Source organism: Hemicordylus capensis, chromosome 4, assembly GCF_027244095.1.
Source record: "Hemicordylus capensis ecotype Gifberg chromosome 4, rHemCap1.1.pri, whole genome shotgun sequence".
NCBI classification, from domain to species: domain Eukaryota; kingdom Metazoa; phylum Chordata; class Lepidosauria; order Squamata; family Cordylidae; genus Hemicordylus; species Hemicordylus capensis.
This window is the reverse complement of record NC_069660.1, coordinates 215,778,212-215,850,300: the sequence shown is the minus strand read 5'-3', so window position 1 is coordinate 215,850,300 and position 72,089 is coordinate 215,778,212. Positions and strand designations below refer to the sequence as shown.

Here is a 72,089-nt window from a genome sequence, read left to right as displayed (position 1 = left end):
TAAGTGCACTTAAGCCTATTTATTTTAAGGCGCTCAAGTGTACTGAAGCCTATGTTGGATTCTGACCTTAATCTTCTTGACAGTCAATGAAAGAGCATTACAATTTAGGGTTACCAGGTCACAGCCTGTAAATTATGGCTAACTAATAGCTCCACAGCAACAAAAGTGGATGCAGCTGCAGCTTCTCCCACTTGATTCTCCCTCCCCAATCCTTTCAACCATCTTCCCTCCCACCTGGAATAAACAAGATTGTTAGGGCCAACTACACATTACATACAGGTGTATGTGAAGCTTTGCCCTGAATTAAAAAAAAAAGTGGCCAATGCCATAGGAAACTGCATTCTGTTAGAAGACCAGGAGCGGTGGAGAAAGGCTGCTTAATCCTTTCCTCTCAGTTATACCACTAAAAATTGTCCTCCCAAAAGCTTCTTTTCTCTCTGTTGGGGGAAAGATGTGGGTCTTCAGTTCAAGGTTGTAGCTGCTTTTTGTTTTAAAAAGCATTCAAGGCAAAGTTACATACAATTGTCTGTCTCGCACATAGCTTAGCCCCTACTTTTCCCTCAAAACAGAAGTGAGGTAGTAAAATAAATCAGGGGAGGTGCAGAACCAGAAAGGTTCCTATTGCTGTCCAGAGTCTGCAAGTTTACGAGTCACTGAGAAGTCTTCAGCAATCAAAACAGAAAGATAACTATATCTCAAGTCCATGTAAACTGAAGATAGTGGTTATCTTCTGAAGATAGATCATATATGATTGACTGCTCAAATTCAGTTAGAAAATTCAAACCACCAAATGGTCACATAAAAATTGAAAGTACCACTGAAAAACATGGTTATATGTAAATCCATACTAATTAATGCAACTCATGACTGCCTGGTTTGATTTGTCAAATAGTGGAAAGCTCACTGTTATGCACTACTTTAGTAATCATACCTACTAAATCCTGCTCACACTCTAATATCTTGATCTTTACTTCAACACTAATTTAGATATCTTGTTTAAACAGAGCTTATTGAACTCTATTGATCTTAACTAGTACATTCAAACTTCTGCATTCATGTATAATAGTCTGGTGCCATGGTATGGCATGGAGAATCAATAAATTAATTCTCTTACTGATGTAAAAAGGGAGGATTAAATGTCTCCCTAAATCAATGGAATGACAGCCACTGAAGCCAAAACATACTTTGGACCAGTAGCTTGCAATTGTCTCTAAACATGTTCTTAAATGGGAATATATGATACTTTCCCCTTATAAAGTATTGCCACCTATAACAACTCCTTACCCTACCCAAGGCAAAATAGATGCCCACATTGCTGTGTAAAAGGGAGCTAGTGTGGTGTAGTGGTTAGAGTGCCGGACTAGGACCGAGGAGACCCGAGTTCAAATCCCCATTCAGCCATGAAACTTGCTAGGTGACTCTGGGCCAGTCACTTCTCTCTCAGCCTAACTTACTTCACTGGGTTGTTGTGAGGAGAAACATAAGTATGTAGTACACTGCTCTGGGCTCCTTGGAGGAAGAGCAGGATATAAAATGTGATGATGATGATGATGATGAAGGCTGTTCTGTTACTACTTACCATTGCACATTCATATGCTGAAACTTTGGGAATAATGCAAGTCACATTACAACATGCAACAATAAGTTATAGCGGAACAGCCCTTTTGCACAGAAGGACTGGTCACATTATGATGTAGGACATATCAGCCATTGCTTTGAAATTATCTGTTTAAGACCCTTATCCTATGTGAACCTACTTGAGAGTAAGTTATGGGTTTAGCATCTGTATATCTCTGGAATCACTTCTCTCAGCCGGTTGTATCCCGGCCTGTGAGGTGTTCTCAGCTGGCCCTCCTTGGTGCCCTGGGCCCTGGTGTGGTGCTTGGTGCCTGGGCCCGTAGGGGGGGCCTTCTCTGTGGCCACTCTTCTTCTTTGAAATACTCTCCCCCCTAGATTCATTCAGCCCCCTCCTTGGCTGCTTTTAAGGCCCTTCTTAAGACCCACCTGTTTCGCCAGGCCCTATTATTATTAAATTAATTGGTATTGGTATTGTTGTTGTTCGCTGCCTAGAATCTTTGGAGGAGGCGGTGTATAAGTAAATTCTAATAAATAATAAATAAATAAGTCCCATTGAGTTAACATGCACAGGACTGGGTTTCTCAAGGAACATTTAAAGCCTTTTACAAGTATCAGCTCATTTCATTACCTATTTTCTAAACTAAACCGGGGGGGGGGGGTTTACTTGCTAATAAAGAAGGCAGAACTTGCTAAAAAAAGACACAGGAACTGATTGGCTCCAAATGAACCAATTAATGGCTTCTTTGATCTTAAATTGCCAGCTCCTTCCCCCACACCTGTTGCAGAAAAGTAAAAAAAGACCTAAGGTGCTGCCACTTCTCACTGGTGGCCCAAGACCACAAAAAAAGAAACCAAGCACAGTGTGGGAGGCAGCACTGAGAGGAAATTATAGAGTCTAAAGAAAATGAATTCACCGTTGAGATCGCCAAACATGCTACCTTGAGGTGTTCACTTGCAAGTTTGTGCTTCAGGATGTGGAGAGAGGAAGGAGGCAGTCCACAGGAATCTGAGTAGTCACTACTGATCTCCAGCATGCCAAAGCATAACAGGCTATGAATCAGCAAGCAGAACAAAAAATTAAAGAATTGTAGAGATTAATTGCAGCTGTCAGAAATGAGTGGTTAACATGCAAATGGTCATTTGATTTAGCTAAACAGGGGACTACTTTATGTCTGTTCTAACAACTGGCTCAGGAAAGTAGGTTGAAGAAATGAATGCAGTGCCCAACTGCTTCTTGACACTACAAATGGCCATTGATTTTATAATCCAGTAACGAAACTGGTATATACTTAACTTCATTAATGGATGCATGAAGGAATAAGGACCTGGTTCACTCCACACAATCTGATTGTCTTTTGGTACAGGACTGCATGGAGACATGTCAGGCGTGAATCAGACTGTACACAGAAACAGCCAGGAGTAACCAGCGATCGCTTACATACTATACCAGGGATGGGGAACCTTGGCACTCCAGCTGTTTTTGGACTACAACTCCCATAATCCCCAGCCACAGAGGCCAATAGCTAGGGATTATGGGAATTGTAGGCCAACATCTGCAGGAGTGCCAAGGTTCCCCATCCCTGCACTATACAATGCAAGGTAAACGGTTGGAGCACTGCCCACATAGCTGTGTGCACATAAACCACCCCAGGCAGGTCCACACCAGCGTAAAGTTGTACAAACAGTTGCGCAACAGGATGCCAATTATTTCCAATGGGTGTCCTGTCACGCAACTGTGCTCAACTTCATGCCAGAGCGGAGCTGTCCTGAGGCACAACATCACTGATAATGTTTACATGCATGCAGCAGTACAGGCAGTGCTCCCACCATCCATGTTGCATTGTGCAATATGTCAGCCAGTGTTGTCTTCAACTGTAGCAAGTGTTAAAAGTACTCGCAATAGCTGTGTAAATCACTGCTGGCCATTGCTTACTGTGTTCTGTGTTCAGTCTGGTTCACACTGACATTTCTCCAAATGATCACAAAACCTAGGATAGTTGAGGAGAGGGGAACCAGAAGAAGAGATTGCATGTTTGGACTAACTCCAGACAAACAAGGATAGAGAGAAAATTCACAATGAGGTGCTAAGTGACTACACCATTTGACTTTTCTTTGAAATAGAAAAAGAATAAATATAAATAGAAGAAGAATATAGGGAATAGTGCTCTTCAAATCTCATGATATCACAAAACTGACAGGTGTCCTGTCTCTTGTCTCTAAGATAACATTTACATTAAGTGTACAGTATGTTAAAAATACATAATAAACCAAAAAAGTATCAGCCATTTTGTGTGGGGTCCTTGAAGGACATCCCTAATCTAAGAATTGATTGAGTGAGTGAGTGCTGTCAAGTCAGTGTCGACTCTTAGCGACCACATAGATAGATTCTCTCCAGGATGACCTGTCTTCAACTAGGCCTTTAAGGTCTCTCAGTGGTGCATTCATTGCTGTCATAATCGAGTCCATCCACCTTGCTGCTGGTCATCCTCTTCTTCTCTTTCCTTCAGCTTTCCCCAGCATTATAGACTTCTCAAGGGAGCTGGGTCTTCGCATAATGTGTCCAAAGTATGTTAGTTGCAGCCTGGTCATTTGTGCCTCGAGTGAAAATTCTGGATTGATTTGTTCTATGATCCATTTGTTTGTTTTCCTGGCTGTCCATGGTATCTTCAAAAGTCTTCTCCAACACCAAAGTTCAAAAGCGTCAATGTTTTTTCTATCTTGCTTCTTCAAAGTCCAGCTTTCTCATCCCTAGAGTGTCACAGGGAAAACCATTATCCGAACTATTCTAAATATAAGAATAGGGAGCTTCAAAGGTACATCCCAGGCACATTTAGATAAAATGCCAACCACTGTTAACATGTATTTAGAACCACTGTAATATTTAGATAAAATACTTTATATCCACTAAATCAGCCTACCATTGTACATTCACATCCAAGACAACTACTTTATCTCTTTTAAAATAGACCTTGCTGGCTTACACCCCTTACACTTTGTTTACCAATGTCCTGTTCTTCAAGAACCCCAAGCAAAATGGTTGATACTTAATTGGATTTTCATTTATATTTATATTATTTCATTCTAGTCTTAATGCGCATTTTATTTTTTTTTAAGTGGGAAAAAGCACAGGGCACCTGTCACTTCTGTGACATCATGAGATTTGGTGTGAGCCAGCCAGTGTTCCCTCTAACAGGGATTCCCAGATGTTGTTCACTACAACTCCCAACACCTCCAGCTGCAATGACCTTTTGCCAAGAATTATGGGAGTTGTAGTCAACAACATCTGGGAATCCCTGTTAGAGGTAACACTGGAGCTAGCTATCTCCCTCATTCTTCTCACACATTTATCTTGCTGGGATAAATCAGAATTGTTCCTGAACGATAAGCAGCAAAAAAAGGTAAATAGGAACACTCTGAAAATAAACTCTTCAAAATAATTTGAGGGCTCTCAACATAGTCTGTGCAAAACTAAAATGCTTACAATGCAGTGGCTGGAAATACCTGTCTCTGAGGCAAAGAATTTAAGACCATAGTGATGTCCATGATTAAACATGTTTTCTTTGAGTCGCAATCAGAGCTTGGCCAAATTTACCTCATGAGACTTCATGCCTTTTCAATGTCAGTTCACCTTTTCAATGTCAGTTTGTCTGTAGCTGAAACCCACTTGCCCAATTGTCCGTTTTCTCCATACAGCAGCAGCCTTGAGAGACTCCCTAGAGTGCCCTCATTTTATAATACTTTTGGGATTAAGAAATTCCAGACACATTTCCCCTCAGGCTGGGTCCCCTTTCAGTTTGGCACAGAGAGTGAGCAGCTGCAGTTTTTCTCTACTTTTAACCCTCTCCTGACCATGAATCACATTGTCACACAGTTGAATTTCCACACTCAAGAACACCCACTGGGTAAGTCAGTCATTAATTGGATTGGGTCAGACTGAATTCCATGGGACAGCCACTTGCTACACTGGATGACAAAGCTGAGAGAGCCACATCACACTTTACAACTTGTGGGGACAAGCAGATGTGCCAATGGACTCCACCATAAGTTAGAAAGGAAAAGAAAATCAAAAGAATCTAAGGTGTGGAGCACCTTCCCTATAATGTTTATAAAAGTTCATGGACATATACACCTGAGGAGATCCTCACCTAAAAAATCCTGGATTGATGTTACTTGGAAGATATACAAGAAAGAAGAAAAACAAAACACAATGAGCCAATACAGACAATACCGATGTCAATATGATTAGAAAGGGGCATGTGCCAAGAGTGCACCCATCATGATGTCTTTAGGTGATGCCTGAAAATCACCCTGGCATGTTGCTTTACTATGTGAAGTGGGGGCTGCTCATCTGAACAGCCACTCAGCTCACATTCCAAACAGCCCACTCCATGTAATAAAGGGGCATGATGGGAAGCCATATGCGGAAGATGTCATGATGGTGCATTCTTAGCATTCTAATTGCTTTCTAGTTTCTAAGTGCGTGGGCGGGGAATGTATCATCTATACTGCTACAATAACATCCATTTAGCAGTATGGTTGCAGGTGAATGGAATAGTGCATGGGGAAAGAAGGAGAAGAGCTTTCATTTTCTTCCTCCGGATTTGCAGGAGTCATCAGGTATAATTATGTGTATATTTCTGTGGACTTGGAAATGAGGTTATATTTTATTAGGTTATATAAATATATGCATAGTTATGTTTTTAAAAAGAAAATAACCTAGACATTTCAAGATGGTTTTATTTTGACCCTTCTGTGGTACAATTAATCTGGCACTGAAATACAGATTACCCTGACAACTAGACACCTACAGAACATGAACAAGAGACTGAAAAATTAGAAAATTGTTCCTTGTACACTCTGAACACAGTAGCAAAGTAGGGAGGTGAGTGAATAGTATTAATAGTTCACTCTCATTCGCTCGTGAGAGTTCTATTTGTACCATTCGTCTAATCTATTTTGGTATCGTTTTTGTCTGTGTATTGGTTTCACTTGAAAAAACACTATCTTCAGCAATCAGACCAAGGGGCTCATTGCTTTGTTCATGTCTGGAACAAGATAAATTTATCTTTTCTACTCCAAAGTTCTACTGTGGAAAAAGGAGAGCTTTAAAAGCTGATACTTATCTCTGTTAAAAATAACCAGGGTACTTTCTTTGGCTTTTCTATGATTTCAGGGACAAATTTCAGAAGGGTAGTCATGTTCGACTGTTGTAGCAAAAACACAAAAAAGAATCCTGTGGCACCATAAAAAAAACAAAAACCACACACATTTTTGGGTGGCATAAATGACTGTAAGGCCTTGTGTAAAGTCTTTACACAATAATAATTGCAGGCAGACACAGAACTCTTAACAAAGTATTTTCATTGAACAGCAAGCAAACACACTAAGTAAAACTAGCAGATACAACAGCTTGGCAGATTCAACATACCTCAGCAGAGAGTTAAACCTAGCTGCAGATTCACTAAACAATTCAACATATCTAACAATAAGTTTTGTAGTCCAAATAAGATTTTAGGACTTTCATTGGGTTATCAGTCATACAACACTCTAAATCTTCTAAGGTACTGAGCTCAACCCATTATTATTCTAATCTTTCTTTGTACTATTACTTTAGGCATGAGGTCTAAAAACAGAACAGTGTTGCTTTAATGCAGCACTGAGTTCAATATACAGCCAACTTGCTCTTCTCAACTTTCTAATAACTAGCTCAGTTAGATATCTGTCAGTCAGTTTGACCTACACATGTTTTCTGAGGAAATCCAGGAAGAAGCAGCAGATGCTGCATGAAAAGAAGGCCTCCACAAGCAAGCTCCCTTTGCCATAGCAGATGGTTGAAAACAGAAGTCTTGTGCTACTTCTAGTAATCTAATGTATTTTTTTCTACCCTGCTTTGGAGAGATACTTAAAAAATACTTTGCAATCAACTTAACACAAGAGATCAGCTCCAATCACTGTAAGCATCTGTAAGAAACCAGGGAAGGTGCGTGTCTCAAATCAGGGCTCCCAGGAGTCAGGTTCTGGTGCCTTACCTCCTGCACCACCAGTGCCCTGTTCCTACAACAAGCCTGGTAGTCTAAGCTTTGGGCTTCGAGGACTCCAGTACAGTATCAGGCTGCCTGAGCAATCAGTCAGCCAGTGTATCAGGCCCTAGAAAGCTCTGGCCTAGGGCCAGAAGAAGAGCTAGCTCCTCATCTGAGCAAATCATCTCTAGCATAGGGGCTCTCCCTAGTACCTGCTCCCTTTACCTGATTGCTGCTTTGGATCTTGGCCAGCTTGGCACCTCAGCATTCCTGATCAAGGGGAGAATCTCTCTCTGGGTGGGAGCAACATTTGTCTCTCTCTACTTGTAGTCGGCACAGGAGGTAGGGCTACATAGAACATTACTGCTACAGACAGGACTTTCAGTCAGCATTGTAACCATGTGCACCATACACCATACACCAGGGTTGTCAAACTGCAGTCCTTCAGTTGTTGCTGAACTACAACTCCCATCATCTCCAGTCACAGTGGCCAGTAGCCAAAGATTATGGGAGTTGTAGGCCAACAACAGCAGGAGGGCTGCAGTTTGACACTCCTGCCATACACAGGTACGGGACACCTGGATAGGGCTTATGGCTGCTTTGGACTTCACTTCTGCCTTAGATCTTGACCATGCGACTTCAGATCATTTTTTGCTGTAGTAGAACTTGACCTTGGCTCCTTTGGACCACACACCGGCTTCTGGCACACTTTGACCAACAGCCTGTATCCAGGCTGCAGGTCCTGAGAAGTGAGGGCTGACCCTGATGACACTTGAGAGCACCCAAATAATGTTGAACCTAGTACTGCCCTCCTAACAATACTATTTTACACTAAAATTTGCTCCACTGCAACACTAGCATGGATGGTTTTCACAAGAAGACGACATAGGAACGTGGAGGTCACTACTTGTTTCAGCTCCATTGTGGTGATGGGGCATGTCACCCCACTGAGTTGGTTTCCACATAATAAACATAACACATAAGTAAACTCAGCTGCAGTTCACCAAGGAACAGGACACTGCTTCATGGGACTTAGGTGGCAGGCAGTGTGTAATGGAGACAGCTGCCAAACAAAAGGGGTGGCAGTATGAGCTCGCTGTGAAGGTGCATGACAGCTCCTCCACTCCTGAAGCTCCACAAATCTGGCCCTGTAACAGGCCTCGATGGGAAACAGCATAGGGACCATAGGGAAGCTGCTCTGAGCTCTATGGGAGAATAGTGGAACATACAAGCATAATGATTTTAAAATAATAATAATAAGGAAGGAGTGGGAAGAGAAGGTGGAATAAAATGATATAAATGTTCCTAAGCTCAAGATTGTTTTCAATCCCCAAATCTTCCTCTCCAGTTCCAAATGCAGCCAAATAGAACAGCTGGTTTTCAAAATGTTCTATTAGTCAGGATAGGAGGACCCCCGGGCCCACTTTCAGGAGGGTTGGCCCAACCCAGCAGGCAGTACAGGTGGCTGGTTGGAGTGACAGAATTGGAGGGGTTCAGGCTAATCATAAGAACAGCCCTGCTGGATCAGGCCCAAGGCCCATCTAGTCCAACATCCTGTTTTACACAGTGGCCCACCAGATGCTGCTGGAAGCCTACAGGCAGGAGTCGAGGGCATGCCCTCTCTCCTGCTGTCACTCCCCTGCAACTGGTACTCAGAGGCATCCTGCCTTTGAGGCAGGATACCTCTGAAGCACAATTCCTTCTTCCTGCCCCCAAACCATTGATCCCTCTGCCACCTTGAGCTATCCTCATTGCAATCCTTTTCCCCTCACTCCACACAAATGAATACCCATTCTCATAGGCTCCAACTGTCTCTATTAGCAGGGACAGTTCTGGAATCAATCTAGAATTACTTTCCCGATACATCACTGTCCCTATTTTGTTCCAACTTTGCCTCCTGGGGATGCCTTGTTCAATTTTTTTAAAAATAGCAGGTGCTAGAATTGTCATTCTTTAGGATTCAGCTCCTTCCCCAGAGCCTCTACAAATTAAGTCTCCAAGTAAGTCGGTGGGTATATTGTGTCTATAGTGTGCCTGCATGTCAATGGGTATACAACCCTAAGAGGTTGTTCACACGACCAGGTGGGTAGCGTGGTGGGTAACTGGGGGGGAAACTGGTCAAACTTACCTTCCCCCGCCCCCAGATGTGTTATCACATGTTTCTAGGAGTGCTGACTACACCTTCAGATTATCCGCACTGAGTGCTGCAGCATGGAGCTCCGGAGGCCGGGATGATGTGTCCTAGCCTCCAGATATCCCACAATGCACCATGTGACATGTGTGAGGCATTGGGGGATTCCCCTAGGAGGCGGATGCTCCAGCCACCCATCTCGATGTCCGCAGGGATTGAGCATAGCCCCAGCGAACACATATTCCCAGAGCCCAGGTTAAGGGCTAAGAGCTGTTTTTTAAAAGCAGGACTAGGCAGTGCTGCCCCACCAGGATTGGGCTCGAACCCGGCAGTTCTCACACACAACTTAACCCAGGCCAGGCTTCCGTAGCCTGGGTTAGGGTGTGTGTGAGAATAGCCTCTAAGGCAGTATGTAGTACAACACATACTAGGTGGAATCCAGTCTTTAGCAATATCTAATGGGTGTGTGTGTGTGTGTGTGTGTGTGTGTGTGTGTTTGAGCAGTAATTCTTGGTACACTTTATTGCCCACTTTCCATTTGTCACATGCGCATCAGAATTGAACATCACACCTTCTAGCCTGTTTGGCTATGCCTTCCACACATTGTACACCACACCTCCCAGATTGCGTGGTCTCACCCCCTACACCTCCACAGGTATATGCCCCTGTTTTCACTGGTGAAACACTGGAGGATATGCATTCAATGACAGAGAGCAGGGGAGACCCTTGAGAAGAGGGGCACATAATTTATCCCAAGTCTGTTATCCAAAAGGTCTTGGATGGGTGTAGGTATGTGTGCTGCAGCCTCTTTCCCTTTGCTCCATTCATTTGAAACAAGGAATACTGTCTGCAGTCAGGAAACCCCTTAAGGAGGAAACACAACCCCAGATGCAGGGCTGCAGCAAAATTAATTTTCACCTAGGGCGGCAAAACAGCTTGAGCCAGGCCTGTATTTCAGCCTCCTGGTGTGTGAAGGTGATCTCCCACTTCCATATACAGATTTAACTATTTTAAAAGCAGCTCAGATGCAATGCCAGGGGCTGGGTTATAGAGGATATGTTCCTACGTAACCAAATAATCCAAAGCAGCAAAGAATTGTATGTGCATCCTGGGACCTTTGTTGTTTTTTCAAAACAGCGGTGATTAAAAAACCCCTTGCAAGATAGTGCCAGGGAGGAAGCAATCCAGCTGTTCAGAAACAGAAAATTACACCCCCGCCGTGGTACATATCTTGATCTTTATCCTGTTTTTCTAATTGCATCCTGAATCTAACCCAGCCCTCTTTTTTCAATGTATTGCTTCAAGAATGTTATATGGAGGCAGGGTATATATAGAAGCAAAGTTTATCTAACCATTAAACATCCTTTTAAAACTCAGTAATAATCTTAAATGGGAAAAATTGCAGTTTTGTACTTGGATCTGCTCATCAAAATGCTGCCCCATTAATAATGAAAACCCATTAATAGTCATAACCTTGTTTGAAAACTGAGGCGGCAGTAAATTGGATTACTGTTGTCCCCTGTTACGGAGGACTTGAAGAGACAAGAACCTTCCCTAACCAATTTAGTTTGTAAAGGCAGATTAAGATGAAGACTTAATAGCGAAACTGTGTCTATAAGGAAACTTGCACTGATGAATATCGTACCTTTTCATTAGATCTGTTATTTCTCTGCCAAGAAGCCACTCTGTAGTGTTTGAGATGCTTGTTATTATGGAGTTTCATCTGCCTGGGTGCGGGTGTTTTTCCCCTTTTACTTTCTTTTGGGAAACTAGTAATTAGTTTGACGACGTTATTGAGGCACTACTGCTAATTAAATCCTGCAACACTGACGTGAACCTTTAAGTACTGGGAATGCAAAAATGACCTGAAAAGCAAGGAATCCATCTGTCAGCCCGTTAACTAAGTGGGGAGTTTTAGAATTCTTTATTAGTGTTGTTGGACTGACAGTCTTGAGAACACAAACCAAGCTTCTGCTTTTATACATATAATAATAGTAAAGAAAAGAAACTAGACCATTTTGTTGGCAGGCAGAAATAACCACCAGCTAGAACTCTGTTGTTTATACTGCTTGCCTACTGAGATTGAAAGGAACCCATGCCTACCGCCTCTGTAAAGGAAGGGGGTCTCACCAGAGGTCACCTTGCCCAGAGCCCCCTCAAACCTGGAGCTGGACCACAAAACAAAGAAAGAAATTGCGTGCCAAATGATTAATGCTAGCGTCTGAAATGATGCAGCAAGGGGAACTAGTTAAAACTAGGTGTTATGACCAACTGGTCACAACAAAGAAGCCATTCTCACAAGCAGCCTAACCCAGGCTTGGGCAGCCCAGCCTGGGTTAGGCTGTTTGTGTGGAGCTCTGGGATCACTCCCAATCCCTGTGCTCCCACCCTGCCTAATCCTACTTTTTGCCCTGGCATTTAGCCAGGGTTAAGGGCATGAACATGCCCTTAACTATGGTCCTGGGGTCATGTGTATGCTCCAGCTGCCCAGAGCCCAAGCATACACTGAGCTGGGAGGCAAGAGCACCCAGTGGAGGGAGGATCCTTCAAGGCACCACGCTTCTGGCCAGAGGACTTCCGGCTCCCTGGTCTGCCACTCAGCTGGTCTGGTCAGGGAGTGGCAGACTCCCTGGTCTGCCACTCAACACACAACACCAATTGTGTGTTGGGCAAGTGGCAGAGCCTGTAGCCCACAAGCAATCATGTGCAGGGAGGCTCGTTGGGTTGTGTGTACGACCTTCAAGTCTGCTCATTATGTGGAATTATTTTTAAAAGTATACTTCATGCATATGTGTCGTATGTAATACATTCTACCACAAATCTGCTCTTGCCACTTGTGTGAGTGCTTGGGAGATACTGAGGCTATTCACGTGTGTGCGTAAAACTGGGCTAGCCCAGCCAATCCCAGCAGCTCCATGGCAGCAAACCCACCTAAATAGCCACCCTTCAAAATGAAATTGGTTTGTTTGCTTGTGTGGCATTTGCAGCTGCTTGCAGGGAACCCGGGGAGGAGAGGGAGAATCCCCATGATGCACTTGTGTAGTGCATCATGGTACTTCTGGGGGCTGGGATGACATATCCCAGCCCCCAGCCCTCCCCACTGCCCGGGTGCATGGGTAATTGTCTGGGCACATGGGAAGCGCAACCAGCAACACCACTGTGATAGTCTGCGGGGAAGGTAGGTTTAAGCCACCTTCCCTGCAGCTCGCTCTGGAGCCCTCCACATGGATCGTGAGAAGAGGCTGACTCATTGGTACAACACAAAGCATGCAAAATATCTCCATTTAGCATGAATAGAATTTCAGTCACCATTTCACTTTAATCCTTATTCTTACTAACAGATATGAGTAGAAATGTGTTGATCATGAACTGTAATGTTAGTAGCGAAAGCTGTTCTCTATTTGCTATGAAATGGATGGAGGCCAACAATTGACATATGGGTTAGGTAAGAACCATCACAGATTTTATGCTATTATTGACCTTACTGAGAGTACAAATGGTGACCTACAAATGAAAGGCACTCTCTAGCAACACTCCTTTACCAACCAATTGTACTTAGGGTGCTGTTATGGAACAAGATTTTACTTAAGGCTACATTCTTCTCTTAAGCAGTGTGTAGAATATGACCTAAATCTAGGCTCCAGAGAACATCCCAAAAGGGAATTTGTTGTGTATTTCACATTTTAAAAGTTCCAAAGTGACACACACTCTAACAGTTCACTTTTCATATAGCATTGCATGCAGATTTATTTCAACATATATATTTTACAGATCAAAAGCCCCATAAAAGCCCCAGGTATGCAGTCTGGGAGTTCTTCTGGACACAGACCTCTCCATAGTGTCCCAGGTTGAGGCAGTGGCCAGAGGTGCCTTTTAACAGCTTCAGCTGATACGCCAGCTGTGTCCGTTTCTTGAGATAAATGACCTCAGAACAGTAGTCTCTGGGTCATCTCAGAGAGACGATATCACTCCTATCTTAAAAGATATATACTGGCTGCCGGTAAATTTCTGGGCAAAAAACAAGGTTTTGGTTATAACCTATAAAGCCCTAAACAGCTTGGGTCCTGGACATTTAAAAGAATGCCTTCTTTGCTATTAACCACACCTCCCATTGAGATCATCTGGAGAAGTCCATCTGCAGTTGCAACAGGCTCGTCAGGTGGCTACTCAGGGACGGGCCTTCTCCATTACTGCCCCGAAGCTTTGGAACACACTTCCTGCTGAAATAAGAGCCTCCCCATCTCTCAAAACTTTAAAAAAGGCAGTCAAGACACATTTGTTCACCCAGGCTTTTAATTAGATCCTATTTAAATTGTATTTTTAATAGTTTTAACATTTTAAATTTTAATTGTTGTAATGTTTTAATCCTTTTACCTGTTGTTTTTATTGTTTTGTTGTAAATCGCCCAGAGACTTGCATTTTGGGCGGTAAACCAAGGTGTTATATAAATAAATAAATAAATAAATAAATAAATAAATAAATAAATAAAATATGTCAACCTAGTGTTCAGATTAAGTCTAAATGTGTGCCTTTGTTGTAAGGAGTATAGAATCCATAAGTCTGATTTAATTTGCGCTCTCATAATGAATGCTCTGTATATCTTATTTTTTTAAAAAGTTGCCTTTTTAATGAAGGAAAATATGTGCCCAAGCTGACTACATATTGCACACATTAGTACACTGGTTTTCAGTAAAACTTCTGTGTGGCCTAAGAAGGCAGAATGAGTCTCTGCGATATGTGAGCCCTGCCTGCCACTGCTATAGAAATGCTGCACATTTTGCCTGCATCCTGACTGAAGAACAGTTCTGCTTCTGTCGAGCCTCCTGCCATCTATGGCAAATGCCCAGACTCTCGCTTCTCCCTGTGACAGTCTGAAGAGAGAGTCAGGCTTCCAGCTAGCATCGTGATGCAGGGGAACAACATACTTGCTTGTTTGTGGTGAGGCAGCAGGTGCTGTCTGTGGGAGTCCTACTTTAGTCATATTGCTCTAATTTAATTTTGGAGGGAGAGAGTGGTGTCCTCTTCTCACCCTGCCTGTGTCTATCCGCACTCCTTTCTCTCCCCTTCCTACCACCTCAGTACAATTTTTGCCTTCTCATTGTTAAATACAGTCTTCACCATGCATGTGCAAATGCAAGGCCTTGGTGGAACTGTGAGCCCATCCTGTGAGAAGGTCCTATGCTAGATGTAGAGCCATCACAGTAGGCTGACATTTTATAATATCCAAGGTAAAGTAAAGGTAAAGTTGTGCCACCGAGTCAGTGTCGACTCCACAAGGCAAATGGGACAAACTAGGAGGACAATAACATTAACAAAGAGACAACAGCTACTGCTACAGAATATATAGCAGAGGAATATGGGAACTACCATCCCTTAGCCAGGCAGCAAGACGAGCCACCCTGGTGATTACAGACCATGCAAGGAGAGCCAAAGGAGGGAGGAAACATTTGCTAGTCCTAGACAACATTCATACTGGCCTTCTTTCAAGGTAGCCTTACCAAAATCAGGTTGGTCAAAGCACCTATTTGTTTGTATGCAAGTGAGGCAGCAGCTCCATTAAGTTCAAGCTACCCTGAGGCTTCAGAAGGTCACTACACCTCACCAAGCAGCCCCACAGGATTATGGGGCAGATTGTGTGATTATGTCAACACATGGGTGCTTTCCCGACTGTGCGAGAGGCAGTGGTGTAAAATCTGATGGTTAAGCATAATGTTTTGAAGCCAGTTAGTTAGTCGGATTTTACACCACTTCCTCCTGCACTGTGAAAGAGAAAGAGAAGAGGAAGAGAAGGTGGGTGACATGATGGCTCCCCCCCTCCCCATTTCTCGGTGAATTTGTGCAAGAGCACCAGGCTCTTGCCAAATAAATACTAATGCTAATAAAACTGGTGATTGCAATCAAAGGAGGTACTGAGAATGAAAGGGAACACCAAAGCAAAACACATGCACAAGCTGTCTTCCTAGACCAAGAAGCAGATGGGTCATTTCATTACTCACCCAAACTCCACAGTAATCATAATAATAAAACACACAGCTACAGAAACGCACCTCTAAAAGACACAGAGGGGAAATGAGTCTGCCTCTGTGTAAGCTACACTTCTACAGCTGCAATCCTATGCACTTTTACTTGGGAGAAAGACCATTGAACTAAATGATTTATTCTGAGTAAACCCAGCAAGCCTGAGAATTGTTCTCAAAACTAAAGAAATCAGCTACTACTTCCTCACACACATACAACGCTTTAAATCTTAAATGTCAAGATAAGGTCTGAATACTGGCTGTGACTGTGCAAATGGCACCTTGCTGTTCCCGTATGCAAGATGGTGTCAAAACCCAGATAATACAAATGCACACCAAGCCTATATGTAGTGAAGCAATTTTAAGTTGCTGTCTGGGGAACACCATGGTAGGGATGGCTTAGGCACTATTTTTGAAACGTGGTGGTAAAATGTCTATCTCTCTCTTTTGGGCCATGGTGGATTGTAGATCCTCTAGACAGGAACCTGCTGACTAAATCAGGTTAGATTTGAACATGGGGAATAAACGGAGGATACTACTATTCCCTTCTGAAGTCTTTCATCCCCTTGCCCTCTTTCCTTCTTCTTCTTCCCTATCCTGTCCCCACCAGCTACATGGATGGACTCCAGGAATACATCCTGCAAGGCCCTACAGGATACATTTGTCCTCTCCTCAGTGGGAGAGTTCAGCCCAAAACTTTACCTGGGTGCTTTCCAGACTTTCCAAGCTTACACACGGGGGAAGTGGTTTAAAATCTGATGGTTAACCCAAATTGGCTTCAAAATGTGAATAAAAAGAATAAAACCAATTGTTGCATGTTTCGTAGTAAAGCTGGGGACGTTCATCTCCCCATCCCTAATGCAGTTTAACAACATTTTTTTGCACATAGGGATTGTTCATAGGACATGCTCTCAATGCCCTCCTGCCCCATTTTGGGCCAATGGGATTGCAGAGGAGGCAGGGAGACTGGAAAAGACAGACTCAGGGCTAGGGGCTGATGATCATGCAGATGGAACTGCTTTTACAGGCCCTCAAGGTGACACCATTTGTCCCAGGGGCATCGTTTGTCCCTGTGAGGCTGGCAAGCCCTGTGTGCATGCAAAAGGATGTGCCAGGTGAGGATCATATAAGGGATGTCAATGGAGAGATGGCATGCCCTGTATGCAAAGGTCCTCTCCCCTTCTGCCTCTGCTTCTCCTGGAGCTCCTGTTTTCACCACCTCTCCTGCTATGGCTACAGGGTGTGGGAAAGCAGGTTTCCACGCAGATTCATGTTGTCGGTCACCTTCCCTCCCACAGAAGCACACACCTGCAGACTGGGCTGATGCTCCTCTGTGATTGGAAGAGGTGGAGCTTATGAATCCTACTCCATGGACTGAGAGAGAGAGAGAGAGAGAGAGAGAGAAATGGAACCAGGAGGTGAGGGGGAGAGGCGAGAGAGCTCCGATCTTCCCCCAAATGCCTGTGCAGCCACCAGCCCTGCTGCATGGGTCAGAGCCTGAGCAAGGAAACTTGAGGAAACTTTCCCAAGGCCAAATCACTGGAGACAGAGCCTTATCCTGTGCTGGAGGGGCAATGGGCGGAAAGGAGCAGCAGCCAGGGGGTGGGTCTTGCTCTAGAAACACATGCTTTGAAATTGACTCTTGCAGCCCAACCCCATGCACGTTTCCTCGAGAGGAGGTTGCACATAGTGGGGCATCGTTATTGAACTCTGATTCAGTGTGATCTCAGCCACCTGGCACAGCATGGGCCGATGGCATGGCGCGGCCAACCCCACTTGCTTTTTTCTTGGTGAGTTTGTGCAAGAGCACCGAACTCTTGCAAAAAATAAAATTGGCCAATTGCAGAGGCAGAGAAAAACACAGGGCAATTAAAATAATAGTAATAATAATAACCAAACTGAAATTGACAGGAAATTAACAGGAATTAACAGGAAATTAAAAGCCAAAATGGAAGAAGGTACCACTGGTACCTTTGTGCAAGAGCCACCGTGGGTGGGGAGGGAGAGGCGGATTTCAAAAGCTGAGAGGCAGAGAAGATCTATTCACTGATATAAATCATTGTCTCAGTGGGGACCCTCCACACGACACCTTGGAAAAAATGTAGCAAGCCTGCAAACTGTTCTCAAAGTGAAGAAAATCAGCTACTATTTTCTCACTCTCACACAACGCTTTAAACCTGAAAGTCAAGATAAGATCCAACTACAAGCTGTGGCTGTGCGAACGGCACATTGCTTTTCCCGTATGCAAGACGAGGTCAAAACCCAGATTGTACGAATGAACACCAAGCCTATGTACACCAAACCACCCTGAGCCATTTTGGAAGGGCGGTATACAAATCAAATTAAATAAATAATAATAATAATAATAATAATAGTATTGATGATAAAATTCAGCCATCCCAGGTCCTTGGGAAGGACTCGATGTCTGGATAAAACAAACCAGTCAATAACACCTGTCTGACTGTGTAAACAAGAGAAAATAATAATAATAATAATAATAATAATAATAATAATAATAATAATAATAATAATATATGCAGCAAAGCAGTTTTAAGTTGCCATCTGGAAAAAACCCTGTACTGCATTTAGAAATTGTTTTGAACATTTCATAAGTGAATTATTCTTGCATTGCAATTAACTTATCCATCCAGAGTATGACAAATTCTTTTTCAAATAAGCTGGTTTTAAAAAAAAAATTAACCTGGCCTTCCCCTTCCCCACAATCATGCTAAATGTGTGCTCTTGTACAATACAAGAAACAAGAAGAAACAAGAGGACCACCCAGTCTTCTATTTCTTCTCAGAATTGAGAATGTACATTTAGCTAACTGCTGAGCTGATTTTTAGCAATAAAAATTATCCTACAGGGCTAAGGCTAGTCACATCGTATTGTTTAACAACCCCAGATGTCACATTTTAGCATATGAACCAGAGAGACTGTTCCAGATGTGAGGTCCTGACACATTCAGGCGACCCACAAGAGTGGCACAGGCATGCCCCTATACAGTTTTGCCATGGGAATGGAAAACAGAAATCAGACTTTATTTTAAAAACAAAACAGTTAGCATATTTTGCAACACCAAGACTAGAGAGGCCAATGGTGTTCTAGATAGGAAGTCTTGGCCAGGAGACTCTTCTAACCCCACATGAGACATGCATCATAAGTAGTTCTTCTAGCCTGAAATCTAGAAGAAGTTTGTGTACATTTAGGATATCCTGACAAATAGGGTTTTTTTAAAAAAACACGTAATTGTAATTTTTATGCCTGAGATGGCAGAGGAAAATTTGAGGATTTACAGTGGGTTCACACAACTGGTGGAAAGTAAGGTGGTGGGAAAGGTGGTTATTTTTAGCAATTAGAAATATCCTATAGGGCTAAGAATAGTCATTGTTTAACAATCCCAGCTGTCACACTTGAGCATATAATACAGAGAGAGTGTTTCAGATGTGAGGTCCTGATATGCAATGATTTCTGGCTATCCACAAGAGTGGCAGAAGCAAGCATGCCCATAGCAGTTTTGTTATGGAAATGGGAAGCAGAAGCCAGATTTTATTTTAAAGAACAATCATCTCCTATATGAAATGCCTGTGATTAAACAGATGCAGAGTTGGGCAGACTAATAATCTCCATCTAATTCATCACTGACCTGTTTACAGTGGATTAATTGTATGCAGCTGTTGCATGCTTGCATTCCACTTTGGGGATTATAGCATTGCTGCTCTTGTGCATAAACCTGAATATCATGGCAATCTCTTGGCATGGCATCATGCTGATGTCACTCAATCTTAAAGTCTTGCTGAAAATCAAACAATTTAATACCCCTCAAATTGTATTTGCCCTGGAGTGCCAGGAACCTCAGAAGACCGAGCAGATAGGACATGGCCACACTGCTTCTTTGTGCGGAATACAAATTAAGGTTAAATGTTACCCCCATTAAATTGCATTGGATGAGTCAGCTCTGAGTATACTTTCTGCACAATTGCAACACATGGGCAAGGAATCTTTCAGTAGCACCCGATGCTTATGCTGCTGCATCATCTACTTTCTTTTTCTTGGGGGTTTTGTTCTGTTTTCTCCCACCTCAGCATAAATGTTCTTGAGAGTGGGATATAGAGACAAAAAGATGCATCTTTCATTCTGATGAGGCATCCATTTCTTCAAATTCACATGGGAGCAAATTAAGAAAAAATCTGCTGCCAGTGCAGATACACAAACCATTTGTAAAACCGAGCAGGAGTTTCTGGAAATGTTGTTCTAGATGCAGGTAAACTGTAATTAAGCATGGATTCACATGAGTAAGTTTGCCTACTTTATCCTTGTGTTTACATAAATGTGGGGTGATAAAATTGCAAGCATAATCCACCAGGAATTCCTTCCGTGCAAGTTGCATTATGAGCACGTTGTCATATAGCTGCTTCTCTCACGAACACAATGTAATCTCTTACATAGATTTAACCCAGAGCTTATTCAGAAACAACTCAATTTCCTCCTTCTCCTTTCCCTCCGGTAACCTTTCTGATGCCAACCCCCACACTCACTACAGGATTCCCACTGGGACAAACTTCTAAACAACAAAACATAAAAGATACTGGATAGAATACAACACATGTGTCCCCTCCACACGCCTCATGATTTTTGGTGCACTAATAGCTCTAACATATGAAAGCAAAAAAGCTCTGCATATTTTAAAAAGAGTGTCGTAAAATGTGGTTGTTGTTAAAGTTGAGTATTTATATCAATACCTTTTCTAGGTATTTGCTAGATATACTTTGTGTGCCTTTATTTTCATTGTTTTCAAATCTCTGTCCTGATCCTCAGGAAGCCTGACTCACAATACCTGAGCAATTTGGTTTAACAAGTTTCTGGAAGGCAAGCCTTATTCTGGCAGGCCTCCACTGAGTAATAGGAGTGCTCACAAAAAAAGCTAGAGGGCAAACCACAGGGACATTCAAACCCTGCCCAAATACTGAGCAGAACAGATCAAGTGAGGTTTATTGTATTCAGTGACTCTTCCACAAAGACTTGAGAGTTCAGCAATCCTGGCCAAACATGAAAGCCTCTCCCAATATATGACAAAAAGATGGCACCAAAAGCTGCTCATCTTCTTCAGGGGATGATGAGGAAACATAAAGAAATGCTTTCCAGTAAGCTGTGCTCTTTTTTCCTGATGTTCACGAGTAGTTTATACTTCTTCACACAGCTAACAGACAATGAGGTTGTTCACACAAGGGGGGGGGAGGGTTCGCTTCACTCACCTTCCCCTGAGATGATTTGCAAAATGTTGCTGGAAGCACCATCTGTGAGAGCCAGCATGGTGTAGTGATTAGAGTGCTGGACTAGGACTGGAGAGACCCGAGTTCAAATCTCCATTCAGCCATGATACTTGCTGGGTGACTCTCGGCCAGTCACTTCTCTCTCAGCCTAACCTACTTTTGTGAGGAGAAACGTAAGTATGTAGTACACCGCTCTGGGCTCCTTCGAGGAAGAGCAGGATATAAAATGTAGTAGTAGTAGTAGTAGTAGTAATAATAATAATAATAATAATAATAATAATAATAATAATAATAATAATAATGGGACTTCCGACTACAAACAGACAAACATCTGCCACACAATACACCAGATATAACTGTAGTCGAGAAGAAAGAAAAACAAGTCAAAATAATCGACATAGCAATACCAGGGGATAGCAGAATAGAAGAAAAAGAAATAGAAAAAATCACCAAATACAAAGATCTACAAATTGAAATTGAAAGGCTGTGGCAGAAAAAGACCAAAATAATCCCAGTGGTAACTGGCGCCCTGGGTGCAGTTCCAAAAGACCTTGAAGAGCACCTCAACACCATAGGGGCCACAGAAATCACCATCAGCCAATTACAAAAAGCAGCTTTACTGGGAACAGCCTATATTCTGCGACGATATCTATAACAACTGACAATCAAATTCAGCCATCCCAGGCCCTTGGGAAGGACTCGATGTCTGGATAAAACAAACCAGTCAATAATACCTGTCTGACTGTGTAAACAAGAAATAATAATAATGTGAGAACAGCCTCCAATATAGTTTTGCAGGCAGGGAGTGCCCATATGCCATTAAGAGGTATGAGCAAGCATGTCTCCTTCCCCCTCCTGGTATGCTGTTCTGGTTTTAATAATCATGTGAGGGGACAGTTCATCTGAACCGCTAACATGCTGCTGCTGCTGCTTCTTCCAATTTCTATACTGCCCTTCCAAAAATGGCTCAGGGCGGTTTACACAGAGAAATAAATAAATAAGATGGATCCCTGTCCCCAAAGGGCTCACAATCTAAAAAGAAACATAAGATAGACACCAGTAACAGCCATTGGAGGGATGCTGTGCTGGGGGTGGATAGGGCCAGTTACTCTCCCCCTGCTAAATAAAGAGAATCACCACGTTAAAAGGTGCCTCTTTGCCAAGTTAGCAGGGGATGTACATTGGAAGGATACACCAGAGCAGGAAGAGGACATGCTTGCTCAGGTCCCTAGTCACATGTGGGAGGGGCTGATGCAAACATGCTATCCAAACTGACCTGTTGCTTACAAGAGCTACTTTGAACTCTATGCTCTATAGAGCTCTATGTAAGGTTGCCACTTTTTTTTAATTGACTCTGCTCTTGTGCCCCTTAACAGCTCAGAACTTAGGAATTTAGCAGGCAAAGCTCCCCCTCACACACACACATATCCTCATACCATAAAAACACATCTTTCAGACATATATAGATTTTCTGTTCAGGTGTTGTACCATGCATGGGTAACCCAGACAGCTGATTCAAGCTCCAGCATTGACTGTGCCTGGTAACATCAGTCCCATCCTTTTGTTTAGCCACACATTTGAAACAGAGTTTCAATAATGACTCTTTATTTTATTAAAATAAAATAATGAAATACAGTAACATTTGGGGGGAAAGAAAGCCACATTATAGCACATTTTTCCTAAAGTGGCTGATGTGCCTTTAAAAGCTATATAACAGGCAGAATTGAACTGATGAAGCTGTTCCATAGCATAGCATAGACCCACAGAAATGAGGAAAGTTGCCTCTATTACATTTCTGCCCATCATGCAACAGTCAAGGCACCTGTTAGGAAGTTTGCAATCCTCCCATCTCCTTTCTGTCAACTTCACTGAAGCAGCAGGGAGCTCTCTCTAGGATACCTTAATCTCAGCTGAAGGAAAAACAAAGGGAGAAAGGGTATTAGAAGCAAGATGTAAACTTAGAAACTCTCCCTGAATCTAGTATCAAGAAGTTTTGCAACACTGGATTCTTTTATCTCCTCTGTATCCCACCTGCCTCTTATACCTCTGAACTTTTCCTTTCTTAAATGAAATATGTTTAAATCTCAAGGAGGTAGTTGTATTCAGCAGTGAGGCATTGTCACGGTTAATTTGAAAGTTTCCGTATAGGGACGTCTTTGGCCTTGTAGATGCCTGGCTGATGCAAACATTAACATATTCCCCAAAGACACAGCCTCCATCTGATTAGGAGGAAGGAAACCCCACAAGAATCCTGTCGTCATTGAACAAACAGCTTGCATCATCAGCTTCAAGAAAGGAGCAATCAAAGCTGGGCTTAAGGCAAAAGAGATGATGTTCAAATTCAAAGGAGCATGAGTTCACAAGTTTGAAATAAGTGCTAACCATCCAACGTTAGGTTACAATCTTGGCCGTTATCATCTCCCAGAATGGTTCTTATGCTTAGGCTATTGCCTGATGCAAAATGTTTTGAGATGGCTCAGGCACATTGCATGATTGATAGTTGATAGATTTCACATATTCAGATCATCATCAATCATCACCATCCTGCTTTACAAGAAGTTGGTTCCCTGTACCCAAAGTGCTCACAATCCAAAAAAGAAGCCCACGATAGACAACAGCAACAGCTAGCAGAACAACACTATGCTGGGGCTGGAGAGGGACAGTTGCTCTCTCCCTGCTTAATCTAAGAGAGTCACCACTTCAAATGATAACCTCTTTGCTCAGTTATCTGCTCCTAGCTGCAGTAGTCATGCGAACACTGTAAGACATGAACTCTCCCAACCTGCCTTCTTTTGTGAACCATTTTACACATTACCTGCAGCTTGCACAAACCAGAGGGCACGGCAGCAGCATCTGGATGTGACAAAACCATGGTTTTACACATTTGGACTACCACAATCTTAAACCTCTGGCACATTTGCCTCTGGTTTGCCGTTATGTCCAAAGGCATAACGAAGCTTGGCAGGACAGGCAGTGCAGTGTTGAGATCCACCGACCCCTGTTCCTTTACCTCTGACCTGAGTGCTGATTGTCAGACATGGGAAAGGTGAGTTCAGCCTTGGTGGCAGAGCATTAATCCCTGGCTTTCCCAGTTAGGGTTGGGAGAGGCACCTGTCTGAAACCCTGGGGAGCTGCTGCCAGTCAGTGCAGACAACACTGACCTAGATGGACCAATGATCTGACTCATAGGCAGCTTCCTATGTTCCTATTGGGGATGGGGCCAGAGCTCAGTGGCAGAGCATTTGCTTTGCCTGCAGAAGGTCCCAGGTTCAGTCCCTAGCATTTCTAGGTAGAGCTGTGAAAGGCTCTTGCCTGAAACCTTGGAGAGCCACTGCCAGTCAGTGTAGACAATACTGAGTTAGATGGACTAATGGTCTGACTCAGTACAAGGCAGCTTTCTACTCCTCCCTGGCTGTGGGGTGTCCCAACCTAACTTGCCAGATTCCACTTCTGTATCTCTCTGCAGTGAGCTACCAGCCTTTCCCCCTGCCTGAGTGCAATTGGGATTCTCTTGGGATCCAGTGTCTCCCCTGGCAAAAAATGTGCTTTCCTGCAGATGGATGTTGCTTCCCCCAGGAGCCTTGAACTCTTGCCCTGAGGAGGCCAGTGCATCTGTTGCCCGTGCTTAGGCCATCTTCCCTCTCTGTTTGTTTTGTGCTCAAAAGGCTGGTTATTGGTGGCATGTGGGTACATGTCAATGGGATAAAGGGATTATACCAAGCCACCACTCCTTGTGCTGGAGCCCTGTCAGCACTCCGTTTGCAGCCTCTTGCTGACTTCAACCACCATAGCCCAGGCAGTAGCAGGCACTGTGGCATCTTGGGTTCTGGCTGACTGTGTGTGTGGTAAAGTGTGGTGACATAGGAACATAGGAAGCTGCCATATACTGAGTCAGACCATTGGTCTATCTAGCTCAGTATTGTCTTCACAGACTGGCAGTGGCTTCTCCGAGGTTGCAGGCAGGAATCTCTCTCAGCCCTATCTTGGAGAAGCCACGGAGGGAACTTGGAACCTTCGGCTGTTCCCAGAGCACGGCTCCATCCCCTGAGGGGAATATCTTGCAGTGCTCACACATCAAGTCTCCCATTCATATGCAACCAGGGGAGACCCTGCTTAGCTATTATTATTATTTTATTATTATTATTACATTTATATCCCGCTCTTCCTCCAAGGAGCCCAGAGCGGTGTACTACATACTTGAGTTTCTCCTCACAACAACCCTGTGAAGTAGGTTAGGCTGAGAGAGAAGTGACTGGCCCAGAGTCACCCAGCTAGTTTTCATGGCTGAATGGGGATTTGAACTCGGGTCTCCCCGGTCCTAGTCCAGCACTCTAACCACTACACCACACTGGCTCTGGGGACAAGTCATGCTTGCTACCACAAGACCAGCTCTCCTCTCTGCCTTCCCATCACTGTGAATGATTGACTTCTTCCCATGCTCAGCCACTTGGGGGCCTCTCTGGTAGGCCACCCTATGACTGCACATCCTGGCAGCATTGCCATGGATGCTGGGTCAGTGGCAAGCAGGGTCGCATGTCTCTGAGGGAGGAAGGGTTCAGCTCCTTCCATCTTGTGCTGGATTATGATAGGATCCAGACCACTTTATGCTGATGTCACAATGGTGTCATAAAGGAAGCATGAGATTGCTTTGCCCATAGGTAAAAGGGCAGCTGCAGTTCAGCCAGGGGCGTAGCAAAGGTTGGAGTGGGCCCAGAGACAAGATTTTAAAATGCCGCCCCCCCTCACTGAAGCTCAGCTCATGAAGTGAAGAAATCTTAAAAGAGGCTGAATAGTTGCAAGTCATTTAATGGTACTAGAGAAAGACAGGCTGTTATAGTAGCTCCAGGTCTTAACACTCACATCAATTTTGGAGGATGAATACAACTGAAGGAAGCCCGGGCGGGTGCATGGCTGGGGGAGTCAGTCATGTGACTTGCCTCTGGAGGGCCCCCCAAGGCATCGGCCCCCAGACAACAGTCTCCCCTTGTCCTATTATAGTTACACCCCTGAGTTCAGCATTAAAGTGGGTCAGGAGCAGTGTTCTCTCTCATTCTTGTCATCTGTGCGCAGAATGAGCTTTCCCCGCCGCCTCTGGGCAGCAGTATCAAGGCAGTATCAAGGCAGTGTGTGCGCACGTGAATTCAGAATGGGGCCTTCTTGATTCAACCTGAGCAGGATCTAAAATTAACTAAGCAGACATCAAATAACTTGTGAGCATGTGCACACATGCACACGCTTTAGAGGAAACATTGGTCACTTGGGGGAAGGTTGTACACTGAACCACAGTATTTTTGAAGTTTCCATAAATATATGTGAAGCTGCTTCCACTGTGTCAGACCCTTGGTCCATCTATAGCACAGTATTGGTCAGTCTTAGCTACTGGCAGTGGCTCTCCAGGGTTTCAGACAGGAATCTTCCTCCACCCTACTTAGAGATGCCAGGGACTGAACCTGAGAACTCTGCATGCTAAATGTGTGCTTTACCACTGAACTCCAGCCCCATCTCCTCAGGGATGCCAGTGCCAGCAAAGAGGCCACAACCGATTGACCCAGCCAGAAACCCCCTCATCATCAGAGGAACTGCAAAAGTCTAATTGATTTTTGTTCACAGGAATGAGTAAGAAGGTGCTTCCCTTCCCATTTCTTCCCCATCTGAAACACACTGTAAGAATGAATATTATAAAAGAGGACTGTTGTTGATGCCCCTGTGGCTTCACTCCATGGTGACCTGGCAATTGACATTTTCCCTTTATGACAGTTAAAGAGCTAGCTAGGCCCATAATCAGCCTTGGTTCTGCTGAGAGAGTCATTGCTTGTTTTTGTTTCAGAACCATGCAATAGACTCAAAAACAGATGAGCTTAGTGTGCAGCCTCCCTCTTTCATTGGGGTTTCAATCTGGAATCGTGCACTTGGAGGCACAGTCATCATTTGCAAAATGCAAACTTTCCAAACCACCCTGTGGTTCAAACGGGTTTCATTCTGTTTGAACATGACCCTAAATAAACTAAACTATAGATCTTGCCTGTGCGTTTCTCACTGGTAAGGGAATGCATGAGGACGTGGTACTAAGAGGGGGCAGGGAGATTTAAACGAGGGCGTTTTTACTGGTTTATTCTCAAATCACTGGAACAGTTTTACTAACGTTACAAGAGCAATAACAGCGAAATTGCTGTTGCTCTTGTAATGGGTAAGCCAAGGACAGCAATAATAAACTTGCAGCTAATTGGTAGTTACAAGGAAGGACAAAGGCACAAGGTGGCTGGCTTTTTATTGCCCTATCATTCTACATGTGCTATTTGAGGAAACCCTTGTAAATTGCAATGCTGGGTCTGTTTTACCATCTGTCCATCTCACTTTTGTTCAGGATCCTGAACAGTCATTAAGGCCGTACACACAACCACTGCAGCCCAGCAGGGAGGGTGCTGGGGGAAGGCAAGACCAAACTTACTATCCCCCCAGACGATCTTCAGTGTTGTGTGTGGCGACCCATGCTGCTCCCAGCCGCACGGAGCTCTGAAGGCCAGGAAAAAGAGTCTTGGCCTCCAGGAATCCCTAAATGTATTTTTGAGCAGCGTGGTGCGTGTAGAGATTCCCCGTGAGCCGGTGCTCTAAGCCCATAACTCCATATGCTCAGGCTGCGTGCAGCTCAAGCACACACACAACCCCAACGCCAGGGTTAAGGGCATGCTCGCATCCTTAACCCTGACCAATGGCTGGGCTTAGAAATTGGTTTAGGCAGCGTAGAAATGCTGGGAGTGGGAGCGATCCTGGTACTCCACACGAGAAGCCTAACTCAGGCTGAGCTGCCCTAGCCTGGATTAGGCCGCTCATGAGCATAGCCTTATTGTGTATGGAGGATTCAGCAAAGCTCATTTGCCCTAAACTACTATTGTAGAAAGTATGGGGGGACATGCTGAGAGGCCTGATTTTTTTTAGAGCACAGCCATTGGCAGTGGGGAAACCTTATCAAGAAAGGCAAACACAACAGTTTGGTTCTCAACCTGGACAATAAATCAAATCTCCTAAGGCATTACATGGATCCACAGAGAAGTCTCCCATTAAGAGTCAGATTATTTACAAAGCAATCCTTAACAAGAGTCACTACAGAGAAGGTAAATAAAGCAAAACAGAAGGCTGAGGCTTCTGTACACAGCTATGCATTTTTAAAAATGTCTGCTAAGCATTCATTTGTATCCTGCCAACTATGTATGGGTCTTTAATGACTTTAGACCAGTGACTCACTCTGTCAGTCTAACCCACCTCGCAGTGTTGTTTTGAGGATAAAGTTGGAGGCAGGGCCGTAACTATAATAGGGCAAGGGGAGACAGTTGTCTGGGGGCCCACTGCCTTGGGCCCCCCCCCAGAGGTAAGTCATATGACTGACTCCCCCAGCCATGCACCCGCCCGGGCTTCCTTCAGTTGTATTCATCCTCCGAAACTGATGTGCGTGTTAAGACCTAGAGCTACCAGAACAGCATGCTTTCTCTAGTACCATTAAATGCCTTGCATTTAATTTACAAAACCTTTACAAAACCTTGCACAATTTACAAAACCTTTTTAAAAATAATTTAGGATGATTTATTTATTTATTAGTATTAAAACTTTTATACCGCCCTTCCAAAAGGCTCAGGGCGGTTTACATTAAAACACCTAATGTTCTATTGTGGTACATAGATAGATAGACAGATAGATATAAAGTTTTACTATGCTTTTTGTTACCACTATTCAGCCTCATTTAAGATTTCTTTACTTCATAAGCTGAACTTCAGTGGGCGGGGGGGCATTTTAAAATCTTGTCTCTGGGCCCGCTCCAACCTTGCTACGCCCCTGATTGGAGGTGGGCGACCACATATGCTGCCATTTTGCTCCCTGTAAGAAAGGCAAGATACAAATATATGTGATACTCAAAAGATATAGTGGTAGCTACAATGAGCCACTACAGCAAGCTGCACAGCTTTTGCCTTCCAGCTGATTTTGGACTACAACTCCTATCATCCTCAGTCACAATGGCCAATAGTCAGGGATTATGGAAGTTGTAGGTCCAACATCTGCAGGATGGCCAAAGTTGTGCAGCCCTGCTCTACAGCTTTACAAGGGCACTCTGCCTTTGCAGGGAGCCAGAATACCAGCTGCAATGCAGCCTTGCTTCACAGCCCAGCGCACAGGAAGAGGGAGGAGGAAGTGATTTTCAGCTTGTTCCCTTTCCTGTAAAAGCCCTGTTCACAGCCAGTGATATGCCCCTGAGGGTCACACAAGCCTCAAGGACATATTCCTGGCAGTGAACAGGGCTTTTGCAGGGAGGGGAGAAAAGCGAACATTGCTCCCCACTCCCCATCCCCATCTGCTCCCTGGGAAGGCAGGCCTCTTGCTCCACTCTCACAAAGCTGCAGAGAACATGGGTTACTATCTTTGGAGAGAGAAAAATCCTCCAAAAATTAGGAAAAAGCAGCTAAATCTTAGACTGGCCTATAAGACCGAAAGTGAACGGAAGAACCTTTAAATTACACACAAACATGTGTGCATGTGGATTTGTTTGTTCCTGTTCTCTTCCTGCCTCTTTCTTTCTCTCTCTTCTTCACGCACATACATACACTCACATGTTTATACTGTTAGGCAACAGCATTAAGACATAGGACTAGTTCGCATATGCATGGAGATAACTTGATTTAGCTGCAATTGATGACAGCTGGCAGATGGATGTATCCACTGTGAATTGACTCTTGTCTGAGAACAGAGATGGAGGAGATGCAGTCTAGTAAACTGCATCTTAATCCAGACAGAAATGCTCTTGGTCAGCTGATCCCATAACAGGGAATCAACCTGGAAGGGGTAGCACCTCCCTTAAAGAAGCAGGATCACCCAGGACCAGTGATCCCTCTAACAGGGATTCCCAGATGTTGTTGCCTACAAGTCCCATAATCCCCAAGCAAAAGCCACTGCAGCTGGTGATTCTGGGAGCTGTAGTCAACAACATCTGGGAATCCCTGTTAGAGGGAACACTGCCCAGGATCTGGCTTTGCTCCTGGATGCTCAGGTGGCAGCTGTGGCCAAGCATGCTTCAACCCACCTTAGGTTTCTACAGCAGCTCCATCTGTTGCTCAGAAAGAGGATCCAGTAACCATCTAGCATGCCATAAGCCTATTCAGACAGGGTGTCGAATAGGCCTTCTGTGAGGCAGAATGAGGCAGTTGCCTCAGGGAGCAGGTTATTGAGGTGGCAAGATGCCCCTCTGCCCTCTGCTTTAAAGGGAGAAAAGGGGGTATACACAAGGGGAGGCAACATTTGGCACCCCACTTCTGGAGCATAGAGGCCTTGACCTGCCACTGTGTACACGTTTTTGGGTAAATGACTGTATGTGTGTTCATTGCAATACTGAACATGGATAAAGCTCCGCTTATATTCAGGGGACCGATCAGAAGCATACTGAACATGCATTCAACGTAACATATGAATATCTGTGCAGATCTCTACATGCACACACTGTACACAGACTACATGCATTGAACATAATATGTGAATAAGGGTATAGGTACAACAAGATTGAGTACTGGAATGTGCTCTACCTGAGGCTGTCTAAAATTGTATATCCTGTTTTTCCTCCCCGACATAAATCTTGATTTCTTGTGAGGCAGCTCACAATCAAATTTCAAGATATCAATAAAAAGCAGTAAAAATAATCAGAAACAGCAAACAGCAGCAGCAGCAGTCAAAACTAAAGTACATGAAATGCTTGCTGGAACACAACATGTTCCATTTGTTTGCAGAACACTGGCAAAGTGGGAACTGATCAAACATCTCATGGCAAGGAGTTCCACAAGCTGGGTGCCACTACAGAAAAGGCCCTATTGCATGTCACCACCAGTTATACCTCTAACAATGGCAGAACACATAAGAGGGCCTATTATATCTCTCACACAAACCTCCTCTACTTAGCTTAACCTACTTCACAGGATTGTTGCAAGGATAACATGAGATAATTACATGTATGATACTCTGAGTTTACCGGCGGAGGGGCAAGATACCAGTGTGATCCACAAATACTAATAAAATTATGGCATTTTCTTTGTCTGCATTATCTATTCAAGTCAGCATTTCTTGATGCAAAATTTGGAATTCTCCCTGTAGCATACACAACTATCCCATCTTTCTTATTTATTCACAAGCAGAGACAACAATGCTTCTGAGATGCTATTGGGAACTGTAATCCTTTCTTTGCTTATTGCATCATCTCTCTCCATTAATTATTTTACTCCCATACTATTCAAATCGGTTCTCTGACAAATCTTCATGTTTTAGGGCAACTTACCCCAAACTCCCTGGATGGCTTATTAATACCTCTGTTACCACAGAGAAAGGGCGGCAAAAGTGATACATGAAAGTGATGTAACTTTTGGAAAAATATTATACAGTGCCAATTCATACCCTCTGAGACTCAAAATTACTCCCACAGAGCTTAAGGGATGCAGCAAAGCTGACTCCTAACATCTCTGCCCTCAGATGAAAAGCAAAGCACAAGCTAAGCTGCCTCTCAGTAAGGCTTCTCACATAAGCATGTGTGAATAGTGCGGAAGGTGGGGTGGTGGGAGGCAAGATCCAGCTTACCTTCCCCCCAGATGATAGTTGGAGATTTCCTCAGCATGCTGCCGCATACCCAGATGATCCATGCTGCTCCTGGTAGTGTGGATCACTGGAGACCAGTGTTGCAGAGAAATTATTTATCTACTGTAAGTAATTGAACAAGAACCCAACTTCAACTGAGAAACGAGAATTTGATATATATTACTAACTAAAAACACAGGCTAAGAAAATGATAAAGAAACTAATAGTCTCTTATGCAGAGAGAGGGAGAACCTCTCAGTTTGAATTCAAGACAGCAAGTAAGGAGCAGACAACACACACACAGTGACTCCACCCACAAGCCAGTACACAGATCCATTCAAATATATACAAGCATGCCCAACACAAAGAACTGAGACAACGTCCATTGCAAAATCCCAACAGCCAGGACAAGGGGGCCCAGCCTCCAGGAATCCCACAATGCACTGTGTGATGAGCACAGCGCATTCAGGGATTCCCCCAGATTCTGTGTATGCTAGGGCTGCATGCAGTTGAGCATACACAAGACCCTGAGGCTAGGGTTAAGGGAATGCTCACCCTGGCTAAAGGTTAGAAGTCAGGCTACCCACAAGGGCAGCCCCAGGATTAGGCTCAATCCTGGTGGTGCACACGAGCAGCGAAACCCGCTGGGCCGCCCAAGCCTTGGTTTGACTGCTCATGTGCATAGTGTTTTCCTGTTGCTCATCATCTTGCATCCAAAAATACGATCAGCTTGCATCCAAAAATATAAAATACTGTCCCATTACAGCACCACTTGTGCTGTAACTGGCAAAACATCCACAGACATTTTCCTCAACATGTGGAATAATGATGGTGTATATCTTTCCCAAATTACCATCAGAGATTTGTAGACTTGTACACTCATAAAACATTCACCAAGGTGGCATTGATTCAAATCTGTTTGGTTACTGAAACAAGCTGTTTCAGAAATCTGTTATCAGATTCCAGAAAACAGATCTCAGTCTTTCATAATGTCTTCGTTCCATAGCTGATAGTGTTTTTTAACATTATGAAGTAAAATAGAGTGAGAATAGTATGCCAGGTCTTACCGACCTGATTCAGTTAAGCAGTCCAACACATGTGAACAAGGTTATCTATTAGCTTTAAGAAGTTTGCACACATTATTTTGTTTCTAGTTTTAACTCTTGAGGCTTTCATGGGTTTCTATTGAAATATGAAATCATAATCAGAGGTCAAGGAATAGATTAGTAAAACAATCCAATTGTCTTGGACAACAGGAATATGCTTTAATTGGAAGAAGGATAAAACGTGGAGCAAATGCTGAAATTAAAATGTGAGAGACTTTTTGCAATTGAAAAGTCAAATCTGCATTCCACTCTCAATTGCAAAGGCTGAGGCTTATGAACACAATAGAAATCTGGGGTTTTAAACATAAGATTAACCTAACAGAAACTGAAGCTGAAAATCATGCTCATATTTGATTGATTGATTTCTATACTGCCCTTCTAAAAATGGCTCGGGGGGGTTACACAGAATAATAAATAAATAAGAAAGAAAGAAAGATGGATCCCTGTCCCCAAAGGGCTCACAATCTAAAAAGAAACATAAGATACACACCAGAAACAGTCACTGGAGGTACTGTGCTGGGGGTGGATAGGGCCAGTTACTCTCTCCCAGCTAAATAAAGAGAATCGCCACATTAAAAGGTGCCTCTTTGCAAAGTTAGCAGAGGTCGCATTAGCAGGCATTAGCACTGGTGTCATGTATAAAATCAAAATATTAAACTTTTCTTTCTTTTTCTCTTCAAAACCTTGTTCATTATTATTATTATTATTATTATTATTATTATTATTATTAATTACATTTATATCCCGCTTTTCCTCCAAGGAGCCCAGGGCGGTGTACTACATACTAGGGACCTGAGCAAGCATGTCCTCCTCCTGCTCTGGTGTATCCTTCCAATGTACGTCCCCTGCTAACTGGGCAAAGAGGCACCTTTTACCGTGGTGATTCTCTTTATTTAGCAGGGGGAGAGTAACTGGCCCTATCCACCCCCAGCACAGTACCTCCAGTGACTGTTGCTGGTATCATGTTTATTATTAACATTTTATATCCCGCTCTTCCTCCAAGGAGCCCAGAGCGGTGTACTACATACTTAAGTTTCTCTTCACAACAACCCTGTGAAATAGGTTAGGCTGAGAGAGAAGTGACTGGCCCAGAGTCACCCAGCTAGTACCATGGCTGAATGGAGATTTGAACTCGGGTCTCCCCGGTCCTAGTCCGGCACTCTAGCCACTACACCACGCTGGCTCCACATTACGTTTTCCCACTTTTTCAGAAAGAACAGTAAAAATAAAAAATACATTTGTTCAGGTATTTTGTGTTCCCAGAAAGAACAGTAGAAAAAGGAATAGGGTTTCTAGCCAGACTTACCTGAGGCAAAGTTTTCATCTACAAAGCCTTTTCAAGAAAGGGCAAATGAGGCAGCTAACACAACAACCCCCCCCCCCATCCCAAATCCTTTTTTGAGTTCTAAATGGTTCAGAGGAAAGGTGAAATACACACTTTGACAGATCCCAATGGAAAGAAAACAACAACAATTATAATTAATAACAATACCCTTCCTAAATGTATCCAATATCATTTTGAAATGTAATGAATCTCTGTTGTCATGTCTGTTCTATGAAGGCTATGCCAGAATTGTCCTCATCTTTGCCATTGCAACTAAATATATTAAAGGTCAGGTTATAGCACAAGCTTTTGTACCTACCGTCCTCTTTACCCAGAATAATTTTCATGGGCCCTCCATTCCAACTTTTCTGATTGCCATCATACATTTCTTCCTTCTCCTACCTGGCAGAACAGACCCACTTTTTACTTCTTGTGAAACAGGTTCTAATGATTTTTCAGTAATATTTTATACTCTCGCACCAACAACTTACTCCTCATTGTAAAAATTCAAGTAGGTTAACATGTGGGTAAAAATAAATAAAAATAGATTTGTCACAGAGAGCATGAGGAGGGAATTGTTTGGGGCTTTTTAGTCTGCAAATCTGTGTCACATAATACTAAAACTATCTTTATCTCTTTCTTGATGTGCGAGAAGGACTGCTAACTGAGCAAAGCGACACCTTTTAAAGTGGTGATTCTCTAATATTAAGCAGGGGTAGAACAACTGTCCCTATCCTATCCGGCACAGCATCGCTTCAGTGCAGAGGCATAACTAAGGGAGAGGGGGCCCGTGTTCGCCCCTCTCCCCAGCAATCCCTCAGAGTGAGGGAGATAATGAAGAAAACAGTGAAGAGGGGAGCTGGAGGGCCCTCAGGAGCTGGGTGTATATGCGGGTTCTTTGAACCCATCCAGTCAATTATAGCTATGCCCCTGCTTCAGTCGTTGTTGCTGATGTCTACCTTGTGTTTCTTTTTAGATCGTGAGCCTTTTTGGTACAGGGAACCATCTTATTTATCTCTAATTTATTTTTCTATAGAAACAGCTTTGAGCACTTTTGTTGAAAAGCGGTATACAGAGATGGGCAGTGTCTAAAATACAAGTATTTAAAATACATATTTTCAATACTTTTGTATTTTGTATCTAAAATAGTTGTCAGGAAAGTATTTTTATACATTTGTTCAGGTATTTTGTATTTTTAAAATACATTGCTGAAACCAAAATAAATCTCAGCCAATCATTGCTTAGCTTTCTTGCTTCAGGAGTTGCCTTTTTATTGCAAGCAGGCAGCTCATTGGCTTCCAAGTATCCTCCTGTGTGTGCTCTGTTCCTCCCTCCCTGCTCCCTGAAGTCTAAACAGTTTTACTCTGCTGCTACCCAGACCCCAGTCCCACACCAAAGGCTGCCCCTCTTTGGCGGATGGCTTTGACAGCCAACTGCAGGCAATCCACCGGCTATACTGTCGGCTGCACCACCAGCTTACTTTCTTCCAATTTATGCTCCCAAAGTCTCCAGAAATCTCCCCTCTCATGAGAGATCTCTGGTCCTCAGGGACAGGTGGAATCAGTCAAGCACTCAGGTAGAAGGCACAGGTAGAACAGGAGAGCAATCAACCTGCAAGCAGGCTCATCTTCAGGTCTGGGACTGCAGAAACAAACCTTTTTGGCCAGATCAGAAATGTGCAGGCCGGGCGAGACCGCTATTGTTCATCAGGAGAGGTCAGGGAAGCTGGCAGAATCTACACCCCCTTCTTCTCCTCACCCTCTCTGACCTCCCAACTTTTAAGATGTATTTTAAAATACGATTTTGTATTTTTATTGATTCTTTACCAAGTATTTTGTATCTAAAGTACATTTTTAAAGTATTTTGCCCATCTCTGGCGGTATATAAATCTTAGCAGCAGCAGTAGTAGTTATTGTTGTTGTTGTAGTAATAGGACTGAGCTCCTGAACATATTATCATTGTATGGAAGGAGCAGATTCTGACAGGTGCAGCATTCCCCACCAGAGCATGACAAGCAGCACCTATTGAAATGCCCTCTTCTGCATAACAATTAAAGACACAGGAGGTCTGTTCTGTACATCTAGTATCCCCTATTACTACAACCATATGAAGGCAATTTGAATGTAGGGGAGTCCAGTTTTGTAATTTTTTTTAATCTGTTAGATTATAACATCTTGAATACATTAAATACATCTTATTGCAGCAAGATCTTTGTTATTCCAAAACTCACTAAAAGAGGATGCAGTTTTCTACAAACACATGTGTTCTCTATCTTCCTTGCTTTATAATTAATTATATAATTATAAATAAATTAAAATAAATAAATTATAAATTTATAATTATAAATACCCATATAATTAGTCAATTTAGCCATTGTTGCACATTCATTTTATATTTTTAGCTAAATTACTTTTAACTGTTATTTTTATTATATGTGTTTTAACTTTTGTAAACCACCTTGGGATTGTTTTTAATGAAAGGCGGTATATACATTTAACAATAAATAAATAAATAAATTCCATATGTGTATCTGTGTTTCGGGGGAGAGGGGTTGTTGTTGTTTTCTGTCAGTCTCCAATACTTTCTGTTAGTCTCCAAGACTTTGAATACGGAACCCCCTTGTTGCTGTAGCCATATAGGAAAAATATTTCTGTACATTTTATCCTAATTCTTTGCATAAATGTGCACAAATGCAACAACTGGTCCAATTTTAAATTGAGATCAGTAATATAATTTAGTATTGAAGGAATACAAGTCCAAAACTTTGTTGCTGGACATTATATAAAAGTTCCTATACGATGCCTGCATTTTCAACACAGAATGTTAAGGAATCCAGTTTTCAACTTGAATGAGATCCATGCAGGAAGCTGGATTTACTATCTTATTTCAAAAATTGAACCTTCATATGCTTCTGGCGTCACCTCCAAAAAGTTGTGGTTTATATGAAGTGCATTAGTGGTTCTTGACCCAACATTATTACTACACAGCTGTTATGATTTCAGGACATGCTCCCACAATGAGCTGGAAAGAAACCAAGTAAAAGAAGCCTTCGCTTGTGGACAAAGGAAATGTGGATGAGTTTTTACTTTCAACTCCTCCAAGCTCTTGTGGAAAAGATAAAAATAAGTAAATAAATAAAAACAAAATGAGTTGAAGCCTGTAGTGGTGTCCTAGGTAATAATTAAAGCTATTTTCAAGATACCTGTGAAAATGTCCTTAATCTGGTTTTCTGAGCCCGATCACAAGAATATTTAGAGAGTTTAATTCCTCCAAATTAATTTCAAGCATATAATTTCAGGCACACTAAAATGAAAAATGAGTACAATTGCCCCCATTTCCATGTAATGTGTGCCAAATTAAAGAATAGAAGGGAAATTATCCTTAGTGTAGATTAAGTAATTCAAATTCCTACTGAATCAACACATTTATATTTTTACAGGAATCTTTATACTAACAGGAAATTAATCTGATTTACAGATTTTATCTCTATGAGTGCATAATCAAGATGACTTAATACTGACTAGTTATTATTACTCCATGTCTTACTCACAAATAGATGGTTAAGGGGTGGATTACTCCTCCTTTCACTTATGAGTAGAGTCAGAATTTTAATCTGCTATAATGTCTGTAGGAACAAACAAACAAAAGTGATTCTAGATTAATTAATGTGAGATAAAGTGTATGAACTAGGGTATGTGGATCATAACGAACACATTTCCTACAGTTTGAGGGGCTTTTGAGATGGGGAGGTGAAGATTTCCCCTTTGAAATATAACCTTTAACTGCTGTCATATGTTCCACATGTGCTGTACACTTTCACATTCAGGATGGTCTCAGATTTGCAGCCTAGTTCTATTTGTGGATTTGTGAGGACTACAATCCTGTCCAGGGCTGTCCTTATAGAGCCCTGGTAGGGTGCGGGCCTTAGGCAAATCAGCCACTGCAGGGGCTTTTTCCAGTTAATTTTAATTGCGGGTTATAAGAGTGGGGCCCAGGGCAGCTGCCCTTCTTGCCCTGACCTAAGGACAGCCCTGATCCTGCCCTAATTTTTCGTTCAGTTCATCGTAAATGCTTTAAGAAAATGACTTCCAGAGTACAGATGTTCCTCCTAAAATTATGTGGTTTATTTGATTGGATTTGTCTCTTGATGAAATACAGCTGTTTTCTCAAAAATTAAATTGAAAAGTAAGGTTGTGAGGAGGGAGAAGAATAACTGAAGCCATTGTGAATGCTAAGTCACACTCCACACCAGTCCTAAAGCTCATTTTGCAACCATGCAGGGCATTAGTTGCCTATCTCTTCTCCTCATATACAATGCAACTATTCTTTCCTGGTCCCTGCAGAAATTATTTGATTGACTCTCTGAAATTCCATGCACAGCCCACAAAGTTCCCTTCAACTAAGGAATATTGCTCCCTCCACCACACACACGCACACCACATTATGGCAACAGAGGACGCACTGAATATGCTCAGTGACCCCTGATACCATCCCCGTGAGCCTAATTAATTACCATTTATGTGGGCCAGCTAGCACCTAGAAAATTACATGGCCTTTGAAATGAAAACATGCAATGCTGATGAGTAATTAATGCCCTATGAAAAATAAAGTTGTGCGAGAACACCTAACCCAAAATTGCTCAACACTGAAATCTGTTTAATTGAATCCCATAGCCGAGAAGAGAAGACAAGGAATGGATCCACTTTTCAAGGAATTCTGGTAAACTAACCATGTCAACGATCTTTAAATAGCCCAAATCGTCTCGGAGGCTAAAATGCTTTCTGAATCCATGCAGCTGACAATGTGCAAACCAGGTTTGGTGCCCTTGTCAGTCTTCTCTCTCCCTTGTTTATTCAGAGGGGGCTGCAACGCTGGGTAATCCCATTAAGTTTCAGCTGCTACACCATTCACAGTGATTTACTATCACACAGCAGTAGGGTTGTTTTAAAACAAGTTAAACCCAAATGTAAACTCCGGACTTGGCAGTGAACCCAGTTTGTGTCACACATCCCAAAAGGGGGGGGGGGAGCCAAGTTGCTTATAAAAGATGGATTCATTTCATTTGTCCTCTGAGCCAAACAGTCTCGATTCCTTAGGCCCTGTGGTAATAGAACAGCATGGAATGTGCTTTGCTACAGCTAACTAGCCCCTAAACAAAAACCTGCAGCAGTCTTACACGTATCTGCCAACATTTAAGAAGCCAAAAATAGGGCGGATTTATAACTTTATCCTACCATCTGCCACGCAGTGAAAAAGCAGACGTCATTTTCACAAGCAATGATAAGAACCCTGTTTAGTCTAGGTTACTCATTAGTTACTCGTTAATTTTGTTAATGCAAGACAGAAAGCAGGAGAAAGACTTTCCTAAATCAAATGTGCACCAATAAGAACATAAGAACAGTCCTGCTGGATCACGCCCAAGGTCCATCTAGTCCAGCATCCTCTTTCACACAGTGGCCCACCAGATGCTTCTGGGGAGCCTACAGGCATGAGCTGAGGGCATGCCTTCTCTTCTACTGCAACTCCCCTGCAACTGATATTTAGAGGCGTCTTGCCTCTGAGGCTGGAGGTGGCCTATAGCCTCAGACTAGCACCCACTGATAGACCTGTTCTCCATGAATTTATCTAAACCCCTCTTAAAGCCATCCAGGCTGTTGTCTGTCACCACATCTTGTGGCAGAAAATTCCATAAGTTGATTATACGTTGTATATTGTCATTTTGCCACAACCAGTTTTAAGTGACGCTCATTAAAATGGCCAAATAGGATTGGATAGAAGGGACATTGAACCTAGGAAAATAAATGATACAGTTTGATTAGACTGCACCCTTGCATTTAGGGAAAGTGAATCCTGTGACTCACTAGACTAAGGAATAAGGAGAAGAGGAATAAAGCAGAAGACCTCTGAGAAAGGAAATGACAGCAGCATGGTATAGTGGTTAGAGTGTTGGGAGACATACACACACACAAGTTTAAATTCTTACTTGTTTGTTTAGTATATTTGTTTGCTTCAACATAAGTTCCCAGGACAACATGGCATTACACACACAGGGATGGAGCTACAATAGAACAGATGGGTCCAAATAACCCATGCCCTCTGTTTTCAGAGCTGCCTCTCCCTGCCACAGGGACTGCCTCACTCACCTCCCCCTGCCCACTAACCAGCTTGCCAGCCACTCCCGGGTTGTATGCTGCCATGTTCCTTTCTGCAGCGGTATGCTGCACTGCCCATCCTCAGCAACATGTGCCCCCCCCCCAACAGCCCGCTGCTGCTTCCCAGCCACTCAGTGTTCTGGCTGTCCCGAGGTGGCTGGGAATGAGGGTACATGTGCACACACTTTTCATTCCAGGTCGCCTTGAGATCAGAGCCAGCTGCAGCACGGGCAACAGGAGCATGCCTTCACGGTCACTGGGGTTGTGTAGGCCACCTCCGCTGCACCTCCACCATAGTCGCCACCAGGCAGAAAGCCTGCCTCTGCTACAGGAGGGCTGCCTGTGAGGAGAACATGGGTCACCCATCCCCTCCTTCCACCACTGCGTGCACACACGCACGCACACCCCTGACAATAAAATCTTGACAATAAAATTTATAGCCTGACAATAAAATCCAGCAGAACCATATAAAAGCTATTAAAGGAAGCTATTAAGCATGCTGAAAATCCTAAGCAAATAAAAAGTCTTGGGTTGGGTTCAGAGGAGCACTCCCTGGCACACGCAATAAATCTGAAGGTGCCATAACAGCATGTCCGCCTTGATGTCAGCAGAGGATGTTTTGATGTGCTCTCGGGGTATCCTTTAATTGAATGAGGGGAGTGCTCATCTGAATCATCCTTCTAATTTGGGTTTTGGAGCATGCGTAAAAGGGTGATTCAGATTAAGGTTCCCCTCAAGTGACTGAATGACATCCCGAGAGGAACTCCAGTGAGGTCTGGGCAGGCAAACTCTTTATATATTATGTATTTGTTTATGTTATTGTTCAACTGTTATACTGTCTTTCATAAGGCATCGCAAAGCAGTTTACAAAAGTTAAAATACAATAAAACTCCATACAAATCACATTTTAAGCAATAAAACACCAAAAACAAAAAACCTCACCATAAAAAAGACAAGCAGGAGAGTTGAGAGACCTGACAGCCCCTAAATGGTAAGAGCCTGAAAAGGTCTTGGGTTGTTTTTTAAAAGCAGCCACAGATGTCAAAGAGCGGACATTCACTGGGAGAGCATTCCAGAGCGACAACAGAGAAGGCCCTGTCCTGCATGCATGGCAGTTAAGCCTCTCTCAGCATTGGCTCATAGAGAAAAGACCCCTCTGATGACCTTGTTGAGTGGACAGAAACCCTTGGGAGCAGGTGGTCCTACAGGTATCCAGGGCCCAAACCATTAAGGGCTTTAATGGGCTTTCTTGGGGTGTCTCTAATCTTATTGCATGTGCCAGGCAGTTTTCATCTGAGTCATCTCTTTGTCTGGTACTAAAACAATCAAAGTTAGCACCAGGAAGTTTTCCATACAGGGCTTTTAAAGCTCTTTAGCTCACATCTCCTTCAGAATGGAGGGTGTGCAATCACGTATTGGGCAGATTTACTCTGAAGCCCCTGCAAGTTATCAGGGAGCACTTCACACACAATTTGGGCTTTTCACTGCATGCTATACTGCAGCCCAATTTATATCTGGGGTTTAAAAAAATCTACTTTTTGCGTCAGTTTTTTGTTTTTTGTTTTGGACAACTTCGAGTTCGCAGTAAAGCCTCGCAGAAAACTTGTGGTAAAGCCTGCTGTGTGAAGAACTCCCTGGGAAGTTCTTCCAGATATGAGCACCATGACCAAAAATCTTTTTCTGGTCACCACCCATCCAATGTCAGATGGCTTCTGCTGGTAAACATTGGGTTGGGCAGGACATGTGATAACCAGGATATAGCCAGAGAGCTCACTGTGTGATCTGTAGTCACTTTCTCTCAGCCTAATCTACCACTAAGGACTGTGGTAAGGATAAAATGAGAACACTAGATTCACAGATACACCGCCTTGAAGTTGTTATTTAAGTTGAATTCAAATAATTATTCAAAAAATAAGAGGCCTGAGCCTCTAGAGCCATTCATTCTCAGCTGCCCTTCTCACTGAAGCCCAGCACTTAAACACAATAGCGGGACCCTCTATCGTGGAGCGATGCAATATCCCTTACAGGCTGAAGTAGGATATCTGAACTATATTTCTACAGGTGCACAACAAGCAAATAAGTTACTACAACATTTCAAGGATAAACACAAACTGAAATAATTTCATGTTCAGCTTCATTTAAGTGTAAAGCAGGCTTATCTTGCTTATGTCATACCCTAGGAGCTAGATAGAAAATGGCAGGATAACCTGTCATCTAGAAAAGTATAATTGCTCCCCTATATTAAGCTCATACCAGGGATGTTGTCACAGGGCTGGAAGTAGATACTGGAAACAGTTCAGATTTGTAATATCACATGATACTTGAACATTGCCTGGCTTGGGGTACCTGCATTAGTAGTCTGACATTTGTTCACTTCCTCATCAGTTGATTTCACTCCATGTTCTTTATTTGGTGTGCCCTTTTAAAAAAAATGTTCTGGAAATTATGGATTGGTTAACTTAGTGATTAATACATGATGGGGATAAAGCTATTAAAAACACATGTTCCACATACCACAAACACATGTTATCTTTCCATTGCATTGAGAAAATAAACTCTCATAAACACAGACTCATATGTGATCCTTTTGTTCACTGCAGGATCATTTTTACACTATAACCCAAACAAGGATGGCTAAATATAAAGAAGGATTATGCTCTTAGCAAGCCAGAGGTTGCTATTTTGACCCCGGCACTAGTATGTTTCCCAGACTATGGGAAACACCTATATCGGACAGCAGCAATATAGGAAGATGTTAAAAGGCATCATCTCATACTCAGTGGGAGGAGGCAATGGTAAACCCCTCCAGTATTCTACCAAAGAAAACCACAGGACTCTGTGTTCGCCAGGAGATGACACCGATTTGAAGACACACTTTACCTTTACCTTAAGAATAGCCTCCCCAGTGAGAGTCACCTGGCTTTATCACTTTATTCTTTTAGAAGCCAGGTAAAGACCTTCTTGTTCACCCAGGCCCTTTAAATTTGGGTGTTTTAATTCAGCTTTTCCAGTTTTATCTGATTTTTAACTAATTTTAAAATGAGTTTTTAATGCTGCTTAAGGTGCAGAAGAGGGCCACCAAGATGATCAAGGGGCCTAGAGCACCTTTCTTATGAGGCAAGGCTACAACACCTGGGGCTATTTAGTAACTACAACACCAGCAATGTACAAGCTTCCCTTTTATGCTTTGGACTTGTGGGCTGCATTGTATAATAGGGTGAATGTAGTCTGCATGAAGGTGAATCATGGGGATCATTTTTCACTCATGATACACAGTGGGCTGGTTCAGACATCACACAGAACCATGGTTAAATCTTGGTTTCACATTATATCCCCCAGCCTCAGGAAGTGGGCATGGCCTGCCTACATACAAGCTGGAAGAATTCCACTTCCAACTGTGGTTAGAAGCAAGGCAACATAAGTCATGACATATGAACCAACGTATCTTGGTTTATTTTAATCAAACTGCTTGAAATAAACAAATATCCGAATTAAAGATGTAAAAGTGGGTTTCAGTTATCATTTTATCTCAAGCAAATGCTCAAAGACATAATGTAGAACCAAAATTTCGACCTGAACTGGCCCAGAAGTACCCAACAGGTTACTTCCATTGTGGGTGCTTGCAATTTGCAGGTAGGTGGCTAAGGCTTTCACATTAGTCAAAGCAGATGTTGGAGTAGGCCTACAGTTATCACATTTTTACTGGCCTTGCTTCCTCACTTTAACAGCAGCCAGCCAGACAAAGGTTCAGTTGGTGACGCTTATCCTAGAACATATCTCCATGCCTGATCAAAAAACAAGACAAACCACAAACTCTTCTCCTGTTTAATTTCTGGATGTCAAGATGAAGGCAAAAGAGCAGGGCCAGTATTAAAAAGGTTATGCCCCTAAGTGCATTTGCTGGCTTTATTCTTACTAGACAGAGGGGACTTTCTCAAAGTGCATCCTGCCAAATGAACCTGTAATGTCTGTGTAAAAATATGTTCTCCTGAAAGTAGAGGTTTCTCAGTGAGAGCAACATCTCTATCTGTCTTGCATTCATTATGCACTCAAGCTTTTAAAGCCAGAAAATGAATAGTGAATGCCCCTCATAAATCTCACACTGCCCAAATACTCCTAGTGAAAGGAATCACTAGGCCAAGTGATTCCTTTCCTTCTTGGCACATCTTCTGTCTGTGTGCTTTGGCTTCTATTCCATCATCAGGCTTGGCAAACATTCACAGGAGTGTGACAGGGCACCGTTTCCCAATTCACCCATATAAGCATTAGAGATCCTACAAAAACTAAACTTAGGGGGAAGGATGCAGTGTTCTCTCTAGTTGTTTTCATATGTGTGCAGAATGAGTTTTGTTATGAGCAGTAGTATCAAGGCAGTGTGTGAGTACGTACATTCGGAATGGGGCCTTCTTGATTCAACCTGAGTGGGATCTAAAATTAACTGAGTGGATATCAAAAAACTTGTAAGTGTGCATGCCTTAGAGGGAACACTGGAAGGATATTGGAACATTTTGGTCCAACTCTGAGGGGTGCTTTGAATGATGGGTGCTTTGAATGGGATGTTTCAGATCCCATTAACATCTCTCAAGATGTGCTCAGTAAGTTGATCAATGTGCAAATCATTTTTGTAAAATATTGTAGGCAGGGGCGTAATTATAATAGGGCAAGGGGAGACAGTTGTCTGGGGGCTCACTGCCTTGGGGGGCCCCCCAGAAGCAAGTCACATGACTGACTCCCCCAGCCACACACCCGCCTGAGCTTCCTTCAGTTGTATTCATCCTCCAAAATTGATGTGAGAAGACCTGGAGCTACCAGAACAGCATGTCTTTCTCTAGTACCATTAAATGACTTGCATCATCCACAATGTACAACACTTCTTTAAAAAATAATTTAGGATGATGTTCTATATGCTTGTTACCACTATTCAGCCTCGTTTCAAGATTTCTTTACTTCATGAGCTGAGCTTCAGTGAGGAGGTGCCATTTTAAAATCTTGCCTCTGGGCCCACTCCAACCTTGCTAGGCCCCTGGTTGTAGGAAACCTGATCTACATTGCCCTCCACTGCCAACGACCCCAGATCTCTCTCCCTGACTGAATGGTCACCAAACCACAAACTTCACCTATCTGGGGTGTTGAGGGGTGGTGATGGTTGTGCCTTTTATGCTGAACTGACAAAGTATGGTGTGTTTGAGCCTTGCAAACCAGGGCTAGAGACCAGCTTTTGATCCTGTTCTTCAGTTCTTCCTTACAGGGCTTGTACCAGAAAACCAGGGCATTACTAACTGAACAGACATGAGAAGGAAGGGATATGATGTGAGAGGGCCAACCCTACTCGGGAAACAGGGTGAAGAGGGCCACTACAGGTAGGAGACTGTGAAATCAGCAGAAATCGTTTTCAGTGCTATAAGAGTGGCAGGTGTCAGACAAATCTCTTTCCTAGCAAAACATGCCAGATATAAGGTACCACATACAAACCGCTAAGCACTCTCTAAAGTCCTTTTTTATTCTGAAGCAAAAAGATGTTAAAACCTCCACTCGCACAGTGTTGTGAATAAGCAGGGACATCACTATGGTGGGGAAGATTGAGAAGGTCTGGACTGGTCCCCCCTTCCTAAATGTTCACCTTCTCAGTCTCTAGCCCTTTTAATTGTACAGACAGAAAGGATAATGTGCAGGGAGTATTCTAGCCAACTGCTCAGTGAGAATTAACCTCCTCCTGCCTTGCAGTCTTTTGCCCAATGAGTGCAAAAGCACTGGGATGATTGACAAGCCCTTGGGCATGTGGCAATTTTTTTTTTTTAATCAATTTTATCCTAACACATTTAATTAAATATTTTACAACATATTACTCTACTGGTGTTTAGGGGTTTGTTTGTTTGTTTGTTGCTGTTTAATATTAATTTACTAACAATCCACCAACCCCCACATATTATGTATTTGTATATAGTTTATTATGCTCCCCTGCATCATACCAAACTGCACAGAGATTTGTATATGGGGTGGTATATAAATGCAATAAAAATTTTAAAAATGCAATAAAATACATATATAAATAATACTATTACCCTTTTCTCTCTTTCCAAATGGATGGCTCAACAGGCTAATGGACAAGCCATAACAAACACTTCCAAGTTTACTCTCTGTCATCTAGATTTGGCGTTGTGTGAGGACAGATGTTCATCAAAGCCTAATTTTTTTAAAAACACCTTTAAAAATACAAATGTTAAATAATTGTTTAGAAACCAACTTTAAAAAATGAACACGTAAGAGTCCCTGACAAAATAGTTTGAGGGAAAAGATACATAATTGAAAGGTAAGCAAAAGGAAAACAGGGAGAGGTAAATAAATGGCCAGGGTCTTCAGGGTCAGGAGAGGAGAGGAGCAGGTGGTGAAGCGGATCAGGGGGGTTTAATGAACTGAATGACTTGCCCCTAACAATGGAAGGAGAACCTAATCTTATCCTTGGATCTGTACACATATGAACTTACCATAACAAATAAGTGCCACAATGGAAATCAATCCATCAGCACCATCTTACCGGGTGGACAGGAAGGAAAAGAACCAGACTAGATGCATTGTTCAAAAAACCTTAGTTAAAAGTAAATCTGTTTGCACATATCCATTTCAGTACTGTTTTCAGTTCACATCTGACAGACCTTTCAGTGGAATTGTGTGCCTTAAATGACCTGGCTAATGTCACCATGAGCAAGGCTCACTGGTCAATAAGATCATCAGCTTTTTCTGGAAGGATTTCTGTTTCTTGACCATTTCTGCTTCTCAAGCAATTGCTAAAGGAACAAGAGTTCTGCGGTGGGTGTGTGGGGGAATCTGACAACCCCACTGGATTGCTTCCACCCAAGGGTACTCCTTTAGTCACCGCTGCTAAGGCATTGCCCTTCCACAATTAGCTGGAATGAAAACTGAGATTCCACACAGCACATAACATAGTACTATATTATCCAGCAATGTCCTTCCCTATGGCCAAAGTCCTTTAATAATATCTACTTGTAACTAAATTATATGCCTGAGTAGCCTAAAAAAAAGTCAGATCTGATTGAAAATTATCAGGAGGGTCAACATGGCCTCCCAAGATAGTTGGGTCAGACATTTCCCAGTATTCCTATCGGACTCCGATTAAATGGCCAGTGCACTGCCTCTAGCTGACAGGCACCATGCAGGTCGCTAACAATTAAATAGCCAGCATGCAGCAGGTAGACCTGGCTTCTCGTGGGCCCTTTCTGTCTCTGGTGTGCTAATAGACTTGGTCTCCACCTCTCAGCTGAGAAGCTGCACACTGATCATCAATTAAGTAGTCAGCATGCCACCTCTCAGCTGAGAGGCAGCTCACTGGCTATTTAACTTGGGTTCAACAGGAATGTTGGAACTTCAGCAGAGTTCCAACATGACAGCAGGGAACTCAGTCAGAGGCCCTGACTGTAGGAGTTCCCTTTGTCATGTCTGAACTCGTTCCAGTAGTGCTCAGCTGGGCAACATGGCTGTCAGACCAAGACAACTGCACAGCCCTACTAAATTCCATTCAGCAAAGATCTCTTAATGTGGTTCAGCACATTTCATGGCTCCCCTGGTCCAAGTCCCACATCTGTTCTGACCAACAGATAATGTGGCCTTCAGCAAGCCACTCTTAGACTCACTTCCATTTTTCAGATGTGAAACTAACAGTGACCTGCCTCATTTATACATTAAGTGAACAAGAATAACTGGAAGTTCCATGAATCCTCAGTCAGCTTTACAAAAGCTCAAGCTACATAAACATAGGAGACATCTTTAGTTGGATGCAAGTATGAAAGTACTTCTGCTATAGCTCAGGGCTATAGCTTTGTTTGAACAAGCACTTGCCAATTAAAGTAATTCAAACACATCTCTTGTTCCTTTAGGAAAGAGCAGAGGAAGGGCACATGCAAAGAACTCTGTTTAGGCCTTTCTACATTAAATCAAATAAGATGAGAACAAAAGAAAAACATTCTACCTGGGAAATAGAGGAAGAAGTTAAATAGCAAAGCCATAAAAAGCAAGAGTGAGGAGCTACCAAGTACCTTTGCACATTTAAGCAAACAATAATATAAATGAACTTTCCCCTCTTTGTTTCAGAGGCTTTAAAATGTCCAATGACTAAGGCTACAGTTCTATACACACATAGGAGTAAGTCCCACTGAAACCAGAACGTCTTACTTTTGAGTTAAAATGTTTAGGATTGTGATGTAAGTTGTTGAAGTTCGTTAAGGCAAGAAATATGGCACTTTTCAAACCCTTTTGCCTTTTAGTCAACACAAGCAAAAAATAAACCATCACCATTTTCACATTTTGGCCCAGTCGTGACTTGTCCTAAGGAGCCAGGGAGGCACCAAAGGAGCTGGAGCTGCCTCTACTTCTTGGCAGTAGTTCAGGTTTGTCTTTTCTTTCCTGTCCCCTGTGCTGTGTCAGGCTGGCTATTCATCAGGCAGAGCTGCATAGTTAACTGTGCAGCTCTGCCTGATGAATAGCCAGCCTGCAAGCAGCAGAGCTCTCAGGCAGGGCAGGAGAGAGAGGAGGAATCCAAGCTGCTGCTGGGAAGCAGAGGCAGCTGCAGCTCCTTTGGTGCCCCTTAGCCACTACTGCTTTGGCCCAAATCCTATACACACAGCTGCTGTGTGCAGGGCTATCCTCAGCCAATGAGTAATCAGCATGGTCAGATCTGAGAATACAGATCCCCAATAATGGGGAAGGCCAATAATGCGGAAGGGCAAGGGTATACCTAGATTCAGTCTTCCCACCCTCCAAACAATGGCAGTTGTATATCTGGTAATATACAGGTGAAACTCAGAAAATTAGAATATCGTGCAAAAGTCCATTAATTTCAGCAATGCAAATTAAAAGGTGAAACTGATATATGAGACAGATGCATTACATGCAAAGCGAGATAAGCCTTAATTTGTTATAATTGTGATGATCATGGCGTACAGCTCATGAAAACCCCAAATCCACAATCTCAGAAAATTAGAATATTACATGAAACCAAGAAAACAAGGATTGAAGAATAGAACAATATCGGACCCCTGAAAAGTATACAGTGTACTGTGCTTGATTGGCCAGCAAACTCGCCTGACCTGACCCCATAGAGAATCTATAGGGCATTGCCAAGAGAAGGATGAGAGACATGAGACCAAACAATGCAGAATTGCTGAAGGCCGCTAATGAAGCATCCTGGTCTTCCATAATACCTCATCAGTGCCACAGGCTGATAGCATCCATGCCACGCCGCATTGAGGCAGTAATTGCTGCAAAAGGGGCCCAAACCAAGTACTGAATACATATGCATGCTTATACTTTTCAGAGGTCCGATATTGTTCTATTCTTCAATCCTTGTCTTCTTGGTTCCATGTAATATTCTAATTTTCTGAGATTGTGGATTTGGGGTTTTCATGAGCTGTACACCATGATCATCACAATTATAACAAATTAAGGCTTGACTTATCTCGCTTTGCATGTAATGCGTCTGTCTCATATATCAGTTTCATAAAGCCTTTGAGAGTACATGCAGATGTATTGTTCTGTGCTATGTTCACCATCTGAACATACAGGATTGCATTCAAAGGTTGCCTTCTTCTGATAGAAAGAGCTTCCTCTGGAAGGAGGCTTCCTCCAAAGGAAGTTCTCCTTGGATGTAACTCAATGATTTCCAAGCCATTTGTTTAGAACTTGAATTTACTTTGTATTTTCAGAGCAAAGGTAGTCTTCATATTATTTCTGAGTCCAAAGGAAATTGCCAAGTTAGTTGCTGATAGTCAAGTAGATTCTGAAAATATTTTAATTTCCCGTGTAATGTCCCCAGCCACAATCTATCCTCCAGACCACCGGTATAGCTGCGTACACAGGAGGGGATCAGTGATGGCCCACTGCCTTTCCAGATTTTAAACCAATGAAACCAGATAATCCAGAAACTCTGGCAGCTCTCCAGCTGGAAAATTGATTTACATATATACAAAGATAGCAGTAGTCTCATAAAAGGTTCAGTCCTGTGATACAGAAAGTTCCTGCTTGCCGCCCTCTGCAGGACTAACACTTGTTGTGGGGCTTATGCCCCACCCCATAGCTACCACTGGAGACATCCCTGTATTCTAATGGCAACCACCCAGTCAGTCACACTGACTGAAAGTACAGGGCTAGTTCTGCTATGCTTCCCAAGTTGGAGCATGGTTGTTGTATGAACAACAATGACAGTATTTTCAATAAGAAGCCTGTGTGCAACTTCAATAGGATACATCTGAAATTCATCTACAATAAAATTTTATTATTTTTTATTATTTTATTTTTATTATAACATTTTTATACCGCCAAAAACTTACGTCTCTGGGTGGTTCACGACAGATTAAAAACAAAGTAAAACATTCGTTAAGACAAAAAGGGGGGGGGGTTGGACAACATTACAACAATTTAAAAAATTTAAAATAATATTTTTATAACAGCATTTAAACCATTAAAACAACATTAATTAAAAGCCTGGGTGAAGAGATGTGTTTTTAAAGACTTTTTAAAAGCTGTCAGAGATGGGGAGGCTCTTATTTCACTAGGGAGTGCATTCCAAAGCTTCGGGGCAGCAGCAGAGATGATACATCTGCTCAGAGCTCCAGCATGCAAGTTGCTCACATTGACTGTCATCTGCACCAATACTGCACTGGCACAACAGCATTTTCCTTTGTATGGCAAATGCATGATTTTCAGCAATCCCGCTTTCCCTCTGCAGCCCTTTGTGCCACTCAAAAATATGCCTCTGAGGGTTGAGGAACCTTCAGAGATGTGTTTCCAGGAGGTACGGGTGGCTGCAGAGGGAAGTGGGGTTGGAAATTGTGCCCCCCCCCGCAAATGATAGAAAACACTGTTGCATATATGTGACCTTAGTCTGGATGTCAGCCCCTTAGTCTGGATGTCACCCCAAGGTGGGAGTGGGCCCTAGGCCCAAAAGTGAAGATGGGCCCCTTCCCCCACCTTCTTCTCCAGAGAGATGTGAGAGAGAAAGCAAAGAGCAAATTGTCACCTAGCTCCCTCCAGGGCTCAGGCCCAGGGCATTTTCTGTATCCTCCCCCGGCCGCCCTGCCCTTGCTCCATTGTAGCTGCACCCCTGCATGGCTTCTCAACTCACTGAAACGTGTTCATTCTTATCCCCACATTCCTATGAGGACCCAGGAAGCTTTCTGACTCAAGAAGCTGCCTAAGTCAGGCCACTGGTCCATCTAACCTAGCATTGTCTACTCTGACTTGCAGTGGCTTTCCAGAGGTCTTTTCTGTCACTTGCTACAGTTGGGGATGCCCAGGACTGGACCTGGGCCCTTCACCATGCAAAGCATGGGAAACCCCTGAGCTAGGTCTCTTCTTCTTAAGACCACACCTTCAACCAGAGACAAAGACAGTTCTCAAAAGGACCACAGAGCTCAAATGTACAGGGATGTGTTTATTAATGGCTAAATTTGTCTCTGCATCCTTCTGTTATTATTATTTTTCCCATACAGTGCATCACAGACTACTGGAAGGTTTTATTCGTTATCACTAGCACTGGTTAAGTGTTCTTACTACAGAGCTGCAACAGCCACAAGATCTGCATTTCTGCCCAAATACATTCCCAAATAAGAATGGTCCAATTAACACCTGAAATTCAAGAAACACTCTAGCACTGCAAAATAATAAAGGGCAGTCTACATTTGGTAGCGCTGTGCCATTCTGAAACTAAGGGCATCTATTACATTCTGTGGAGATTAAATGTCCTAACGTATTAAATTGTGACCCTTCAAAACAGGGAAGCATCAAGCAGTGCTATTTTTCATAATCTGCAGGGCTTCAAGCTGAACCATGCCTTCTAATGGCTGTGCATGTTTAAAACTTCCAAGTAAATCTTCTAGTTAAAATGTAGCTTTTTCTGGGATCTAAAGATGGAACATTAAAGGGAAAAAGTCAGCAAATATGAAAGCACAAGTATAAAATGGATGAATGAATCTGTGTATTCAATATTCCTCCTCTGTTCCCCTCCAATAAAAAAAAAAGTCTCACTCTGGGTTATAGAAAAAAGGGAAAGGGAGCTAATGGGGGGAAGGGATGGGAGGCTTAACTTTTATTTATTTTAGTGTGATCATTTGGATTACGTTGGGGGGGGGGTGGGGGGGAAGTATTAATGTATAATCTTTTCCCTGTGCTATACAACACTGCCTGCTTTTAATTTGGTATTAAATTGAAACACTCATTTTGAGTGGCTTTGAACGGCAGCCAAAGCCTCTGCTTGCATTGTGTTGGCAGCTGGGTAGCCTTCTCAGCCTTTTATTATTATTTTTCCCTCTCTCTCTCGCTCTCTGTCTCTCTCTCTCTCCTGCTTCATCTACCATGCCTTTTGCAGACAACTGAAAGCACTTGTCACACTTCCAGGGTTTTAAGCCTTGCCTTGTCTTCAAGTTGAAACACACCAACTGACTGACAACACAGGTGAATTGGAGGGCTGCCCTGACTGCTGAAGTTTGCACACTCTTTATACAAATGCCACGCTAATGCCTAACAAAATGCCAAAGCCATGAACATCTTGGCTCACTTGTCAAGACGGTGCAAGAAGTAGGAACCTGAATACGTAAACAGCAGAAGCAAATTTGGTTGCGGGGGTTCCCTCTCCTGGTTTTAATCACTGGCTACTTAGGTTGACAGTGGGAAGGTTTTTGCAAGTTTTAATGCAGGTTCTTATATTGAGCAACTGGCCTTCCTAAACCCAACACAGCATATTTCCAGTGGTTGTTGCTAATGCCTACCTTGTATTTCTTTTTTAATGGTTATTTTCTATTATCACTTTGATAATTCTTTTGCTGGAAAGTAGTATATTCATATTAACAATAATGTATTTATTTAATATATTATTGTATTACTAATGTATTTATTTATTTTTTATTTAAGACATTTCTATACCGCCCAAAACTTGCATCTCTTTAGAATAAGGAGAACATGCACAATAATAACAATAAGGGAAACATGCCCCAAGGAGTGATGCAGAACAAGCCAAGCTAGGCTGTGGAGGAAAACACAAAAATCCACAGAAACTAACTGGTCATTCCCTTTTTTATTGTATTATACACTTATTCCATAGGCTGCTCACAAAATGGTTGAGGAAGGTGCTTTGTGTTTTGCCTTTATTTTAGAGCAACGAAACATAAAGTTTTGTGAAGCTAAAGAATTCACTGCAACCTCAGCTCATTCTCTTAATTATTAGCATTCACAAAAAGAGAGGGGGAGAAAGTGGTCCCTTTTCAATTGGGTTGAGAAGGGAGCTCTGCTTATCACAACAGGTGCACAGGCCACTCACAAAACCAGAAGCAGGCCAACATTGAAATTCTAAGAAATTACTTGTTCTCTTTGTCAGTTGCACACACAAGCAGTGTAAAGCCTACTTGGAAGGAGATATTGTGTCCTTGTAAAGGACAGAAGGTGGGGGGGGGAGGTTAAGACTGAAAAGGGGTGACGAAGCCTAGAGAAAAAGGAAAGGAAGACAGGAAAACTCAGCAGTCTGTTCCCAGAAGACATTTGAAATACAAAATAGGAAAGATGATAGATTAAAATTTGAGATACACTGAATTTCAAAGCAGATTGTGAACCACCCAGAAATTTGCGTATAGGGTAGTATAGAAATGTCTCAAGTAAGTAAGTAAATTCTGCTTAGTCTGATGCAGGATGCTGTATAATACACAGGCTTGCAGATCCCTATACCAAAAGATGGTGGTCAAATTACAGATTTTTCCTGTTTTGGTAAATCTTCCTGCAGCATCGTGATAGGTGTCTATTGCAAAAAGAAGCTGTGGAATCCTTCCTTAAAAACCAATACCCCAAATATACCCACCCAAAGTATTTAAATGAACATGATCAGAAGGGTAATTATTTAGCAAACTAGCAACACATTGCTTATCTTTGAACACTCGGTAAGAAAATGATAGAAAAAGTCAATAGAAAAAAGTAAGTGACAATAGCTGTGCATAGGGAAATTGTTCACGGCCTCTCTCAGTTCTGTCTGATAGGTTTCCAGGACATATCCGCTGCTTCTACATGCACCATGAGTATAGCCCACATACAATTGATGGACAGGAAGGAGTGACTCCATCTGAAAAGGAATCCACCAGTGACATGTTAATTATGATCTCATACCCTTTTAATAACTGAGGGAGGTCCTTCACACAATCAAAAACTGTGTTCTACCCGGGTTTGAGACTCCTGCCTGAAACCTTAGAGAGCCACTGCCAGTCAATGAAGACAATACTGAGATAGATGGACCAATGATCTGACTCAGTATAAGGCAGCTTTCTATGTCCCTATATTCCTAGCATTCTCTGGGTTCTCCAAAACTATGGTAGGTTTTTAAAATATTGCTGTATGTACATATTTTGTAGGTAATATTTTTAATTTGCAATTTCCAGTTTCAACCTCAACCAGCTTCATAGAGGAGAGCTCTATCAATAGCCATTAGCCATGATAACTAAACAGATCTTCAGGCTCAGAGACTGAATACCCCGCAAAACCAGTTATGGGGGATAAAAGATGCTGGGTCTGACACACAAGGGCTCTTCTAAGCCCTACATAACACTGACTCTCTTCTGCTAAAAAAAACCTGTTTGCTCATTGCTTCAGCTTTAACAGGAGACACCTACTTGCTCTTTCTTCCATTTCAATGGAATTACACAACCACAGCCCATAAGTGTGTGTGTGTGTGTACATGCGCACTACATGATTCTTTGTTGTGTGTTTCAGATCAGCAGGTCAGCAGCACCTGAAGTATTGTCTCATGATTTTCCCCCACAATAGGAATAAAATGCCAGAAGTTACTCTGAAGCAATGTTCTCAAGCAGCAGCACCCTTCTCCTAATCCTGGGATATCTCTCTGGAGTGCTGCATAAATTGCCCTGTCTTCACAAAGCCTAACATTGTTTTACATCTGGTGTATCTTATTTTCTAAAGATAGTGGTTCTGTTTATTTTAAACCAATCATGGAATGATGTGCAAGCCAGTCAGGCTCTTAGATACTGATTGTTACCAGAACCAGATGGTCAAGCCTTCCTCTCTTACAAGGCATAAAAAGAAACCACTAGCATCAACCTTATCGGGGGGGGGGGGCATGGAGGAAAAAACATCCCAGGATAAGGGCAAAATGCTGTTCTGGTGGTATAATGGAAAAGGAAACATTTTAAAGCTAAATGTTTCTGGGGCTTTTATTAAATGGCTACAGAAAATATGACGAGGAAAGTGTATCTCCAAATAGAAATTCTTAACAGCTATAAGCAATTTGAAGGACCTGGTGATCTTAAATGCTTAATCTAGTCTCTAATCTCAAATTAAACAAAATTTATTCTGGAGATTTGTAGCAAATCTCACCCATACAGAATTGATTGAGTGAAGTCAATAACCCAATGAAATTGCATTGGAAAGATAATGGTAAGGAAAAGACAAATCTACTATTATCATGTAAGTTGAAGCTGTCCCCAATTATGTCTGAGGACTATAGGCCACCTCCAGCCTTTGAGGCAAGATGCTTCTAAATACCAGTTGCAGGGGCTGATTTTGAGCAGGACTCACAACAATTGGAACCTCCTCCCCCAAGGAACACTATCTTGCCTAATATGGGTCCTGGAATGCTATTTATCAACGATCCACACTTTGATGATATTGTTACTTTGATATCTCTAGGAAACCCTACTGAAATGAGACAGGAGACCTGCCTCCTCTGTGTCCCTGGTGTCTTCATGCTCAAACTATGGTACTGATGACATGCCACCATCTTTGCTATCCTCTTCTTTGACAGCTTGGAATAAACAATCTGATCCCTGCACAGGCCAACAGTCTCAGAGGGATGTCGCAACGTCTCAGCTAAATCTTGAACCAAGCTCTACGGAAAATAATGTAGCTGGAAATCCTTCTACCATGGATGACACCTCCTTGGAGAATCCCAGTTTAGCTAAAGACCACCCTTGTACCTCAGATTGACTTTGTCTGCACCATTGTCCCTTAAAGTTCCTCCCGTGGAATGTTGCTGGTCTGAAAGAAAGGTTTAGGGATATTTCATTTGTCAAATAGATCTCCGATTATGACCTTTTGTTTCTGCAGGAGACTTGGCTATCTGAGGAACCTCACCTGGATGGTTTTACATCTTTTTCACTAAGAGCAACCCCAGGTGTAGGAAGAGATAGACTCTGTGGAGGGCTGAGTATACTCGTCTCTACAGTAGTTTAAGCCACAACTACTAACTTACTTCATTAGAACAATATGCAATAGCTTTATTGGTTAAATTCAGTAATGTTTCCCTGCTGTTAATTAATATTGATATACCACCTATTCGCCAACACTCTCAGATTAAGTCTGTATGGTCTAAACCCGGGTTATAAAAAAGTGCTACAGTGCCCTTTTTCACAAGCACATAATAATAATTGCTGGTGATTTTATCTATCTATCTATCTATCTATCAAATTTATATACCACCCAAACTTTCATCTCAGGGTGGTTAACAATTAGACAAAACAATTAAAGCACATTCATTCATTCATTCATTTTATATACCGCACAATATCGAAATCTCTAGGCAGTTTAAAAATATAAAAATTTAAAAGAATTCAACAATTTAAAATCAATCACAAAAATAAAACCTACAAGTTCTAAAAAGCTGAAAAAGCTTGGGTGAAAAGATGTGTTTTCAGATGTTCTTAAAAATAGCCAGAGATGGGGAGGATTGTATCTTAGTAGGGAGCACATTCCACAATCTCAGGGCAGCAACTGAGAAGACCTGTCTCTGTGTAGTCTCACCAGACAAGCTGGCGGTAACTGGAGACGGACCTCCTCAAGTGACCTCAATGGGCAGTGGGGCTCATCGTGAAGAAGACGCTCTCTTAATACCCAGGGCCTAAACCATTTAGGGCTTTAGAAGTTATAACTAGCACTTTTTATTTTGCCCAGAAACCTACTGGCAGCCAGCATAACTCCATCAGCAAGGGAGTAATGTGATCTCTCCAAGATGACCTGGAGACCAAACTGGCTGCCACATGCTGAACCAACTGAAGTTTCTGGACTACGTACAAAGGCAGCCCCACATAGAGAACATTACAGAAGTCAAGTATGGAGACTACCAACAAATTTACCACTGTTTTGAGGTCTGGCATATCAGCCGAAGCTGATAGAAAGCACTATTAGCCACTAGGGATGTGCAAACTGGTTCTGGGGTACGATGGTTTGGGATTGAACCAAACCGTCTCCCTCGGTTCCGTCCAGACCATCACCGAACCCCTCCACCAGTTGACAAAATATTTTTTTCTGGGGAAAAATTTTTTTTAACCTTTTCTCCCCTTTGGGGAGTTCCTAGGGGCACCAATTTAGGAAGGCATGAACGGGCTGAAAAATGGGCTGAAAAGGCCAGAGGGGGACATTTTGAACGCCAGCAGGGGGAGGGGGAACCTCTGCGGACCCACACCCCCCACCGCCCCTAGGAGCTGCCCCGGAGGGGAGAAAAGGTTAAAAAAAATTCACGAACCCTCCCCAGACCGAACCGAATTGGGGGGGAGGTGCGAGGGGTTTCGGACCAAACTGGTCCAGTTCAGACTTGACCTGAACCAGGCCAGCCGGTTCCATGCACAACCTCAACCTGAGATACCAGGGAGAGATATAGATACAGAAGTACTCCCAGACTGCGAACCTGTTGCTGTTGAGGAAGTGTGACCCCATCTAGAACAGGTATGTCAAAATTGTCTCTGGAGTTCTGACCCCGCACAATAAGTACCTCTGTCTTATCTGGATTCAGCTTCAGTTTATTCTCCCTCATCCAACCCAGGCATCCAGCCTCATTACTGCTTCCAGGCGGGCATTTAGGGAAGATATGCCAACTCCTGAAGAGGTTGACATGGAGAAGTGGATCTGGGTATCATCAGCATACTGATAACACCCAGCTCCAAATCCCCTGATGATCTCTCCCAGCGGTTTCATGTAGATGTTAAAAAGCATTGGAGAAAGTATGGAGTCTTGAGGAACGCCATACTTAAGGTTAGATTTTGAATAGCAACAGTCTCCAATTGACACCATCTGGAATCTGTCTGAGAGGTATGAGTGGAACCACTGTGAAACAGTGCCTCCCACCCCCAACACCCTCAAGACATTCCAGAAGGATACTATGGTCGATAGTATTGAAAGGCAACGAGAGGTCCAAAAGGACCAACAGAGTCACACTTCCTCTGTCAATTCCCAATTGGAGATCATCCATCAGGCCGATCAAGGCAGTCTCCACTCCATAGCCTGCGTGAAAACCAGTTTGAAATGGGTCTAGATAATTAGTTTCCTCCAAGACCACCTGGAGATTTTAATGCCAGATTGGGAACTGATGACAAGCTGTTGCATGTAGCTAGGAAGCTCATGAAACAGAGAATAGAGGATATTGAGAGACAAACCGATATAGCGAGGGCACCTGACTTTAAGAGCCAGGAATCAGTCAGGTATAGTTTGGCCCCAGCATCCTATCTCACTATCTTGGAGGTGCCCCCACTTAGAAGAGTTTTTACCCTGGCAAGATGCAATGCCCTGCCTTCAGCCCTCTTAGAAGGCAGATATAGAGGGACTCTCTATGGGGAGAGGCCCTGCCCAGGTGTGGAGGGTCAAATGGAAACAGTCACCCATATGCTATTGGAATGTTTGATCTATAGAGACCTGCGTTGGGATCTCATTTACCCTTTGATGGCTAAATGCCCAGGTCTTGATTCTCCTCCGATGATTGGCAGGCTGTTGGAAGGAAGTAGTTCCAGTATCACCAGACAGGTAGCTAAATTTTGTAGCACAGCCCTCTGTTTGCATAAGAGCTTAATAACGGGAAAATAGGTGATGGATTTAAGGCCAGAGCAACTTTTGTAGCTACAGTGTGGCTAACTGCAGGTGGTCACACAGGTATTGGGATCACTTGTATATCATCAGTAAATTTAACAACAAAATTTTCCCAAGCCCTTGAATTGTTTAACCTCTATCAGATTCAAGAGTCGGGAAGGCAACTGTTTGAGTTTTGATTTGTGTGTAATAGTCTCATAAGTATGAAATACTGCTGTCTCCTTTTATTCTTAGTTATGTATACTTTCAGTACCTTGATCTATGTTCAGGAGGACTTTTTAAAATTTATTTGGTTTTATTGTTTGAAGTAGAAGTTTGATTGTCTTCTCTTCTACATTTGTTTTAATCTCATGCTGGTCGCTGACCGAAATAAAGAGATTTGATTTGAAGCTGTTGCATGCTAAATTTCAATGTTTCCCTCCTGCTTACGAGGTCCCCTTACCACTTATTTCTCATCAATTCAAGGATAGAGTAGGGAACTATGCAGGTCTATGTTTGGCTCAAACCTTTGATAGACTAAATCTAAATCTGTTAAATGGTGCCACAGCTGATGACCATCCAGCTGAATATACCTTCTGGGATCGTTCCAGATTTTCCACAATTGATTACATAGCAATCTCTTCGGATTTACTAACACTTCTGGAGCAATTTAAAATTGCTAGCCGTCCATATAGTGACCAACACCCTGGAGAGCCACATCTGAATCTCTTTGGAAGTTTTCCAACCCACTTTTCAAATTCAGTGTTAGAAGTGCAATCCTCTTGTGTAAGATGGTCTGAAAGAATAGAGGAGCAAGTTGCTGTAATGCTGAATTCTGAAAATCTTGTCCTCTGTTCAGTACTACTGGCTACCGAGATGGACATCTTAGCATCTTAGATCACTATAGTAAAATTGTCCAGGCACTGCATACGGTGTGAACGTTTACCAATCTCTGAAGGACCATGGGGCTACCTATTGCTCCAAGAGCTGGTTTGATACAGATTGCATTAATGCTAAAAGAGTGCTTATTAGTGCAAATCAAACATATAGGGATCATCCATTGCTTTCCTTCCCAGAGAACATCATATAACAGAAAAAGCAATACAAACAGCTGTTGAGAATATAAGAGAGAGACGCCACGAGACTGTCCTGGCAACAATTGATAGCAGCATCGAGATCCAAAAATCCATCCCTGTTTTGGCGTATGGTTGCCTCTCATTCACCACGTGGGTTATCCCCCACTCTGATTTATGATACCTGCACCTATATGGGAGGAGTATTACCATATGTTGTATGTACAAGAGAGATAAAGCAGCTGTCACAAGCCTAGATCTGGATGTGAGTCAGCTGTCAGAATGGCAACCAGTAACTTGTGCTGAAATAGAATCCTTAGTGAGGCAGCTTAAACATGGCAAAGCCTCTGGCAATGACTACATATCTGTAGAAGTAATTAGAAACGATTTGGCATCATGGGCCCCAGCCCTGGCCTCTCTCTTTTCTTTTATTGACAGGACTGCATATATCCTTAAGGACTGGGGAGTGGCAATAATAATCCCAATCTATAAAAAGGGTGAAAGGAAGCTACCTGAAAACTATTGTCCCATTAGTCTTCTAAGTATAGTGAGCAATATGTATGCTAGGCACTTATATGAGCGTTTACTGGACTGGATAGATGCTGAAAATATCCTGGCGGAGGAGCAAACTGGCTTCCGTGCAGGTTGCTCCGTTATGGACTCTGCTTTAATACCTCAACTCTTTTCAGCATTATTAGATATCTAAATTTGATAACTGTACCAAAATATCACAGAGCATTGACACAGGCACGCTGCAATGCCTTGCAAACAGCAGTCTTGGAAGGGAGATACCAAAAAATCCCCTACCAAGATGTACTTGTCCCTGCAACTCAGGAGAGACTGAAACAATGGCACATGTGCTCTTTTATTGTCAATTGTACTGAGATATACGGCATAAATATATAACTCTTTTTATTAGCTGTCATCCAGGTGGTACAGATTCTTTTTATCTTGATTATCTTTTAACTGACCAGAATGATTCATGATCTTGTATTGTGGCTAAATTCTATTTAATAGCCAATAAAATTCACCAGGAGCTCATTAAGAATCATTCCTAATTGATCTATGTGTTTAACCACTGTATCATAACCTTGTCAGTTTATTTTGTTGGGCTTCTGTTTGTAAACTATACTGGCCTGTGACTGTAATAATTGAGCAGTTGCAGGGGAGCACAGCAGGAGAGAGGACATACACTCACCTCTTGCCTGTGGGCTTTCCAGAGGCACCTGTGAAATAGGATGCTGGATTAGATAGGCCTTGGGCCTGATCCAGCAGAGCTGTTCTTATGGATTTTAACAATCTGGAACCTTGAATACATAAGCAGTTTCCTTGAAGCTAAGTATACTCTTTAACTCTTTGCTAGACCAGAATGTTACATGAAATCACGTCTGGTATCCTAATGAATGAAGCACTTGCATAACATACAAAGTTGTACTAGCACAAGAAGATCTGTTACAGAAACAGCTTATCTTGCGGCTGCAGACAGCACCTCTCTATGTGATTTGGTTTCAGGCTTGCAACCTCCATCTTGGCTAATTGAGCTCAGGCGATTGTGAACTATGCACACGCCCATATTTGGCTAATATGCAGTTTGGTCACTTGGCACAAGCAAACATGGGGCAGCACTGCCCCAGCTCAAGTTAACAATCAGCTGCAGGGAGACCCACATGGCCTCTTTCTTGCAAAGAAGGGAAGAAGCTAGCAAGCAGACTTGGGTCAAAGAGACCTTTCACAACTACTCAAATAAGCATGGCACACACACCCAGCTTCCTATCACCGCATTAATGAGCTGGCGAGGACCGAGAAGTAGGATCCTTAACAGAAAAAGAAACCTCTCTCTCTCTCTCAGGAAGAGATGTTCTGGTCTCCAATAAAGCTTTTGAGTTTACCCATACAATACCCTACACACACCTCTCCACCAGCCATTCAAGATTTTGTTTCTTAAAGATCACATCCACTTGATTGGTTCATGTAAACATGAACTTCTTTATTACACATGAGCTTCAGCCCCCGAATTCAGGGCACTTGACTTATGCATTGCCTCATGATATGTTTCTGATTACAAAAACCCCTGGGACAGCCACATCGCCTCGGGATCAGACTTGGAATCAGAATCCACATGGATCTTTGCCATGATAGTTCTGAGGGTTCAAGTTGTAGCTCTTTGCTCCTCACCCTTTCTTCTTCCTGCTTTTATGCTGCTTCCCCCCCTGCAAGGAAGTCTACTGCATACCCCAACCTGTAAGTGTAACCAACACACCAACAGATTGAGACTGGTAATACTAACCGCCTATCCCTTTAAATCTCCTTGCTCCTTTCTCTCTCCTCTTCAAGTCATCCCTCTGCACTTGCTCCAAAACCTTCTGTTTTGGAGCATGTGTAGAGAGCGGTTAAAATGAACACCACCTACTGTGATTAAAGGACGCCTTGCAGTGGTGTCAGAATGGGCATGCTCTCAGCACATCCCCATCCTGATTGCATGTGCCAGCAGATGATCATCCCAACTGGCCCCTTGGAAATGTACTGCTATATATGCTTGTTAATGCATACACTGTACACAGTTTATATGTACATTGAACATAAGCTGTTAATTGGGCTGTTGTAAGTTATCATTCCCAAGATATGATAACTTGGGGATGATATTTTAAAGGGAATTTCTGTGCAAGACCACTGTCAGGGCTGCACAACTTCAGCCCTCCAGCTGGTTTTGGATGACAACTTCCATCATCCCCAGCCACAGTGGCCAATAATCAGGAATGGTGGGAGTTGTAGTCTATGCACATATTACTTAAGCAAGCTTTACAATAACTGCCAGCAAGCATGGTTTATGGCCCATGCAGTGTTTCATCAAAGGAGGCCCACAGAAGAGAACTTCTCTTCTTCCATCATATGAACCACTACATGGAGGAGGCAGGCACTGGTACAGAGACCTGGAGCTAGCAATGGGCCCAGAAGCCTTCTGACATGCCAGAAAGGTTCTCAGACAACCCTTAAATTTGGCAACTGTTGAGTCTGGTCTATCTGGTTAACCTTCAGATTCTCAAGCCGGTCTCCTAACTAATGTTGCCTTCTCATTATTCCCAAAGCAGCTGGTGAATGTTGAGGCTGTCAATGGGGCTGGAAAGGACAAGAGACCCACCACATCACCACACACAGATCTCCCCCCCCCCCCGCCACTTCCTTTAGTAGGAAATAACAGAAGGGCAAGGAGCTTTGAACTTGCATCCAACTTGAGACTCAAACTAAATACAAATTAGATAGACAAATATGACCACAAATTATGTGATGAAAAGAATTTATACCTTTAAAATATGATGCAAAACAATTAGTAGGTTATGGGCCTGTTCAGATGACACATCCATGGACAGGCATGGATGGGATGGGGTGTGTGGAAGCTTCATACCTCCTGTCACCACTACCCTGCCATACATTCAGTGGCAGGTCTGAATAGGTCTTCTGCACAAATACACACACCTGTACATACAGTCATGTTGAGAACTTGTTGTTGAAAAGTGGGTATGTAAAACTTCCAGATAACCATAATAGTATTGTATTGTATTTATTTATTTCAGCCCAAGGCCAGCATAATAACCATAATAGTGAATGCAGGCCTTTCATTGAAAACAGAGAGATGGGGCAGCACGAACCATTACATTCATCCCTATCTAGACATTCTTATCCACAGCGGTGTCATATGAATAGGGTTATGTTTTTATGCAGTTCCTCTTGAAAGACAAGAAGTATATTCTGTTTGACCCTCAGCCTCAGGGACCTATTCTGGTGATGCCCAGTGGGCTTCAGAGGGAAAGAGATATGGTTGGAAACAGTGCAACTGCAGCCTGCAACTTGCACTGCTTCAGGCAAACAGTGCTAATCCGGATGTCAGCCAGCATCATTAGTGCTGACAGGCTTCTTTTAAAAATAGCTGCAAGACTGGATCCCCTCCATGGACTGAGATTGCTGGAGAGAGGGAGATTTAATTCTGCCCCTGCCACAGTTCCAATACAGACCACACTTCTCTGCAGCTGATATTTGCCAAGGGAAAAGGATCCCATTGGTGACAATCAGAGTTCTTTTTCACTTTCAGCAAAACAAGAACCATATAAGGCCACAAGCAGGACCAAAGTTGGGCATGTGTGCAAGGGGGCGGGGTTAAAGCTCCCCTGCACACACACCCCATTGTGGTCCCAGTCTCGGGGCAGTTCTAATCCGGTTGCTTTTTTAAAAGAAAAGTTTAGCTCATCAGCAATAATGACAGCCTTACCAAGCCAGAAGTTGCTGGTTCGAATCCCCGCTGGTATGTTTCCCAGACTATGGGAACTATGGGAAACTATGGGACTATGGGAAACACCTACATCGGGCAGCAGCGATATAGGAAGATGCTGAAAGGCATCATCTCACACTGCGCGGGAGGAGGCAATGGTAAACCCCTCCTGTATTCTACCAAAGACAACCACAGGGCTCTGTGTTCGCCTGGAGTCAACACCAACTCAACAGTACACTTTACTTTAACATAACATTTAATTTGGCCCTCCATCTTGGCAGGAAAATGGGTGGGGTGGGGGGAGGACAGTGAAGTGAAGCAAGCTCAACTCTGTGCTGGTCTGGATTGAGGCTAAAATCATTACATCAAAACAGTTGGTGACACTGATATGAGAAATGAGCTAAGCTAGTGACACACTCAAGAATAATGTAATTGATTAATTACTGGTGATTAGGGAAAAACCTCTGAAAAAGAAAAAGGTTAATACAGAAAAGGTGGAGGAATTAAATATCCATCCGGAACCAATATAATATCTGAATCTCAAATGTTATCTGCTGCCAATCTTAGATATATATTTCCCCTGAAGGCAGTTATACAGGATGATCCTTAAAAGCCTGGTAACTTTTCACCTATGTACAATAATCTCAGTAAAACGAACAGGCAGCTTTAGAATCACATATTCTACCTACGTTCTTCATCTGAGGATGTATTTTCTAAAACAGACTAGTTGTTGGGCAACAAAACTGAACTTTTATTGTTCAACATCAAAGCAAAGTAAATACATTATTCTATGCTTTATGGTCCCCTTATGATATATATAAAAAACTACAAAGATTCTTTTATCCTGTATCCTTAGTTTGCCTTGGTTTTCATCCCAGAATAATCAAAGCATAACTTTTATATTTATTCTAGAAGGACTTGGAACTAGTGAAATTCTGAAAACCATATACACATGTGGCGACTAAAACCTGTATTGCGGTTCTCACAACCTTAAGTGCAACAGTGTGTTCAAAGGTGTTGCATTGGCAGCCATTTTGTAATCCATCAATAGGCAGCTGATGTGACCGCTATCTCATCTAAAGTGGAAATTCTCCTGTTCTGATGGAAACCCCAACCTTTTAACTGAAAATTAGCATAAATGCACATGGCACGTACAGTCCACTTTAATGGTAAAGTCTGAGTTTTAACATAATTTAGGAGGATGTGTAAAGGCCAGCATTGATGGATGGCAAAGAAAGGATGCACTGCAAGGCACATGGTGCATGTTCCAGCATCTGACCACTGGGGAAAAACCTTCCTCTGGCTTTTAGAGCACCAGGAGAAAATGTCCACATATATTCACCTCATATTTATATTCTAGCAGTTCACTATCAGGTAAAGCATACTTAATCTACTGCAAATAGTTCCAGGTGCCCTCAATGCAATTCATATGGCTTAACAGGTCTATGGAGAGATTTATAAAACTATCAATATTTTCTCCTTTTGCAGACTGTTATTCTCTTGTCAATGCAGCTTTTGTTCAGAGAAGGCAACTAGTGTTCAAGGCCTTTCAGTACAAGGGGCTGGATTCAAGCAGTGTTAACTGAGTGGGTGCGATATTGCCTCTTCATCTCAGAAAAACATCAAGCAACATAACACAGCAATATAATGTAAAAGTGAACACTTGACACCAAGACAGATCATTATATTAGTGGGGAAAACAAGAAAGGCTTCACTGCAATCAGGAATGTCATTTCTCATGTACACCAAAGCAAAAAGAAGGGCAAAACTTCCTCTTAAAACAAGAAGACAAAGCATTGGTTTCCAGGGCTTTGTACTTAAAAGCAATTAACCCTTGCACTGCCATAACACCCTTTGATTTCTAAGTTAATGATTAATTTTCTGTTTATAGAGGACATATACTTCCAGGATTCTCTTCCCTGGATAAATCTTTGCAATATACCAGATATCTGACCCAGTCTGGAGAAGTGAAGCTTCTTTCGCTTGTGTTAAGCAGCAAAGTTCAATTGATTTCACCAGAGCAGTGCACATGTACAGCCACACAGCAGGTTTACCTTCCCCCGTGACACATTTTAGTGAGAGGGGCTGAGCATTATATACATCCTTTATATAATGCACACATAATTTGATGGCAGTTTTAATAAATTCCTCCTTTTCCTTGCATGGCTGGTTTTACTAGAAAGGGTTAATGACTCCTCCTTTGAAATATGGTGAAACAGCTGCAGATGACATCAGATTTTCCTGCCATATTGGGCGAGATGAACACACAGGATACATCAAGGGCAGCCTGAACATCATTTGAGGCTACCATGAAAGGGATGGATGGAGGTATCAAAATAATGACATCATGAGAAGTTTCCCCTTCATCTGGTTGTGCTTTAAAATGTGATTGTTCTCAGAGTTCATTATAAAACACTAGCAAGAGGATATGCCTGAAAAGTCTAAAAAAAACCTCAAGCCCCTCACACAGGGGCTTACATATGTTCAGACCTCAACCAATTATTATCAATTCTGAATGAATGTACCACTTTTAGGAGTTTGTCTTGGTATTTTGTTGTAAACCGCCCAAAGATGTAAGTTTTGGGTGGTATAAAAATATGTTAAATACACACACACACACACACACACACACACACACACACACACACACAGCGGTTCACACAGTTGGAAACATTGTCAGAAATACATCTGCCATGGAATAATTTGCTGTGCAACGATGACAGCATGAATAACATTCATGACAAAAAGTCTACATTCAGTACTTATAGGGGGATCCTCAACTCCATCATGCCTTAGGGCAAAGGAGATGTGAAGGATGGCCTGCCATACAGTTGTAACGCTAGAAACGTTTATATCAGAAAAAAGGTGGCAACCATAGAGACTTGTTAATAATTTAAACTGTGTTGGTGAGCTGGCACTGGAGAGCAAGAGCCCAACTCCTTTGGTGAGTTTGCCTCAGGAGGGATTGTCTCTGGAGGCCTTGGTTCAAGTCCCTGGGGCTCCTGGTTGCCTGGTTCATGCTCACTGTTGGGGCCCAGGATCCACACCTCAGCAGCGAGTACAGGTGACATCTGACTAGCTTTCCCCCTCCCAGACTGAGTCCTGATAGTCACCCAAGGTCAGGGCCTTGACAGACTCTTTCCATCATGACTGGACCAGACTCAACTAAGGAACCATCCCCTCCCATCAGGGTTCCCTCTAACAAGGATTCCCAGATGTTGTTGACTACAACTCTCAGCATCCCCAGCTGCAATGGCCTTTGGCTGGGCATTATGGGAGTTGTAGTCAACAACGCCTGGGAATTCCTGTTAAAGGGAACACTGCCTTCCATCCAAGTGCATTTTGCATTGTATTTTAATCGTCATCATCATCTATCAAACTGATGGCAACTATCAGTTTGATGGTAACCATCAAACTGATCTGGAAGGAGAAACTGATCAAACTGATCTGGAAGGAGAACACGGTAATAATATGTGTTAAATGGACAGTTGAAGTGAGTGAAGCAATTGCCAAGCTAATTCGCTCAGATAGGATACAGGAAATTAAGGCTAATCCAATGAATGATAATGATGACAATAAGCTAGGAAACTTTAAGAGTCTTATCAATGAAATGCAAGGGGGCTTAATGAATAAAGAAGTGAGGAATAGGCAATCATGAGGTTTAACATCGAAGGTATGGTTTGATCAGGAGTGCATACAGGCCAAAAAAAGACCTCATTAGTTCTTACAGAAATTACAGGAGAAATGTAGATGCCACAAGTGTACAAGCTGGCGGCGGCAGGTGGGCGGGGGGGGGGGCGGCAGCGGACAGGCCAGAAGGCAAGAGGGAAGAAAACAGTGGTGGGGGTGGGTGGGCAGACAGGGAAAGAAAATGCCAGAAGCGGCCAGCCAGCAGTGGGGGAAAGAAAGCAGTGGCGGCGGGGCGGAGAACAGAGGAAATAACAAGAGGGAGGGGGAAGGAGTGGGGAGCACTAGAGGCACAGATGTTCTGCGCCCAGCCCAGCTAGTATGAACTATTACTCTTAGATTTAAAAAGGAAGGCAAACAAAGAAGGTTGGCAACAACTGACTGAGGCTGTAAAATCTAAAGATTCCCTTACCTTTTGGCGGTTCATGTTTTATTATATTGCAATTTTTATAGGGACTCGCGTGAGTCATTAATTTTACCACTGATTAAGCATATACCAGGCAGAGAAAATGAAGTACACATTTCATTCTTGTTATCAGACCATCAGGCCAAGGTTACCTATAATGTGGCTAAGTTCTATCTAACAGTGATGAACGTGTGGCAACATTTAATGATTAACATAGTGAAATAACTTACTTTCTTACTGTATACTGTATATAAATTTGTAAACCTATACTGTTACTTTTTTCTTTCTTCTTATGTTTCTGCACTGGTCATAGACTGTAATAAAGTTTATTTTATGTTACTGTATTTTAATTGTTTGTACTGGATTTCAACGGCTGTGAGTTGGGTCCTGAAAAGCATGGTGGAGGGATAGATATCCCTCAGGTATCAACAATGCAATGGGAACAATCCGTCTGGAAGTTTGCTTAGATGCCATGTGAATGGGAAGTGTGCAAGAGCATAATCGTTTGATAGTAATTTGTTGTCCTCTTCTGCATCCCCATTATGTCATGGATAGGAGAACGTCCCTTTAAATTGTGGACAGTGGGTCACATTCTGTGAAGCATTAGTAGGGCATAAAACAAAGACTGTGTCTGCAGAAATGCTGTATTGCAGCTCGGTCCAGTATGCTGCTGAGCAGGCAAAAAGGGAGAGAGGAAGAGGGATGAACAATTTTTGATTTTTCTCCTCCCTCAAAAAGGACTTTTTAGCTTCAGAAATATGTCCTTGAGGGTTGAACAGCCCTCAAGAACACTGACGAACCACACTGCCATATCAGCATGCCCTTTATCCACAGCCCCTGATCCTAACTGTACAGTATTGGTCTATCCCCTGCTAACTTGGCAAAGAGGCACATTTTAACGTGGTGATTCTCTTTATTTAGCAGAGGGAGAGCAACTGGCCCTATCCACCCCCAGCACAGTACCTCCAGTGACTGTTGCTGGTGCCCAGACCTCTTGGTTTTTGCAAATAAACCCTGATATTGTAAAAAGTATTAATATTCCCAGACTACTTCATTATTGTAAATAGGATTTCTGCATGAAAATGTTGCTAGATTCTGTGTAAAGAGAGCTGATGGGGTCAAATGTTCATGGCTTCTGCTCAAGCAAGATTCAGTTAAAGATGATGCAATGTACTGAGTTAATTTTGGAGGGGAAGGGAGTTTCAATTCTGTTGGTTGTGTGTTGAAAAATGGAGGAAACTTTTGGTTGCTTTTAGCACAGTTCAGAGATCAGAAGAAGGACAAGCAGTGCAGTCAAGAAGCTACACGCTGGAGAACCGTGGGAGTGGAGGAGTCTAGCTGAAGAACTGGTAACACAGACTGAAAGAGTCAGTGCTATGGCTGTGGCAGTAACTCTGATAAGGGCTGAAATCATAGAAGAACTAGGCTGGATTGAACTCCAAGTCTGTAAAGGTGACCAAGACCTGAGATTGCACTAGGAACAAGCCAATTTGCTGCAAAGGCTGAGGTAAAGGGGTGGGGGGCAGACTCCGAGCTAGGGACCATCTATAGATAGTTCAGTTGGATGTGTTTTTCCACCTTTTTATATCTTCCTTTAATGTTCTAATGATTTGTTTTCTAAAATATTCTGTTGTATAAAGAAACCAAAAAGCTATTTTTTTTTAAATTGACCAAATATTTACAAAGTAAACTTTTTTGTTACATTTAAAGATTAGAAGTTTGTTTGATTCTGCCCCACACCTAAAGCCTTTCCATTCTACTGAGGTGTTTTTGGTATCTTTGCAAGGTGTAAAGGCTATTTTAGTAGACCCAGCCACATAAAGGAAAAATCTACTTGGTGGCAGCAATGGACAATAGATATCATGGAGTTGGTGTGATAGGTAATTCCACCACACATGGTGCCACAAAAGTGGGACCAGTAACAGTTCCCTCACATAGCCAAATCTCCAATAGATTTTATGTTCCTCATTAACAGCCCACAGGGTTGGTTCTGATTGGGGAAGCATACTAGGAGAGCAGATGCTGTACCCGTCTCCCACAACCAAGGAGCTAACAGTCCCTTCGGCAGAAACGGTTAAACCCTAAAGCACCACTTCCCACAATCCTCAAAGCAGTTCCCCCATGGGGAGCTGCCAATTAGCAAAACACAAACTTTGGGAGATCCTAATTGCAGGTCTCCTGGGACAAATACCGGTTGGCCCTGAATTATTTGCGTTTCAGCTCAAGTTGGTATATAGGATTACACTTATTTTATACCAAGAGACTAGAGAAACAGCAAAAATAAAAAATACTAACAGTGGGGTGTAACTGCCTTGGAAACAGAAAATGTCTACTACTCCTTTTAAAGTTAGCAATACAGTTTTGATTTCATCTGTTAATTACCTTCACTAATTTTCAAGTGATGCAATTCTCCTTTCTTTTTGCAGCATGGCCTTTTGAAATCTGTACCTGCTACCAGCTCAGCAAACATAAGCAAACTTCTTTGTTCAACAAACATCCAAGTGCTATCACTTAAGAGCTGGGGGTGGGGATAACAATCAAGAATTTCAAGTCCCAGGAAAGACTGCTGAGCTGAAGTTCAGATGTATGCAATAAAGGGACAGTTTTGCTATTCAGTATCTATGAAAAGGAAATAAAGATTTATGTCAATAGCTCTGGTAATTTTGATTGAAGAGCAGTACATGAGGTATAAAATTTAAAAAATTATGACTATTGAATGGAGACTGCAGAAAAGTTTCTTTTGTGTTCCACAAAAAACTGATGCCGTCAACAATATTACTCTAGCACAGAATGCAAAATCTTCAGATGCCCCATTCATTTAGCACTGGATCCGTAAGGTATGGGATATACTAGTCATGCAAAAACTTAAGTGAAAAATTCTGAATTGCAAAGCAAATTGCCTAAAGCAAAACAACAACATTTGGGAGACATAAGCCCCATTTCTAGTACATGAGCCATAATAAGCATTCAGTGGAGACACCAATGCCATAAAATGCATATGTAGGCTTTCCACCTGAAGAGTTCCAAAATAAATAACACATTGAGGTCATTCACATGATGGGGGGGAAGGCTGCTCAAACCCACCTTCCCCCCACCCCCGATACGTGATTGGGAGTATGGATCATGCTCCCAGACAAGCAGCCCTGCATGGTGCAGTGCTCAACTCCAGAAGCCGAAATGACATGTCCCAGCTTCTGGGAATCCCACAATGCACCATGATGCATCGGGGGATTCCCCCCAAGAGATGGGCACTCTAGGCTCCCATCTCTGTGTGTGGCTGGGCTGGAAGCAGCCCATGCTTGCAAATGAGCAGGTAGCCGGAGTTAAAGGAGCACTTGCTCTCTTAAGCTGAGATAAAAAGTTGGGCAAGGTGGCACTGCCCCACCGGGATTTAGCCCAGTCCCAGCGGTTTTCACGCACAGCCTAACCCAAGCTGAGTATCCCTAGTCTGGATTAGGCTGCGCATGAGAACAGCCTCACTGTAAAACCTTAATAAAATGACATCATGTGTTTTAGAACATGAACAATAACTTTAGTAGTGTAATAATGTATTACATTTAATATATTTATATGCTGCTTTTTAAAGCAATTTGTTCTAGAATTCATGGATAACATTCAGACTAAG

The 72,089-nt window shown here is 42.7% G+C and overlaps 1 long non-coding RNA gene across 2 annotated transcripts; it reads right to left on the bottom strand.

The window, feature by feature from the left end:
* Window positions 1-22,693: 22,693 nt before the first annotated feature.
* On the bottom strand, window positions 22,694-70,899 carry LOC128321971 (uncharacterized). Of its 2 annotated transcripts, none has more exons than XR_008305447.1 (3): window positions 70,847-70,899; window positions 31,622-31,741; window positions 22,694-22,929 (listed from the first exon to the last, which is right to left on the bottom strand). It is a non-coding gene; the product is annotated as an uncharacterized LOC128321971 (long non-coding RNA). The 2 variants fall into 2 exon arrangements; XR_008305446.1 differs by lacking the exon at window positions 70,847-70,899 and adding an exon at window positions 34,368-34,475.
* Window positions 70,900-72,089: the final 1,190 nt, after the last annotated feature.